The sequence below is a fragment of the Mya arenaria genome, chromosome 10 (assembly GCF_026914265.1).
Source record: "Mya arenaria isolate MELC-2E11 chromosome 10, ASM2691426v1".
Taxonomy (NCBI): domain Eukaryota; kingdom Metazoa; phylum Mollusca; class Bivalvia; order Myida; family Myidae; genus Mya; species Mya arenaria.
This window is the reverse complement of record NC_069131.1, coordinates 60,083,877-60,155,965: the sequence shown is the minus strand read 5'-3', so window position 1 is coordinate 60,155,965 and position 72,089 is coordinate 60,083,877. Positions and strand designations below refer to the sequence as shown.

Genomic DNA, 72,089 nt, shown 5'->3' with positions numbered 1-72,089 from the left:
TTACGTTGAACTTCGCAATCAAGGACTGACAAATACATTGAGCATTCACGAATACTCGATTTTACGCACCTCTCACATACAATCTACGATATTCTTGTCGTTCGTTTGTAGCGAGGCTTCGACATATGCTCAATTGAGTTACGACTGTACTAAGACTGCGCTTTGTTTTGAAAAAAAAGTAGAAAATATAAGCCCCACTTGAACAGTTATGATCATTTCAATGTATATGCAAAAAGCTACAGAAACATGCTCAGTAGCAAAAACTGGATTATTTCTTACACGCCGATGCTTTCCCGACTGCATCCACAAGTTGTCAAAAAGTTGAAAATCGTGGGGAGTCGGGGTTAAAAGTTTAACCATTAGAACCAGATCTGGTTCCTCTTCTAAATATTTTAAGAATAATAGCTTTAACATATTTAGCTTTTATCTGAAACGAATATTATTATCAAAACTGCACTTTTCATGAGCAATCAAATGAGCTCACGCCAACTGTGAATATATTTTTCTGTACATAGTTTGAAGGTCGAATATATTTGTCAATGGGCCACTACAAAGAAACATAATACATGCCACTACAAAATCTATTTTGGTATTTGAATTGCACAATATTACCATAAGTGGGCCAAAGGATTTGAATATCAATAATTCATCCTTTGATCTTTGAATATAATTTTATTTTTAAATTTAAATTTGTTAACATAACGGAGGTTGGAAATGATTATTGGATTTCATCATATCTTTTTAATGAAAAGTTTACTTTAAAATGCTTTGAAAGTGATTAAAATCAAAACACTGTCAGCAGTGAAACAAACACGTAGCAATAATGACCGAGTTCGTGGCTTATTAAATTCAATCGTTCGTATGTATAGCTTTTTAAACGAAATAAAACACATTTCATAAAAATAGGAGTCTATGTACTATGAGAAGATATGCACCGTTTTAACAATGCTAAAGAATAGAAAGAACGGAAAGAAAGATGATATTTTGGCATTACAATTCTATTTCAGATAGTAAATAACAGAGCGTCCCCGTCTCGGCTCCCGGTGAACACACGTTTAGTTGAAAACGCACAAATATTAAATGACGGGTGGGTCCTAAAAGATTTACATCACTGTGATCAACTATCGTCTCAGAAGGTAGAAATACCGTGTTTTTCGCACCTTTCTTTCAAATTAAACACAGTTTCCATCATAAGAACCATGGTTTTCGATATTTATTCATCCTCTTCGGTAAATTTAACAATTGTATTCATTGTGGTACTGCTTATTTGGGAGTAAGAATGCATCTATAAAGCTTTGTGGATGTAATATAAGGTTCTCCTTTATACAATGTGCGTGGTAATGATATAGGTTAACATTGTTTTCTTCAGAATCCTTTTGTTCTGGACACTGATGTAATGTCCTTCAACCATTGATCTGATGTGAGAAACTACCATGAAAGGAATATTTTCTCTCATAAAACACATATTTCAAGCCATCGTTTGTATGTCATATAATTATAGAAATGTCATTTCAAAAGAAACAGCCATTTCATAAATATCTTTTTTTTTCATTGTGATGTATTATTGTTACGTTTTGAATGAATACCTGACACATGTTAATAATGGGTAAGTTTTCTTTCACTTTTAAATGCCAACGATCTGAATTGTTCAAAAGTTATGTAAAAATAGTATTTTGTCGACAAAAACAGTTAATTAATGATTGTAATACAATACGTGTGTTGTTATTCCTCTTCCTCCCCTCCCTTATCTCGTCCTACTAACAACAAGAGATGTTTGTCAAACATTATGCCCCCTCCACCTGAGCGCCATGTTTTCAGGATTATTTGAATGATTGAATGAAATATGCATGGACTGAAATGACAGCCGATTTGTCACTGACTTTGGATGCATTTGATGCAGTTATAAGATTATGACCATTTAAAGTGTGAGGATAGTAGGTACAGTTTTAATCATGTTCAGATGAATACTGAAATTTGCCGATAAAAATGAATCCTCTTTGCAACAGGGAATAAGTAAATATGACAAAATTTTAATCATGAATATGAGTTATGACCAAGACTTCTGACTCTATGACCTCAAATTCATGGGAGTCACCAACTGGTCACCCAAAACCTAAATGTCAAGTTTGTAGGCAATTGGTGCAGACATTGTCAAGTTATCTCACAGACAAGCTTTTTGCGTTCAAGGTCACTGGGAGCTTGACCTTGGAGTTACTGACCCCTAGAATCAAAAGGGGTAAATTACAGGTCAGGTCCAACCTCCAAGTCAAGTTTGAGGACCATGGTTGCAGGTATTGTCAATTTATCACTCGAACAACATTTTCGCATTCAAAGTCACGGTGACCATGACCTTTGACCCGATGACTCCTAAAATCAATAGGGGTCATCTACTGATCAGGCCCTGCCTCTATTTCAAGTTTGATGACCATAGGTCCAGGCATTGTTGAAATATAACTGGAAGACGCTTTGTTAACTCTTTCCCTTTAAAGGTCGCTGTGACCATGACATTTAGCCCAATTACCCCCCAAATAAAAAGGGGTCATCTACCGGTCAGGTCCAACCTTCATGTTTGATGACTATAGGTCCAGGTATTGTAAAATAATTTGATTTCAAGATCACTGTGACCTTGACCTTTTACCCGATGACCCCTAAAATCAATAGGGGTCATCCTCTGGTCAGGCCCAACCACCAAGTCAAGTTTGAGGGCATTGGGTACAGGCATTGTCCACTTATTACTCGGACAAAATTTTATCATTCAAGGTCACTATGACCTTGACTTTTGAACCGATGACCCATAAATCAATAGCAGTTATCTACTGGTCAGGCCCAACTTCCAAGTCAAGTTTGAGTGCTATGGATACAGGCATTGTCGAGTTAACACTCGGACAAAATTTCATCATTAAAGGTCACTGTGACCTTGACCTTGTACCTGATGGCCCCTAAAATCATTAAGGTTCATCTACCAGTCAAGCCCATCCTCCATGTCAAGTTTGATGACTAGAGCTCTAGGCATTGTTAAGAAATCACTCGGAAAAAACCTTAAAATAAGTTTACCATTTAATATCACTGTGACCTTGTCCTTTAACTCGATGACTCCTATAATCAATATGGATCATCTACTTGTCAGGCCCAATCTTCATGTCAAGTTTGATGACCATACGTCAAGGAATTGAGTTTTCACTGGGACAAGAATTAACTTATTTTGCTAAAGAAATATTTTCCATTCCATTTTTTTTCAACTTTAATACTGACTTTATTTCAGATTTTATAAAAAAATCAAAATCACGAATATATGACACCCCTTACGCTGTTTAACAGTGCCTATAGACATCCCATAAGATACGGACAGAGATATACAGGTAAGTATCTAATTCTATTGAACCGCCGTTTACACACCAACATGGGGTTACGCCTTGAATTACACAATTTGTATTGAAATGGGGCCCTGGGATTGTTAAAATGAAGGACAGAAGTCGTTACTTTATTTGTTTTATAGTCTGTATTAACATGGCAAAATATCAATTTCGTATTTCTTCAGCTTGGGGTTCATTTTCAATGTCCGAAGTGCAATTCACACAAGCATGTTACAAAATAACAAAATACATTAAATGGTTTCAATATATATATGTACGACTCTAATCGATTAGGATATGTATTCAAATGGCCCATAGAAATACAAAATCCCCTTCCGCAGACCATGCATTCAATTTCAGCCCTACTTCCTATTTAGTCATGATTGATGATACGAAACTGTGGTGTTTCATTTCATATAAGCATGACATAGGTTTTATATTCATGCATTAACAAATGGTTTCCAGTTACTGAGAGCATGTCAAATAGTATGAATAATATCTATTTCATAAGCGATTAATCTGAGAGAAATCAGAACTCGTAAGGAAACCATTCACGATTAAAAACTTTCCCGTGATGTATTCACAGGTAAAATGTTTGGTAATTATAATTATAATAATATGGCTAATATTGTTTATTTTGATTCAACTATGCGCATGTGTTTGTTTACTCTGAATCAAAGGCTATAGAATGATTAAATATTTTTACATGAAATAGGGCTTTCAAGCCTGGCTCTCATTGTCAAGATTTCAGCCAACTTATCTTTGGATCATTAATTATAAGGAATCAAAACAGATATCTTAATATTATTTTTATTGACGGTAATACAGTTAACATCGCCATGTACAGTAAAGACTGGCTTCTACAAACGGGAGAACATGATTTAATACGAGGAATTTAGTGCTTAAACGAAATGCATGGTCTTTGAAAAAGGAATAAATATTTCCGTATATTTGATAGTATATTACTAAAACTGAAGTATTCAAATCGCTATAATACAGAAATATATCAACGCAAACAACGGAGCTACCAATTGCATTGTGTATGACCAAATATGCCGACATTTAAGAAGGTATCAAAATACCTACAGCTATTATCTACAGTGTTATTATTTATGGTCATCGCTGATCATTGAATATTTCTCAATGATTAAGGGATCATCTCTGTAGTTTCAATTGTTTTCATAATTGAAAAGAAGGTCAGAAGACAACAATACCACTCCAGTCAGTGGTTTGTACGTAATCCTATTAGGACCATCGCGACCCAACACCTCAACTTATTATTGCCGAAGAAAACAAAACCGACATTTGTTTATTGCATTTCAGCATCTTTTTCTTTCAAAATGGAATAACATGGAATAAAACAAATAGCATAAAGACATACATACATTATATGTATATAATGAAACACACCCCAATGTGTTCGATAACTAGAAAACAAAATATAACTTATATTAATTCTGCTCCTGTTTTTAAATTAAGTGCATTAGAAACCCCCCGCCCCCCAGATAAACATGACATATGCTACGTTGAAAATAAGTATAATTTATTGATTTGAAATTTTAAATCAATTAGTTTCTTGTTCCAGGTAAATTATTCCGTAACTTAAGATAGGAAACTTTAGTTTTGTGGATACGGTTAGTACTTGATAATAATTGCTTCTCAACGCGTTACCAAAGATAAGATTGAACGCATATTTCGTAAGGAATTAATTGGCTTTTTAACGATAGGCGATTTCAGATAGTCTAAAAAGAAGTTCGTTTTGTTTGATCGCTTTGAATTACCGAGATAATATGCGGGAAATAGGTTTCAGAGGTATTTGTTTGTACAACTATTATATACATGGTAACTATCATAATATTAATAGTTATTTATAGTGTTAGCATAATATGATAATTGCATGCTCCATCTCCATCAATCTGTTTCGTATTTTGGAACACGTTTCAAAACATTTAATAACAAAACATTTAATAACAACTAGTCAACCGAATCAATTTCTTTGAAATAGTTATGCAAAAAGCTACAGAAACAAGCTCAGTAGCAAAAAAATAATAAACATAAAGTGGCTAAGTGGCACTGGGCAAACGCCAAAGACATAGAACACAAACGCACAAACAAGAAACATAAAAGAACAGCACAAAACTCCACAAACAGTACAGTGCATACATACTATATATATATAAAACATAGGTATGTTTATCAAGAATTTTACCGCCTTGGAACAGTCAGTAAAATGTAAATTTACTGGGGATTTAAACCAGTTTATGTGCACAAACCTCACTCTTATCCCAACAATCCTTAATAAAGATAAAACGCAAAAGGTAAATCTTATCAAAGGATGCATTAACTTTAGGAAACCTATCAAACTAGTTTAACTGTTTGACCTTACGTCGTCTTTATCGATTACATTAGGACAATATTACGTTTACAATTGATAATGAACATGTAGAACCGAATCCCAACCAGACAAAATCACCTCTAATTTCTGCAAAGACGGACAAAAGCCCCTCAACATTTTCTGTAAAGGCGGACAAAATCCCCAAACCATTTTCTTCAAAGAGCGACAAAATTTCCACCATTTACATTAAAGGCGTGCAAAATCTTCCACCATTTTCTCTAAAGACATACACTATTTTTCTAATGATAGTTTCTTCAAAAACGGTCGAAATGGCCCCACCTATTTTGTCAAAGACGAACACTATTCTTTATTACTAACTTTGAATAGATATTGTTTTATGTTAAACTATTATATTGTTATCACTTTGCACAATTAGTATGGTCAAGAACCTTTAAAAATGAGAAGAATGTTGAATATCATAGTGGTTTATTAGTCCGACAATGCAAAAATAGATTAGTGTGGAAATGCAAATTTGTCCGCTGGGGATATATTTCATTCCCGTTGGCGCTAGTCATTATTTGCATTCTATTGACTTAAAGGAATAACAATATTTGGTTATAAATGCGGGCTATGATACGCCTTTTCTTCAGTATTTATAATTACATGTTACAAAGCTTTCTTGTCTTGTATACTGTTCAATTTGAGTGTGGCAATGTGTTGTGAATTATCGCACCAATAAGATCCATTTTAAATGTAGGACAAAGCATTATGCTGTGTATGCGATAAAGAACTATTTCCCTTTGTTGGGAAGTGGACTCTTTTGCTAACATGTAAATATTTAAGCTAGCAGAGCAACTCGACTATTGTATTCATTGTATTCACATGACGGTGTATGTTGCTTCAATGCGTAAACGCGGTAAAAGCGGTATTTGTTGCATCGCACTGTATATTGGACATGGCGAATTGTTTATCTGTTTTCTTTAGTTTGCGTAATAAGGATGATTTTCTTCCCTGTAATCCGACTGAATAAGGGCTAAGGCACATGCGTTTGGTGTATCTTTCTCTTAAGCCATGACATGAGTAGTTAAGGATGTGGCATTCTGATCTATCAATAAGGGTATTGGTTATGATACTCTTTCCCTGCAATACGAACGTATGAAATGAGTAAATTAGGACAAGGCATTATGTTCTACCAAAATGAGTATGGGTAATGGTACTACTAGCTAGTATTTAGCTTCAGTAATAATGAAAGGCATGAGTAATTTGGGACATACGAGTTTAGTAGTATTGCCTGCAAAAATGCCGTAACCCATGCCCATATGAATGAAATTCCAGTATTAAGGGCATGGTGTTATCCCGTGTTATGCCTATTTCTCCCTGCTGTTTGTGTATTGCAATCGTGTATTTACATATAAATCTTCTATATATTGTGTTAATTAAATAATCACTCAAGTGATTGTAATATTAATGTCAAGATAGCGACTGTCCGTATAAAACCCCATATTGATAGTAAAGCTAAACACTTCCCTTCCTGTAATGATTGTCATTATCCATAAAGCTATTGGGTACAATATACCATGCACATATTGCTAGGACAGAATATCACGTCCTAAATTACTCATATCAAACATTCAAACCGAAGCGAAAGAATACCATATCCAATTCCCTTATTGGTGGATAAGAATATCTTGTCCAGAATTACTCATTTCATACATAAATGAAGTTACAAAGAACCATATTCCATACCCATTTTGATGGAATCGAGTGCCATGTCATTCATGACCAATATCATATATTCACCCTGAAACGAAAGAGTACCATTACCTATACCTTTATGTTGGATCAGAATGCTATGATCTAAATTAATCATGCCAAACATGAACGTTGATGTTGAAGACCGCGATTTACCAAATTTATGTGCCACAGCCCTTATTCAATTGGATCAAACATTTACAAGGGAGAAAGTCCTTATAATACACCTACCAAAGAACGCTATGTCCAATATTCAGTTCGATGCAAAGACTACTTAACCGCTATTACGTATTGGAGCAAACATACACCGTCATATGAATACAATGAATACAATACCCGGATCGCTCTTCTAGCTTAAAGAGTTTCATGTAAGCAAAAGACGACAATAGTCCATTAAGTGAAAAAGTGCTGTTCCGCATTCTCAACACAATGATTCGTCCTACATCAATTTTGAATCCAATTAGTGCGATAATCCGCATTCAAGTGCCATACTCGAATTGAAAAGCATACACAAGAAGTCCTCATACATGTAATTACGAATACTGAAGAAAAGGAAAACTATATCCCGCATTTACGACCAACTTATGGTAAACCGTATAGTCAGTGAAATGCAAATAATGCTTAATGATTATTACAATGTCAGACAAACGTACGATATGGAAACCCACAGGACAAAATCGTACCACACTCATCTATTTTTGCAGTTTCGGATTATACTCCTTTTGATATTCAATTTTTCTTGTCATTTTTGGAGGCTCTTTACAATAATAATTGTGCAATATTTGTACAATATTGTATTACATTATACATCATTTCTTCGTAGAAAGTAAAAAAGAATCGGGGAATTTTGTCCGTCTTTGAAGAAATTAATGGGCTGATTTTGGAATTGGTTTTCCAATAAATTGGTGGAGGATTTTGCTCGCCTTTAAATTTAATTTTTTGGGGATTTTGAAGAAACTGGGGATGATTTTGTCTCTCTTTGAAAAAAAATGGTGTAGGCAATTGTCAGCTGTTGAAGAAATTTGTGAGGAATTTTGTTCGTGTTTGAAGAAATTTGTTGAGGATATTGTCCGCCTTATGCGAAATTGTAAGGGGATTTTGTCCGTCTTTAAAGAAATTGGTTGGGGAGTTTGAACGTCGTTGATGAATTTGATGTTCGGGATTTTGTCTTTCTTTGAAGAAAATAGTGAGGCATTAGTCCGAGTCCTTCTTTGAAGAAATAGGTTATAGATTGTGTCCGGCTTTGCAGTAATGAGTTGATGTTTTAGTCTGTCTTTGGAGAAATCGTGGAGGGGATTTTGTCTTTCTTTAAATAAATTGGGTTGGGGATTATGTCTGTCTTTGAATAAATTGATGTTGGAATTTGTCCAGTGGTAATTTTGTCCTATACTCTTTCTTTAATCTCATTCTCTATATATACTATATGATAGTACTATCTATCGTAAACGTAATATTTCTCTTTGTTTAATTACGAAGACTTTAGATAGTAAGGTAATGTTTATATATCAAAGGATTTCATTCAGTGTTTTTTTAATGCAAAGGTAGTCCAATATTTGGAACATATTGATCATAACGGAGCATTCAATGGTCAAAATCTATTTACACTAAAATAACTGTTGCTATTTTGATAGTTATCATGGACAGCACATTTGTACAAACAAGCATCACTAAACCCAAATTGCTGCAAATTACTCACCGTGTTCCAAAATGATAAAACAAAACTGACTTCTTTTTAGACTATCTGAAATCGCTTATCGATTAAACGCGGCCAATTACTGCCTTACGAAACATCCGTCGAATTCTATATGTGGTAAAATGTGGCTTACAAATATAATCTAGTAATCGTATCCATAAAAATAAACAATGCTTCTCAATTTATTTTACGATTTTTTTTTTACCAGGAACATCAAAGGTAATTTTTGAGTGCAAAAAAACGGTATTTATAGTTTTGAATACGTACAAAACATATATAGGATCTTAAAATAAGGTGCCATTTAAAACCTTTAATGTTTCAAACGACTTTTCCTTAACGGATTCATACAATATTATATCAAATTGCAACGAATGTAAGATGATTTTCACTCCAAGACACATTCGTTGCAAAAAAAGAAACGCCTTTTATAAAAATGTCTGACGTTAATTATGTAGGGCAAAATAGATCTGATGTCAAGTTATAGTGAAATATCATAAAGTACGTAATTATTGTATATACATATAATGAATTTCACTTAAAGAGATTAAATGTCCGATAGCATTTGGTTAAAGACAATGAGCTGGGATGTATCATTAAACAGAGAACATGTAAGTACAAATTTTAAATGTGAATAAATCTAGGATAAAATTTGAACAGCGCATTGAATTATACAGTATATTTCAGAACGATATTTAATATCAATGACAATTAAAGATATTGACTTATTTTACCTTCCACTCCAATTATCAACATATGCATTCAGGTTCAATCAGATATACTTTTTGACATGACATGTAAAAATAATGAATGCGCCGGTGTTACAAAATGGGACTTTCAGTGCTATTGCGTTAAATAGTGCGAATTAAAATTGGACTACATTTAAGTACATTCATAAGATTGCAGAGTAAATATAAATTTGAAAGCAAGCCGAGCAATGTCAAACAGTGAGGAACCGAGATCAATAGATAATACGGCCTACATTCATAAGCATTGCAAATTTAAATCAGGTATTTTCAGATCTACTCTATGAAATGACATGTAAAAATAATTGATGCACCAGGGTTACAAAATAGGACGTTTGGAACAGTGCGAATTAAAATGCCACTTTATTTAAATACGTTCATAAGATTGCAACGTGAATTTGAAAGTAATCTCAAATAAGTGAGAAACCGAGCAGACGAGATCAATTCGAAGAAAATTCGCATGAGCGTATATTTGCATATTCAACAAAAATACAAACGCATTAAAGCATGAGGCATGCAAAACATTGTAATGAGCCTTATTCAATTATTGCATTTCGCGTTGCAGCGCATATCATGATATTGATTAGGCGCTACAAGCATAAGTCAAGAACTTGCATTGTACACGTTATTTTGTTAAACTCCAAAATATATTCGCTTAGCAACGATATTTTGCCAATTCTGGGCCTGGTTTCATTAAGATATCTAAGTTGTAACCTCACGCTGATTGAATGCTCGGGAACACCCGTAAAGTAACATTCAGAAGTTATACGATAAATGTTGTTACGAAATTTCTATTGAATCGCAGTTGAATCCAAAGATGGTGTTACGCATGGAAATTTAGGACGTTAAGCCCTTAGATCTGTTTTGACACGGGGCATGGAACAATATTCCCCTTTCCACAATACATGCATCTCGCTTCAGCGCTATATTCCTATTTAGACTAAATTGATGATACCAAACTGTCGTGTTTAATTTTATATTAACATGAAATAGGTTTTATATTCATGCATTAACTAATGTTTGTAAGTTACTATGAGGATGTCATAACATATGAATTATTATTTAGTTAAATGATATTACCCGAGATAAATCAGAACTCCCAAGGATCCTTTCAAGACTAAAAGCTTTTCTGTGATGTAATCACAGGTAAAATGTTTGATAATTTTATAACGATCTGGTATATCTTGTTTAACTCGATTCAAAACATGCACCTGTGTGGTCTTGTAATGAACAAAAAGGTCTCGAACGAATATTACACCATTGTTTTAACTGGTAATCGTAGATCATTGGGTTGTTGAACGCAACTGTAATCTTCAGACGATTCAGAACGACTGGACGGGACTTCTAAAAGCGTTCATACAATTATATTTGCAAATAAAAATGTGAATTACTTTTGGCATGCAATTGTGTAGCATCAATGTGCAAGGTGCAATCCTGTATTAAGCCCATCTGCATCGATCTGACCATCGGCTGTAACCATTGTTTGTTTGTATATTCCGTTACTTTCTATTTGTTTGCCCATATATACAATGTAATACAAATCCCATTATTGCAACAGGGGAATAGTAATGTATATAGTAGCAGTTTTGGCTAGAGCGATATTGTTGGCAATTTAAGATATTGTGTTAATGTTTGCAGTTTAACGTTTGTAATTTTAGCTGCAGGTGTACTGCTCGCAATTTTAGCTTTTATAGGGATACTGTTAAGTGTTAATTTCTTTGCCATCAACAAATGCAGCTGCAAACTCAGCAATTTTATTTACGGCAGCCTAATGCTTATTCATCCCATGTACTATGGTAATGAAGGAGGGTCGAAATAATTATAGAACGATTTAAACTTTATTTTTCTGGTAGTCAAATCTGTGCACATCCAGATCTAATTTATTTACTTTGTTATGGGCGAAATAATCAAGCAGTACGTTTTGATGTTGATTTTATAGTTTCATTTTCATGTAGTCCATTTCATAAGTCGTTCCATATTCAGTGGAGGATGGTAAAAACATAGTTTTAAACGTCAATTGTTTTTGTTTGTGGTTTAAACTCAATTTTGCACGGTTAATGTGCATTTCTTTCCCTATATGTATACGTTTTAAGGGAATTGCACAATCCAAATGTGAAGATATATTAAATGTAATCAAATAAACCCTCGAAAAGGCATGTACGAATCACTTTGTTGTGAACAGTGTTGAACAACAATGTGTTGTCTCACGAATATTCTGATACATGTACAATACTGTCATTATTTTGATTGCTATGTATTAAAAATTACATTCCAATGAAATTAAAGAAAGAAAGCTATGTATGTACTTGTTTGTACTAATTTCAAATGTGATTAAATCTAGAACACTAATCCGAACTAGGTGAAATACATGACATTTTTCCGTACGATATTTAATAGCATAACAATGCCAATTATACATATTGACAGATTTCCACATTCCAGTTGCTAAACTTCTAAGCTTGGAAAGTTAAATTCTAGAACCATTGCCATTGCCATTGTTTCTTAAATTCGATTTTTAGAATCAGAAAATATCTTTATTAAGAATAACAAGTCACAAAGAATAAGCGTTATTATATTTGTTTTACAAAAATAAACGTAAATAATTGCACAATTTCAGATAATATCAACATTCAGCAAATTTAATCATTAATACTAACCACAATGGAAAGTAACAATGAATCTAAGATTTTCAGTTATGCCACTTGATTCTGATTTCAGACTTGCTCCCGTTTGTAATCATGACAAGAGATGTGCTATGGCAACCGCCGTCGTATCTGAAGGCCAATCCCCAAACTGACAACGGGGATGTTTAATATTGAAGACAAGATATTTATTATTGTCTACGAGAACGCGTGGAGAAGGGCAATATATATTTCCTTGAATCAACTTCATTCCAATCTCCAAATATCCACAATGTACACTATGTTTGCCTTTCTATCATTTGCACATATCTAACATACTATTACAGCTCAATGTCGTCGGTTTCTTCACTTTATATCGTGGGGCAACATTTCACTTTGTAATAAAGAAATAAAAAAGTCCTCTACAGGTAGACGATGTTAAAGCTGCTTCTTAACAGATTTACCGATTTAACTTTTTTTGTCTCAAAATAAGCTTATTTTGTCATCAATACGCTCAGTTCAGTCAGCCGACAATAGAACCGATCTCAATTGTTTGGGAAACTGCTGAGTTAAGAAACTAAGTCAACAGAACAAAGTAAACCAACAAGCGTTATTAGAACAGACAGAAACATCACAAAACCCTATGTATTCAAGGTCAAGGAATATACATCCCCAAATGAATGTATCCAGCTGTAGGTATGGAAATCAACGGCTCCAAGAAAGCAAACATTGACCTTAATAAAGTTAAACAGTTCACATGCGGTGACCATGAGATTTTGGATAAGAATATGCTGAGGTATGACTGGTCTGTCTGTGGTGTTTGTACGTGGTGATTATTCCGTTCAATAGTTAATACCATTGCATTGTGCCTTTAAACAGAGTATTTGTTCAACATTTTGGCTGCTGTGCTTGTCCCTGTTAATTTCATCATACTATTAAAAATCTTCTTCAAGTTAATTGCAAATCATTTTAGTTGTTTTAGTTGCTAAACATGTATGTGTACATTGCACTGAGTTTGAGAAATTGCATTAATGTATGTACATTTATAAACATGTGCCTATTGTATTCTATGTAATAGTTAGATGTCATGAAGTGAATTCTTAATGATATAGAATGAGCGTAGTGAGCGTAGCATATGAGTCCTTCTTAATCATTAGGAATTTACTTCATGTGATCTAACTGACTTAGAATACAACCTCATTGGCTGATTCATTGTCAACGCAAAATCAGACGCAGGGTGTGTGTATCAGATGATTGGCAGTAGGCAAATCTTTAAACACGCGAGGAAGGTGAAATTCTTAATGATTAATTCTACTACTTAATGACTGCATATCTGCAATTTTATTGGCTGAACATGTAGGCTGTATTCTTATTATAATTTTAGAATCAAGTAACTTTAACTGCATTTGTATTTAAACTTCTTTGTACGCCAAAGTTGGACATTTCAGCAATATATGATAAGAAAACATAATACAATGTAATTGATTTGCCAGTCCTTAATCATTTATAATATAATTAACAGACTTATGTTTACACAAAGCTTAAGTTGCAAAAATTTGCCACTTGGATGCAGTGACCACCTTTCTTAAACAGCCACTCTGACCTTGTTTCCAAGGTGTCCGCTTAATACAGGTTGACTGTAGAGAGAGCAGTATTTACAATTAAATAACAATTGCAATCATCCGTTTATATATGCACATGGAAGGGACATAACAACGCCAGTAATATACATAGTCTCAGTTTGTATTATAACTTCCAACACGACTGCAAACACGAGTAAACCAAAAATAACCCTTTCTTTCGGAAAAGTACGAATCGTACTATATGTGCTACCTATTGAAAATGTGTTTACCATGTCCTCACAGAACCACAAAACGGGAAGGACAAATTCTACAAAAAGGAAGAACTATTTGTAATGCAGTAGGGCAATATTTAAAGTTGTCCAATTTTGTAATGAAGAAAATATAGTCCTACTTTCTGTTCAAATAAAACATTATTTTGATTGTAAACGGTATTTTCAGGATCGTCATAGGAGAGATATAACCTGAAATTAACCAAGACGGTTGTAAATTTATAATTAGTTTACACTGACATTAAATACCTATATCAATACGGCAGTGTGGCTTTTAATTATGGTTATTTTAACGATTTCTTTGTTTGCTAGGCGATTTAGAACACATTTCGAGTAGCTGTTTGAACCCACTTCCATATGACAAAGAAAACAATCTATTTCAGAACAGTTTATAAATCGCAGACGTTTGTACCGAAAAAATGAAGAAAAACAGCAACCAAAAACGTCATTCAGGTTTAATTCTTTGAAGGTAATTTGTTTTCTTTGCTCATTAATACCTTATATCTTGAAAATAATGGATTGACTGTTTGAAGATTCCTTAAACGAACATTCATTCGTTTCTTAAATTTGCATTACATTAATTGAGAAAAGCACCCATTGCTTTATATTCAAATGTCTTCAAGACGAGCTGTTATTTTGTCAACTATATAAAATTGCAGGTTACCTACGAATTTACTGAAATAATTCCTAAATCATGGTCCATGTCTACTAACTGCCCGACCGGTTTTCGGAATTCTATAGCCAGCATTTCTTTATTGAAAAATCTGGCTAAATAAGCTATGCAATATACACAAAACAGCACAGAATCGACGTATTAGCTTTAAAAAACAACAAAACACAGTTCACATGTCTTAAATGAAGCACACGTTCGCGTGTTATCAATAAAACCGCTCGCTTAAGCAATGTGTGTATACCACGTATTAAATTACGCCATATATGCTACAACGGAAGGCAACATTTTGCTTAAAATAAAGACTTAAATCAAAGATAACTCTTCTTTTACTAAACCATTTTTAATGAAGTAAAGGGCAGTCTATACTGCTTAAAGAGCCCCGCCTTAGTTTTATAAACAAAGTTTGATAAGGTGATTAGTATCACCAAACACTTCGACAAACCTGCTTCCAAAATAATGTTTTACAATGCTCCGTCAGACGGTTGTTTTGTAAAAAGGTTTGTCGAAGTGTTTCAAGAAACTAATCTAAACTCGAAATCAAAGAGATTGCGCCATGTTTCATTTAAAATGGTGAAGAAAAAGTGAAGTTATCTTTGTTTAAAGTCTTCATTTAAAGCAAATGATGCCCTCCTATGTAGCATTTATGAGGCAATTTATCACCTGATGTACACACACTGTGAAGGCTAATAAGGTGATCCCGCAGAGATGGAATATGGTACGTCGAATAAACCGTGTATAGCGGTATCTTGGTGGTTATTTACCTTCCCTTTATAATTCTGTCACAGTCACATGCAGGGTTTGCTTATTTATCACACTGTTCTTATTTCCCGTACCTTCATTACACAGGATAGCTTTATTCCGAGAACAGCAACATCTAGTTCTCCACCGTAACTGCGTAACTGCAATAAGAAAAATTCATAAAAATGCAATGTGAAATTACATGTAAAAAGCGACGCTTTGTTTATACAGTTGACGTTTAGAAACATACATATACAAGTTTAAATGTCGATAATGTCAAATATTTGATTATTTGCGTCCCAAAAGCCGCGGTAAGCGACTTATCCCTATACAGCGGCTTATGGCATGTTGTTTACCTTTTTGCCATAACAAAAAAAAATGACAAAAAATACACAATAACTGTAGATGCAGTTTTTGCTTACTTAATTCAAGTCCCGCATCTTCAGGACACATTGTAATGGCCACTTTCTTGCCGAGATTAGCAACATATTTGCTTCCGGCGGAGCCTCAGGCCTGAAGATCTACGATTTGGACAATTCAAAGCGTACGAAACAACAAAAAATCGACACATTTGTATATTAAAATATCATGTATATAGATGAATTAACCCGTTTGTTTATACATTCTGAAGCACACATTCGCTTATTGGCAATAAAAAGACCATATGAATTGTACACGGAAAGTCGTTTTGGCGGTTTGCAGCGGAGTCTACCTTATTGTAGTAATTGCTTACATTGTAAACATTGTTCATGCCCGGCATTTTTTGCGCAGGGAAATAGATACGTTAATACCAATCGGTCCTAACAGAGAAGGGTTGTCTACCTTATCGATATCATTTTTCGAATTTGCTTGCAGTATTATTTACCTTTATCCCGCGGGAAGTACCAACCGAAACACCGGGCCTGCGAAACTGCAATAACAATCGTAATGTACAAACTATAATAAAGCTGTTAAATGCGGCGCTTTTTTATAAACAGGAATAAACTAGTGGTACTAGTTTATGAAACGTGCATTTTATAAATAATAAGCATTATATGCATTCAAGTTATTCCATGCAAAAGCAGGTATGTGTCCATATATTTTGTTTGATTACTTAAAAATTATAAGATTTATTGGACAAGGAGTGAAGACATGATTTGATTCCCTCGTATAATATCATTTTTGTACCCAATACAAATATCAACATCTCTTACTGATATTGCATTATATGCTGGTTTTTCTTGAGTGTGTATGGTGATTTATACTCGCACTCTGGCAAGGCCCTGTTCGGAGAGTGCTCCGATACGATTGATAGTAGTTTTGATTTTTGTGGAGCATAATGCACAGGCAGAATGTAACCCTGGTTAGAGCTACCCTGATTCTTTGAATAGCACTGTCACACGGGATTTATCGTCCCTCCCGGAAGACGATAAGTATTTTATAGTGTTGCGTCGGGTAGTGAACCTGTGACCTCTGGATTGACAGTTAAGGATGCTGGGGTAGTGCTACTAATCTGATTTGTAACCCCAGTGTATTTGGATCTAATTTGCTTAAGCATACAACCTATATTTTTAGCCAATGAAATTGCAGATAGGCATGAATTAAGTACTAGACTTAATCATTCTCGGGGAGGGCCATTTTCTAAATGTCATAATTTTTGGCCCAACCCAGTTGTTTAATAATATTGTTTGTCGAAATTATTCGTATCATGTGTGTATATACTACTCAAAATTTGATAAGGATCACTTGATTAGTTATTTGTAAAAACTTAACCAAATAAGCATGCTTATTTAATTTCAAAGCATTAGTTTTATCCCTTCGTAGGCCTCTGGAATGTTCGATGATTTTGATTGTATTGCTACCAGCGTGTGCACGGGCGGCACGGAAAACTGCATACTCACGAAATAAGGCGTTTTGGCATACATGTAACAACTTAAACATGTGGTCATTTCCTGTTTTTCGCTTCGTGTATTCGATTTTTACTCGGACCATCTACCACACTGTGTTCAAAATGCCAAACAGAAGACGATTAACTCCTGATGAAATGCATGTTGGCATTGGAATGCTGGAGGCAGGGTTGTCTCAGAGGACTTTGGCAGAACACCTGAATGTGTCACAAAGTGTAGTTTGCAGGATGTGGAATCGTTATTAAACGAATGGAAATGCTCCACATCGACATGGTGGTGGTCGTACAAAGGCTACATCTGATGTTCAGGATCGTTACATTGCGGTTTTAGTCAAACGTAACCGCTTTAGTAACGCCACTTTGCTACGGTATGACTTCCAGAACGCCACGAACGTAAGAGTTTCAACGCAAACTATCAGAAATCGTTTGCATAGTGCTGGCTTGATGGCACGACGACCGGCAATTCGCATCCCATTGACCCGATAGGAGAGTTTGGACTGGGCACGTAAACACGTTGGATGGACGTTAAACGAATGGACCACAGTGCTTTCTTACAGACGAGTCAAAGTTTTGTATTGACTTAACAGATTGACGTTCCAGAGTGTGGAGGGGGCGTAATGAACGTTTTGCCCCAGTTTGTGTCGCCGGAAATGACCGTTATGGCAAGGGCTCAGTCATGGTATGGGCCGGAATCAGCATGCACGGGAAACAGTCTTACACGTAATTGAAAACGGTACGTTGACGGCTGTTCGTTATTGTAACGAGATCCTGGACGTTTTTATTCGACCGTATGCTGGTGCAATCGGTCCTGATTTTATTTTCATGAATGATAATGCGCGCCAACACAGAGCAAACATCACAAACCAATTTCTGGAAAATGCTACCATCGACATGAACCCGATCGAGCATGCCTGTGACATCCTTCAGAAAGCTGTTTCTGCTCGTCCGGTCCAGCCAACAACGCTTCCTCAGCTCAGAACAGCGCTTCAGGAGGAATGGGCCAGACTCCCTCAGAAACAGCCCCGGAGGCTTATCAGCAACATGCGGAGGCGATGTCAAGCTGTTATTGACGCTCGTGGACATCACACACGCTACTAACATTGGTATAAGAAAAGTTCAAAGATATTCTGTTGACTTTCCAAATTTGTTGAGAACCTGATATATGCCTGCTTTTGACCCCTATCATGTTTAGGAGTCCGTAACGATTGAACGGAATTGGTTTGGTACTGATATCTTATGACATTTGAAACCTGAAACAATGCCATTTGATAACATTTAGTGTTGATATATCGTTTTCTTGAAATACGTATGTACTTTATATTAAAAAATACATGATCCCTATCAAAGTTTGAGTAGTATATTATTTACAATAAAATACGCTTAATCTGGACTTCATCATTAAGAATTACAACTTTCGCGGGTGTTGAAAGTCAGCCTACTGCCCCACGTCCAATAGCGTTGACAATATACCAGCCAATGAGGTTGTATTCTAAGTCAGTTTGATGACCTGAAGGTTATTATGTTAATGATTAAGAAAAGACCTCTAACTATAACTAATTGCAAAGGTTAAAATATGTTGATTGCACTGTAATGCCATATTATCCTTTGTTCATGAGTTTTCGGAAAAAAAGCTCCGTCACAACCTTTAATGTGTGAAGTAGTGTTAAATAATAAAATGTTTTTTAGCAATATGTTGAAATAATTATGACGTTTAAAGATAACTCTCGTATATTTACGTATTTGTCATGATTATAATTGTCTCCTTTGCTTACAACGTTTCAAACTTAAACAGGAAGTAATTGATAGAAGTAAACAAGTTACCAGTGTTTTCCAGTCTGTCTATTGGGATCCGTTTGAACTGTTTTACAGGGACAAGACCGTTTTCTTTTCGGGAACGGAGCTGTTTGTAATAACACTCTCATTCGGAACACCTCGGTCATTTTCAATAGAAAACATCATTGGATGTATACCAGTACATTTGTAGTAGTTCGTAAAGTTTTGAATAATTGTAAAAATTTATTGTAGAGATTTAGTGAGAATTTTTTATTTTATTTTTAAGTATAAATTGATTGCCACCGAAGAGAATAATTGCATAAAACTTTGAAATTCCCAAGAGTAAAGTCACTAAGTTTTACTGCTAAATATCAAATTGCTACGCGATCTACTTGCAGCGTATTAAATGAAAAAAAATCTAACATTGTTATTCGTTCATATACGTTCGAGGTAATTTAATGTAAAAGACCGAGGTGGTCCGAAGCATACCATGAGAATTTTGAATGTAAGGGTGAGATGTCATTTTTATGAAACTTATTGAATGTGAAATTAAGACATCTTTACTAAATTTAAATAACCCATGTGTATGTGCGCGTGTGTTTAAAAGACCCAAGTACCGTTGGTGTGTAATCATTGTTGCCATTAATGTGTGGCTTCCGTTACCATACATGAGTGGCTTCTGGTGTCGTGGTCCGGCGGCCGCCGGTACCCCATCTGTCGTTGATAAGTGGCCCCAAATGCTGTGGCTTCCAATGCCGTTTACGTGCGGCCTTACGGTGCCATTAATTTGCGTCCGCCGATGCCGTGGATATGTGGTCTCTAGCAACGTGTAGGAGTATACCACGATGCCGCTGATGAGTTGCCCCTAGTGTCGTTAATATGTGCTCACGGTGCCGATGATGTGTTAAACTGGTAACGTTGATGTGTTGTCCCCGGTGCCGATTATGTGCGGCCCCTAGTACCGATGATGTTTGGCCCCAAGTGCCGTTGATGTGCGCCCCCTGGTGCCGGTGATGTGTTTTCCCCCGTGAAAATGATTTGTGGCCCCTAGTACCGAAAATGTGTAGAACATAGTGCCGTTGATTTGCGCTCCTGGTACCGATGATGTGTGGCCACTTGTGTCGATGATGTGTAGCCCCCAGTGATGATGATGAGTTGCTCCCAGTGCCGTTGATGTGTTGCTCCCAGTGCCGTTGATGTGTTGCCTACTAGTGCCGTTGATGGGCGACCTTCAGTGCTATTGATGTGCACTCCCTGACGCAACTGTTGCTTCCGGTGTTGTTGATGTGTTGCTCCTGGTGCCGATGATATGTGGCCCCTTATGCCGTAGAATGTAGCCCACCCCCCTCATGCCATGGATGTGCACCCCTGGTGCCGGTGATGTGTTGTCCCCGGTGCTGATGATATGTGGACCCTTATGCCGTAGAATGTAGCCCCCCCCCCATGCCATGGATGTGCACCCCTGGTGCAGATGATGTGTTGTCCCCGGTGCTGATGATATGTGGACCCTTATGCCGTAGAATGTAGCCCCCTCCCCCTCATGCCATGGATGTGCACCCCTGGTGCCGGTGATGTGTTGTCCCCGGTGCTGATGATATGTGGACCCTTATGCCGTAGAATGTAGCCCCCCCCTTCGTGCCATGGATGTGCACCCGTGGTGCCGGTGATGTGTCCCCCCCCCCGGTGCTGATGATATGTGGCCCCTTTTGCCGTTGAATGTAGCCCCCCCCCCGACCTTGTGCCATGGATGTGTGGCTTCTTATGCCGTTGATGTGTTGTACCCGTGCCGTTGATGTGCGTCCTCGAATGCGGTTGATAAGTGGCTTACGGTGTAATTAATGTGCGACCCCAGTTCCGTTAATGTGTGGCTCCCGGTGCCGATGATGTATTACTCCCGTTGCCGTTGATGTGTTATTTCCAGTGCCGTTGATGAGTGGACCTTGATGTTGTTGCCTTGCAGTGTCTGGTGCCATAAATGTGGGGCTCCCAGTGTCGTGGAAGTGTTGTCTCCGTTGCCGTTTATGTGTGGACTCCGGTGGCCTTGATTAGTTGCCTGCCCTGCCGTTGATGTGCGGCCTCCGGTTTCGTTGATATGTTAATGTTGTCGTTAATGTGCGGAGCCCCGTGTCGATGATGGGCTGCATCTCCCGGCCCATTTAATGTGCGGACATTGGTGCTGTACATGTGTGACCCTATTGTCGCTGATGAGCGGCTTCCATTGTCGTTGATGACTAAGCTTGTGCGGCCTCTGGTTCCGCTATGTGTGATTCCGATGTCGTTGACTGTCAGGCTACGATGCCATTAATGTGCGGCCCTTGGTGCCCTGGATATGTTGCCCACGTTGCCGTTGATGTTTGGTCGTACGATGCAATTGATAAGAGGTTCCGGTGCCGTTGATATGCAACCCCAGTATGAGACACAAAACCTTGCAAAACTGAAAAAAACGACATTTTATTCCTTCTCATTATTTATTTCACATGTATTGCTTCAAGGGTATGAAGAATAGTCTATTAAAAAATTAGTTTTAATTACTGTTTAACAGAATTTTAGCGTTGATATTGTAATACATTTCCGCTGGATGGATATTTGAATGGCATTTATAAGTTTGAGGTCTGAGATTCCAGGAATGTGTACAAATATGTGGTACAACTTTTCTTTGAGTCGATTATAAAGTTTGCGAAATAATGACAACCGGATAACGGCCTTGACGGCGGCCCTGCAGCGCAGATAAGTAGCACTTCGAATTGGCCGTATAAAGAAGGAGTGTCTACCTTCCACATTTTCAAATATTAGTTGCTTACTTGTTATCATGTTCTGTATCTTCGATTCGGTGTTCATTGGATACTTTTATGCTAGTAGCAGCACCATCTTTGCTTCCGCTGGAGCGACGAGCATGCGTATATGCAATAAGAACAATGCTAAAACCAAAAACAGTACAGGGAACAGAACAAAAGCAACACATTTACATGTTTCTATTTAAATGTTGTAACACAAAACACAAAAACCTATACAATATACATAGCTTCCTTTCACTACTATATTTATTCAAACAAATCCAATAAGATTAAGGTCCAGTTGAACTTAAACCCTAAAGTTGTTTACTGACATCATTTTGGTAACATCTGATTTACAACATCTGTTTATACTCCTTACTGATACTAGCCATATCATAGACGTATCATGTGATCGAAGTATTCAATATTTGTTCTTAGAGGCATGATAATGTTTACGACCATTGAAACAATCTTTATCAAACCATGGTCCTTTATTTTTACGTTTCTTTTCCGAGGTATCATGCTTCACTGAAACAAAGAGATTATAACTATCAGCAGCAGTAATTATATCAGAAACTTTACCACTGATGTGATGTTTTATAGCAAGTCACTTGAATAGGATTTATCTAAATACATACTATCAAGTTGTTGTTTTAAATCCACAAAAGCATTTTTATCAAAACCCTTCAAAAATGTATTCCCTGCAGAATTGGAAGTTTAGTGAAATTATAACTCTCTTTGTTACATGTATCAGAAGCCACACAATTAACATCATAATTAATATTATAACATCAACAATATCATTCGCATAAAACTTGTATCTTAAAGCGACTGTACACCATATTGGCACCAAAAATAATAATTTGATAAAATGTTTTACTCTTTGATATCATAATTGTAAAAAAACATACCAAAATGTAAAAAAATCGAGTCGGAGACCGGCTTCGAACCGGTGTCGCCAAAATTGCAGTCCAGTGCTGTATTCACTGTGCTACGAAGGCTTACTCTACACAGTTGGAATATTTAAGCTATAAACATAACATGGGGTTATCACGTGATAACATCGACTAACCAATCACGCATAAGGAATGAATTATACTAGGTAGACATACCTAGTAATGTTTTTAATGGAAAAATACGAAAAAACTGCGAAAAAAAAATAATTGTAAACTATGTGGTACTTTAGTTAGTAAATTCCAATGCATTGTACACATCGATACCAAGTTTGTGTCAGTTTTCGACAATTTTCTTTTTTTTCGCTGTTTTATCATACGGAGTACAGCCCCTTAAAAGCTCAGTGACCATTAATTTCTATATCAATTATCTTACTTTCTATCTTGTCTTGTCTTATCTTGTCCTTTACTTATGACAACGAAGCCATACACAATTCTCATGGCTTATTTCTAACAAGGAAATACAATCAAAATTGTCATCTTTTATGAATACACCGACACTTCTAGATCTTCTAACACAGACATCTCTATTCACTTCTTTAATTTAAAGGTAAATCCATCAATATAAGGTTGATCAACTTGATCTAATTTTGTTCCAGCAAGACAGATTATATCATACTGGTGTACAAAATATGAGAAATCTGGAAAGTACATAAGCAACTTACATTTCTAAATGAAATATCAAGAAATAGCTTTTTATTGTTGACACAACAATTATGATCATTAACATCAAGATCTACAGTATGTCTAGAAGTATGTGAACATGTGATCTGTCACCTAAAGTACAGCTTTCAACGTCAATAAAATGTGTATTAACACTTTGGGAATGATCAACAATTATTTAATCTGAAAATGTGTCATTATAAAATGGTTGAGCATTTTCAATATTTGCATGCAATATTAGGACCAGGGTTATCCATGCAGTGTGGTTATGCGCGATCAGTCGAAGTCAGAAACGGATAACTATGACATATTATTTCTAACAAAGTCTCCAAGTACAAAACGGGGGTCCAATGTTCTTGATGAACATCAAACGAAAACATGACAGTCACTAAACATATTATCCGAGATAAATGTTAGGAATATGCCTACTTGTAATACCGGTCTAGAATTGCTGAAATAACGAGCGTCCAGTATTTACCGTACTAAGGACTGTCATAGACGTGTCATAGCACCAAATTGCTTTGAAGGAAAGAACCAATTGTGGTATCAAAAAATATCTTTGCAAATCAGACAGTTATTTAATATGCCAGCGCAAAATACCATAGATAAGATGTGTTTAGCTTTATTTGTGGTTGATCATGCATGTGTAAACAGACAAAGTGGACTGATTATGATGATTCAAAAATCAATATCACTGTGTAACGATCAAGCGTGGTCTTTGGGTGTATCTGGATCGCATTTATATATCAATTTCGTCAAGTTTCTGTACGTAATGCTTGCAACCTATAATAAAAATATTATTCAGATTTTCCAAAAAAAACATTACTCTCTTTTTGCCTTTATTTGGATATACATTTATAAACGTAATCGTTTCGATCAGAAATGGCCTCCTTTCGAGGGATATTTAAACACATTGCGACCGTTCTGTTAAAGAATCTTATCCGTAAATTACGAAATCTTCAATCTTTATTGGCATCATAGACGATAACAATTAGATTCTTTCACTTATACCGCGGTCAACACACAGCTCGCAATACTCTAGGTATTTGCACATACCCAATATGAGCTTTCTGGAGTTTCTAGCTACCAGTTTCGTTTGCCAGACTATATTGCAATGTTTTATGTGACAGGTTACCTGAACCGAAACAGCAGAGGTCTTTGAATATGTCAGTTTACTGGAGCTCTTTTGCCTCGCAGATTGTAATGCTGTGTTCCATGATTCGCAGCAAGACGGTCATGCATCCTATATTATCCCTTAAAGGACGACAAAGCGTGTGCTGATATAACGTCAATGGCGGACGTACGGACCGATTGAGCTAACCAAACCTCGCGATCGATTGGACGACTTTATTACTTGAATAGGTAAAAACGGAAAGTGTATTACGCCTTATATCGTAGGGATGGCATATTTAATGTTACAATAATCTTAATTTTACTGAAAAACTCCCTGACATGTTAGCTTACAAATGCATAATTTCGCGTCGGAAACGAGATACAAACTATTTTGTTTAATCTTTAAAATGGTTTATTTGTTTATGTTGAAGCAACGACGGAGTTCGGAACGTCTCTAATATTTTCCATCAAATACAACCATAGCAAATATATGAACGTTTTACAGTGTCAGAAATTTCAACACTTTACTACGCTGCAAGCAGGTCGCATAGTAATATCAATTCAGCAGTTTAATTAATGTTTTTACTTTTAGGTATCTTACTAAATCCATGCAATGACACACTTCACTGGCAAACACTTTAAACTAATTATACAACATACACGTTAAAAGCTACCATTAATTAACCGGTTAGATAATTACACCTGCGTAAATTTCAATGGCAAACATTTTCAAAGTCAAAGAAAAATAAAAGTACGATTGCAATGAATGCGAAAGAGATCATCGGAATGTATCAATGCATAAATGCAATATCACAAACTCTGTAGCAATTTAACAAGAGAGAACGGCTTAATCACCGTCTATAATCCTTTAACTGCTAACTATATCGGCCGTAGGTGCCTTCAAGCCCAAATATTCCAAAATTCTTAAGTCAAATCTCAATCTCAGACTCAACTTATTTAACCACAAACCACATAGCATCAAAAATTATTTAAAATCGTATTATTTTAATTTACACCGTTTAAAGGCGTATTTTCTAAGCGAATATTGCTATCAAAAACTTGTTCTACAGCATAGATTGTTATTGAAGACAACTTAACAATTACTCAAGTATGTTTTTCTGTAGAGTAATTTTTTTTTAAAACATTGACGAATATTTTTGTATCAATGTATTATATCAGGATATCTGTTTTAACAAATGGTAAGAACACACACGAGTTCGATTTATGATTTTATGTAGTAAAATGAGTTCTGACTGAGATTGAGATTTGAGTAAAAATAAAAGTATTTTGAGAAAGTGGGGCCGGCTCGCTATCAAGAATTTAAACAGAATAATTAAGGGGCAGCAGCTGAGCCAATATCCACCAACTTTTATGTATAAAGTTTGGGACTCATAACTTAAGTACAAAATGATATTATACAATTATCTACCTATAACATGTGAAATATTTTGTCATATGAATGACTGAGCCAATAACCGATTCAAAAATGATTTTACGGTTATTATGAACGGCTTAATTCGCAGTAAATGAGTATATAAATGATCAACTGTTTCACAACTACAAATAGACAAGTCAGTATGGCGTTATGAATATTTTCCCGCGTTAATATGACGTCATTTGATTAACTGTTGATTTTTATGGTGTTTTATTCTGTCTACAAAAATGCATTTCGTTGAATCGTGGACGGTTTAGTTAAAGATCATGCTATAATATTGGAGTGTTGCAGTATACAAGTAAGCAGAGATGTGATAACTAAATGACACTGTAAACTTACAATGGTAGTAATAGTTTGCATCCAAAGCAGTTTTTAAATGAAACCAATTCATATCTATAACGCACACATGCAGTCTTATACTTTAATATCATTACATGTTTAAACTTAACCAGCAACAGCTTTGTGTTACAGTTCGGCTATATTCAAATGCATACCCATTAAGGAAAAATTTTTTTTTTCAAATGCTTCTCTATATAAGCTTTAAATTAAAAAAAAATGGATTAAACATAACAACAAAACACTCATATATCTTTATTTCACAACATACGCATTCAAATAAGATTCAAATGGAAAATAAATATTCACGAAACATATCCAGTATATGATCACAGAAAATATTGACGTCCATACTTTTTAGAAAGACAAAATATAACTAGGATAACTCAAATCACTCAAAATTGTGGACTTCAAAAACTGTCAAAAGTCTAACCAAAACTTGAACGAGGATAATGTTTGACCGTCAAACCAGATCTTGAATAGTCAAAATGAGTAACAGAACTAAATTCAAATATGAGCCGCGTCGCGCGATTTTGGACCTTCGGACATATTTTTGCTATTACAATGTTTTAAGGTATTTGAATGCCATGTAATTTCAGAAAAATATTCTGAAAATTTCATGTTGATATCACTTAAATTGCGTAAGTTACGTGTTTACAAGTGAGATCATGTATTGCGCATTTTGAATACTAAAGACGTCATTCAAATGACGTCGTAATAAAAGTGCATTATTCAAATGACGTGCAAAATTATTGTATCAATATTACAACTAGCTTATAATTTAAATTATTTTCTTATCACAGAATCTTTAAGGAACATAAATAAAAATAAAAATAATGAATCATTTTTGTATTTTTAATACATTTGGCCGTTTTAAACACAGACTATCAATCCAGTCAAAATATGTCGGGAAGAAATCCATGGTTGCTATGGAAACATGAGTATACCAATGGTCATAAATTATCGAGAAAATGATGCACCAATGACAAACCTTAAAAAGAAAGAAGTCAGGAAGAAATTGATTTACATAGAAAAAATCATTATTTTGGGCATTTTTATGAATGATTATTTCATATGTAATAATTATGTCCGAAGGCCCAAAATCGCGCGACGCGGCTCATATAGTCGTGTAAATGCTATAGACGTTAACCCAAACATATAAGGGAGAGTATTCCATTTTTGATTTATATCCAGCCCAGCCAAACGGTTTAATTGTGCAAATCGTAATTAGTCAATATTCAAACAATGGTGAGCAAATTATTAAGCCGTTTAAACAAATCAAATAGACTCATGCATTACACTTATTCGAACATTTGTTATTAGTGTTTGTCTTTGTCATTTTAAGTACAACACAATATACTTAACTATAACAAAGTATGATAATAAACTAAAAAAGGGATATTAAATTAAGGGTACCAATGTTAACTAACCATGTTTTTTAACGAACGCTATGTGAATATAGTGTTCTTACGCTCGTGTATTGCAGTAGTACGTCCATCAATACTGTTCCAAAACCCATAGTCGAAAACAATAATAACAAAACACAACAATGAAATTCATAATAAATGTTATAGATGCACTATTACTCCGAAATAAGATTTACCACATTTAATATTATTGTTTTAATATTCCAAAAAGGATGAATAAATGTCGAAAACAATGGTTCTTATGAAGGATACTGAGTTTAATTTGAAAGAAATGAGGTTAATCAAGGTATTTCTACCATATGAGACGATAGTAGATCACAGTAAATCTTTTAGCATTCACCAATCATTTAATATATTTGCGCATTCTGCTAGTAAAAACACGGTTACAATCTTGTTATCAGTAATTAATATTTTACATAAATGCATTATTTAGTAAGTAGTTAGAAGCTAATCAGTCAAAATTGATGTTTGTTATACATGTGTATGTATTGATTCTGAATAAGAGTGTCACTTTAATGAGTATTTGAAGAATGATGGAGTTGAAACAATCTAAAAAATATTATGATATAAAAAGACAACATAGCTATTTAAAAATGGTAATACAGTTTAGCGTTTGATAATGTAGCATTCTCTTTGTTTCTGTAAAGAATCTATCATAAATACATTACATTGTTTGAATAATACCTTAATACAAGCTTCTTGATTCTACTATTGTTTTCTTTTTACTTTTCCGCGGTAATTCGTATATACATTCATATTCTTATAATAGCAATGCTGTGAATACCGGCATTCATCGTAGATATTGCTCATTTTTAAAATACTTTTTCTATTTCTTCATCATGTCAAATGAAATATAGAGCTGTTACGAAGAGATTTGAAATGGATAATGATTGGTTTGAAGGTGATGGAGATTTGAAATGGGTAAATATTGGTTTGAAGGTGATGGAGGTTTGAAATGGGTAATGATTGGTTTGAAGATGATGGAGATTTGAAATGAGTAATGATTGGTTTGAAGGTGATGGAGGGTTAAAATGGGTAAAGATTGGTTTGAAGGTGATGGAGGTTTGAAATGGGTAAAGAATGGTTTGAAGGTGATAGTGGATTGAAATGGGTAAAGATTGGTTTGAAGGTGATGGAGGTTTAAAATGGGTAATGATTTATGTGAAGGAGATGGAGGTTTGAAATGGGTAATGATTGGGTTGAAGGTGATGGAGGTTTGAAATGAGAAATGATTGGTTTGAAGGTGATGGAGGATTGAAATGGGTAATGATTTATGTGAAGTTGATGAAAGTTTGAAATAGGAAATGATTGGTTTGAAGGTGATGGAGGTTTGCAATGGGAAATGATTGGTTTGAAAGTGGTGGAGGATTGAAATGGGTAAAGATTGGTTTGAAAGTGATAATGGATTGAAATGGGCAATGATTGGTTTGAAGGTGAGAGAGGATTGAAATGGGTAATGATTGGTTTGAAGGTGATAATGGATTGAAATGGGTAATGATTGGTTTGAAGGTGAGAGAGGATTGAAATGGGTAATGATTGGTTTGAAGGTGATGGAAGATTGAAATGGTTAATGATTGGTTTGAAGGTGATAGTGGATTTAAATGGGTAAAGATTGGTTTGAAGGTGATAGTGGATTGAAATGGGTAAAGATTGGTTTGAAGGTGATAATGGATTGAAATGGGTAATGATTGGTTTGAAGGTGATGGAAGATTGAAATGGTTAATGATTGGTTTGAAGGTGATAGTGGATTTAAATGGGTAAAGATTGGTTTGAAGGTGATAGAGGATTGAAATGGTTAATGATTGGTATGAAGGTGATAGTGGATTTAAATGGGTAAAGATTGGTATGAAAGTGATAGTGGATTTAAATGGGTAAAGATTGGTTTGAAGGTGATAATGGATTGAAATGGGCAATGATTGGTTTGAAGGTGAGAGAGGATTGAAATGGTTAATGATTGGTTTGAAGGTGATGGAGGTTTGAAATGGTTAATGATTGGTTTGAAGGTGATAGTGGATTTAAATGGTTAAAGATTGGTTTGAAGGTGATAGAGGATTGAAATGGTTAATGATTGGTTTGAAGGTGATAGTGGATTTAAATGGTTAAAGATTGGTTTGATGGTGATAGTGGATTTAAATGGGTAAAGATTGGTTTGAAGGTGATAGGGGTTGGAAATGGGTAATGATTGGTTTGAAGGTGATAGAGGTTGGAAATGGGTAAAGATTGGTTTGAAGGTGATGGAGGTTTGAAATGGGTAATGATTGGTTTGAAGGTGATAGAGGTTGGAAATGGGTAATGATTGGTTTGAAGGTGATAGAGGTTGGAAATGGGTAATGATTGGTTTGAAGGTGATAGTAAATTGAAATGAATAAAGATTGGTTTAAAGGTGATAGTGGATTGAAATGGGTAATGATTGGTTTGAAGGTGATAGTGGATTGGAATGGGCAAAGACTGGTTTGAAGGTGATAGTGGATTAAAATGGGTAAAGATTGGTTTGAAGGTGTTTGAGGTTTGAAATTGGTAAAGATTGGTTTGAAGGTGATGGAGGTTTGAAATGGGTAAATATTGGTTTGAAGGTGATGGAGGTTTGAAATGGGTAAAGATTGGTTTGAAGGTGATGGAGGTTTGAAATGGGTAAAGATTGGTTTGAAGGTGATAGTGGATTGAAATGGGTAAAGAATGGCTTGAAGGTGAAAGGGGATTGAAATGGGTAAAGATTGGTTTGAAGGTGATTGAGGTCTGAAATTGGTAAAGATTGGTTTGAAGGTGATGGAGGATTGAAATGTGTAAAGATTGGTTTGAAGGTGATGGAGGTTTGAAATGGGTAAATATTGGTTTGAAGGTGATGGAGGTTTGAAATGGGTAAAGATTGGTTTGAAGGTGATGGAGGTTTGAAATGGGTAAAGATTGGTTTGAAGGTGATAGTGGATTGGAATGGGCAAAGACTGGTTTGAAGGTGATAGTGGATTGAAATGGGTAAAGATTGGCTTGAAGGTGTTTGAGGTTTGAAATTGGTAAAGATTGGTTTGAAGGTGATGGAGGTTTGAAATGGGTAAATATTGGTTTGAAGGTGATGGAGGTTTGAAATGGGTAAAGATTGGTTTGAAGGTGATTGTGGATTATAATGAGTAAATATTGGTTTGAAGGTGATGGTGGATTGAAATGGGTAAAGATTGGTTTGAAGGTGATGGAGTTTCGAAATGGGTACAGATTGGTTTGAAGGTGATGGAGGTTTGAAATGGTTAATGATTGGTTTGAAGGTGATGTTGGACTGAAATGGGTAAAGATTGGTTTGAAGGTGATGGAGGTTTGAAATGGGTAACGATTTGTGTTAATGGGTTAATGGATTGAGCTGGGAAATGATTGGTTTGAAGATGATAGTGGATTTTATTGGGTAAGTATTGGTGTGAAGGTGATGGTGGAAGGAAATAAGTAATGATATTTGAAGGTGAAAGAAGATCGGCAATGACTCCATTTAGCAAAAATGTACCACAAGACAATTTCAAAACCCATACGTATTAGGTTTTGTGGCATTGCTAGACCACACGTTATGACATTGTATTCAAACAGTGTGTCTTACTTTTTAAATTTATTATCAAAAAATGCTTTCGGGACTGAGATGGAATACTTTAAATGCCATTTGACTTAAAATGAGATAGTGCCTTAAACATACATAAAAAGCAGAGCATTCGGACGCTTTTAGACAACGACTAATAAAATTACAAATAATTTTTTTTTTTATAACAAACAAGCTAGTCCATGTAGTATCAGTGGTTTGAATGTTATTTGCAATTACCCATATATACTTATTATCTCTTGTTACTCAAAGTTAAATTTTAAAAAGTCATATACCTTACACAACCAGTGTACGATCTAGTGTCCACCGTCATACAGAAATTCCAACATGTAGCTAGAGTGTCATGTGGCTCAAAAGGTTGGAATTATAAGGTTAGACTCTTCTTTCATATGCCATGGTAGAGAGACAAACGCAGATGATAAAAACTAATGGAGATATTGCGCAATGACAGGATGTACTTACAAGTGCCATATAATCATCAACGCATATTTTTATGGTACTGTAATTTCCATCAGTGTTGTCATTATGGGCATATTGAATGATCGTTTCCTGTAACGGGTGTTGTTCTACATTAATTTCAACATAAGGACATTCCTTTAGAACACTCTTAGATACAAAGAATGGTTTATAGGGCGTATAGTAGCCATCTTGATAGTACAACCGTGTCATGCCACTTACGTTAACCGACTGTAAAGAGGTTATATCAGAAATGTTGGTATTTACAATAGACAATGTAAAATTACTTGAGGTGACCAGTTGCTTGAAGTATTTTGAATCATTCAAAACATCATATACAGAACATTTCTGACTTGTTATCAAGCTCAATACAAACATAATGGTTTTTGGGTGTGCATGATGCTCGAAAATTTCGAAACGTTCCAAGTTACACGGTTTTTCAATTATGTTTTCGTGCACAAGATCATCATAATGGAAATGACTCCTAACAAATCGAGCTAGAAGCAATCCAAATTGATTCAAATCTAGAATTTTGACATTGGTAGTAGCGGAAAAGGCAAGCGTCATTCCGATATAAGGCATTGCGTTCAGAAAAGCACGACACACGCCATGGTCTGGTAGGTGGAATGTAGGACAGTACAGGTGAATGCACGATTTCTGTAAAATAAATTTTGAAAAACGATACAAGCTGTTGTTGACATATCCATAGTTTAGAAAATATGCAAAAATAAAACAAACTGAAGGTTTACGCCTTCAGTTCTAATTTTAAGTTGTTTGCCTTTGTAAATAAAACGTTTATAAAATTATGAAGAGATGCACATAATGCTTTGGAGAAAAACCTGTTTTGTTTGTCTAAAATATCTTGGGTCATTCCTCTGCTAAAATCGAGTTTGCATAGTCAAATTAGGAAATAATCTTAAGATTTCTTTACATTAGATAGATATTATATGACGTGAACAGACAGCGAGCTGTATTAAGGAATCGACAAAAGTTAGGAAATGGCTTCAGATTATTATGAATATCAGCACATTCAAGAGGAAACATTTTTGGCTTTGAACACTTAACATTTGTACTGTTACCTGTAAAGGATCAAATATTTCTCCTCTAAGACACTTCGGTTTAATTCTCCTTTGGACTCTGGTGTTTAAGATCATTGTGAGTTGTACATGTTCATTTCTTATCGCCTCAGTTCTGTCCATGCACATGTTTGGATCATATCTTGTGTTTTCAAAACAGAACATACAGTAAGGGTTGTTGTAGATTATCGTGTCAGGAAACACGTCCATGTAAATGTAAGGAGATTCTTTGGATGAGTCGCACTTTTCCATGTGTGTTTCAATTATTGCTGTATTGAAATCATTACTCGCATCGCAAGTTTTCGTCGTTGTTTGTGTACCTAAACATTCATATTCTAGAACTTTTGCATACAGGCTGGTTGGAGGAGTCGAATGCAGACCGCAATATTTTAAAACCTTCATCTGGAAATGGTCGTTGCTAGCTATCGTGTCCATTACAGAGGTATGTAAAGCGATGATGTTCAGTGTCCAATCAACAACATGTTTAACCCCATTGCACTGAGCACATTTTCTGTTTACGTAAATACGGCCGTCGGTTTTTCTTGACACCGGTATATAATCATCCAGCTCCTGCATTTCTAAACAAGAAACATGTCCTTGGTAATCGTCGGGGCAACTGGTTATTATAACAAAACCTTCTGGCAAATTGTTCACAGACATATTTCTTGGATGATTGTAAAGTTCATCTTGCGTGTAACATTTATGGATTTGTGCTTGGGTGTTATTCTTTGATTCGAAATCGTGACAACACTTTCCAAATAATTCACAATCTTTAGTGCAAAGACAATTTTCGCAGCAAGGTCGCGACTTTCCATCAGGTGTCCAATTCTGTTTTGAAAAGAGTTATAATGTTAACTTACCATTTAAGGTTATATAAAACAGAAACACAAACACGTATTCAGACTCTTAATCTATCAATATGCGCGTTATCATGGAACCACTTTGCATTTAATATACAGGTTTTGCTAAGGATCAGCTATTGTTTGGCTTTAAAATGTATATGGAGTTTGCTTTATAAATAGTAAAATAGCATTAGAACCGTTAATGGCAATAATATGCCTTTTGAATGTCCTTAGTATTCATTTGCATATAATGGTGTTGATATGGTTTGTGAATTAATATATTATGCGAAGGGTCATTTATAAACAAAATCACAGTTTAATATTATAAGTACATTTAAAAATTCAAATTGCTCTGACTACATAATTGTTTGTATCCAAAACAACCGCTTTGGAAAACATGCAATTATCAAAGAACCTTCATTCAAAAGTCATATATGCGAAAATATTAAACCTCACATAAATTTGTCCCTTCTTTATATATATAATCTCGATCGGTCCGTATATCACTGTATTTTAATGAAAATCCAATTTTATGACGTCAAACAAACAACTGCTTTTTAACTTGTCCAGAGAATGTTGTGTTTGCGTGCAGGAATAACTAAATGTTAATCCCGACCAAATCCTCAGTAGCTTACATATTATTATATGTAAAATAACAAATGAACGGTTATTCAACGTTTTAACTTTGTTTGTAAAGTTCATTATAATTGGAGTGATATGTTGTTGCTTCATGTATAAATTAAATAAAATTTTCCAAGCCGTGCAGAATTTCTGTCTATAAATACTTTGACAGAAAATCATAATACTTTTAAAGATGCCCCTTACCCCCAAATAAGACATACCATGATTAATACACATGTTTTAATGTACCAAAAAGGATGGATAAATGTCGACAAAAATGGTTCTAATGAAGGATACTGAGCTTAATTTGAAATAAAGGTGCATAAAGCACGATTTATCTACCCTATGAGACATAAGTAGATCACAGTAAATCTTTTAGCATTTACCAACCATTTAATATTGTTTGCGCTTTCTGCTATTAAAACAAGGTTACAATCATGTTATCAGTAATTAATATATTCCATATATGCATTATTTAGTATGTAGTTAAAGGTTTATCACACAAAAGTTGTGTTTGTTATACATGTGTATGTATTGATTTTGAATAAGAGTGTCATTTTAATTGTTACAAAATGTTTTCATATAAAAATTTGAATCCAATTAGAAACGTATTTTTCGTAGATTGTAAAACTATCCGTAAAGTATTACTCAACGTTTGGAATAATAATATTGTCACCTTACATTACATTGAATTAAACCGTACACAACGCCGTTAGACTTTCAATTGTAAAATACACTCAAGATACACATAACTTTATTTCAAGTTGGAAATATAATAACAAAAAAACATTAATTCAAGCAGCGATTTTTAGACATGAGATGGAAGGTGTATTACATTTATAAAGATACATATTTGGATATATGTGATTAAACAGAACACTACATTTTACAATCCACGCAAAGAGCATATAATGTATGAAATACTAACCTTCAAAGGCCCTGACTTGCAGAAAGTGTTATATGGGCATACTTCAGTCATATTTAGCTTCGCTTCGGTCGTAAAGACGCTTGCAAACAGAATCAAATGCAACTGCATTGACGTCAGCATTTTGTTCTTTAAAAAACGCCTGAAATGTGTATAATAATGAGTTCGACAATATGTTTACAGTGAACTCACAAGTAGGTAATACATTTTTACATTAATCCAAATTAATTATAAGTATGCGTAAAAAACTTCTACTTGCCTTATTACGTAAATCCAAAACACTAAGGAATTTTTATTTTAGTTTTTTTGTCAAAGATATAAATAATAAAATGATCACGTAATTAAATGCAATTTTGTTCAAACTATACTCTTACGTTAGCAGAAATAATCTATCTTTATTATACCAGACAATTTATACCCTACGGAGTCGATGATCGTGATAAGTGATCGACTTACAAAACTTACAACCACAAAAGGTGAAGATAAGGTGTTACATACGTAATGATATTTGAGCATAAAATCGACCCCTTGTATAATATTCCCCTCTGCAAGAAATACAATACTGAAAATAATTTAGACCGTTTATATTTTGTTCTTAAGGCTATGTATTATACTGTAAGGTGCTATACGACTAAGATTTTTTGTTTTGTTTTCAGTTTTGTTTATTCTCACAATGTGACATGGTAAGTTTGATTACAGAAAACAATCCAGGTTACATACCACTGACAAATGAATCGCACAACAACACAATTTTATACATATAGACTCTCTTTAGAACATATTTACTGAACATTATTAAAATCAGAATAATCAGGACATAAAGTTTAACGCAGCGCTGCGATGAAGGTTAGTCGTCAGTTCCAGTTTTCGAAACCTTGCTACCTTAAATTCATCGATTCTCTTACCACATTTCTTCACTAGAGAGATAATAAAAAAAAATGCAAATAACATATTTAGTTGCTACACAAATGCAGCATTCCTTAAATCCTAAATTCTGGTAAGCCATTGATTATCTCAACCCAAAAGGCATAGTTTTAAAGGATTTATACACAAATAACATATCCAGATGCTATTCAGATGTAGCCTTCCTTTAATGTTAGGATCTGGTAAGTCATTGATTATCCCAACCAAAAAGGCACAGTGTTAAAGGATTTATTCACATATAACATATTCAGATGCTATTCAAATGTAGCCTTCCTTTAATTCTTCATTCTATTGAAACATTCATTATCTCATTCACATATTGGCATGGCTATTAAAGATGCACTATTACGCAAATATGAGATTTAACACATTTAAAACAATTGTTTTAATATACCAAAAAGGATGAATAAATATCGAAAACAATGATTCTTATGGAGTATACTGAGTTTGATTTGAAAGAAATGTGCAGAAAACACGGTATTGCTACCTTATGAGACCATAGTAGATCGCAGTAACACTTTTAGCATTCACCAATCATTTAATATTTTTTGCGTTTTCAGCTATTAGATACACGGTTATAATATTAATAGTAATTAACATTTTCCATAAGTGCATTATTTAGTAAGTATCACTCAAAATGTATGTTCGTTATACATCTGTATGCATTGATTTTGAATAAGAGTGTCACTTAAAGGAAATATACAAATAGCATTTCCTGATGATTAACAAGTGCAGGCGTCCTTCATACAAAGCTTCTTTTTAAACCTTCATTTGATTAGTCACACTGATGCACTGTAGAGGCTTTTTAGGAATTATATAAATAACATGTTAAGATGCTACACGCAGGCAGTCTTCATTTATAATCGAAATACACGTATTCAAGAAATACCATTGAACATGAACTCGTTTTTTTTTAAAAAACAACTTTTTTATCCATTTTAAGTACCTTTTAACAGGATTTAACTCAACTCAATATCTTTTTTCATAATTCATGCCAAACGTCGTTTGAAGGACCAAAACTTTTCTTTTTTAAAAATATCATTTTGTATTTAGTTTTACGATTCAATATTTAGCAAGCATGATTCGTGTATCCGTTGCAACGTGTGAACCTATAAATTAGAGTTGAGCGTTTTTACGAAAGAAGATTTTATCAATTTTCCAATCAAAAAGCATTTACATTTTTTTTTCAGAAATGTCTTTATAAAAATGAATATATTTTTGTGTCAAAATTGTCAGAACTACCTAATCAACAATATAATAAGGATTCGTGGTAATTGCTACAGTTTTAAAACAGATATTTGCATTTTTGTAACCAGGAAATGAATTTTATCAACTATTATTCATTATTTAATTAGATAACTATCTTATTTGAAAAGATATCATCCAGAACTCTTAAGACATTGTTGATAAGGTAGTCTAGGGCATTTTGACAACAATAAAAACATACTGTAGACAGACTTATCCGAGAAAATGTGAATGCTTTTTGATCCCAAAACTGATAATAATTTCTTTTTTAAAATTTGGTCTACTCCTTACTACCCCAATACATGTCACCAAGAATGTATGTTTTACTCAAAAAAGATACTTCCATAGAACTAAATAAAGCATGACCTTTGAAACGTTTTGATTTTTTACCTTCCCCACCCACTTTTTCACTGTGGAAGACCCCTAAGTAAGTTTAACAGTTTTAATAACTATAATGTGTGAACATTTTGTTATATAACTAAATAAAAGTGTTATTTAGATTGAAACTTTTAAGATGATTTGATTTAAGATTATCTATTAACGAACATATTTGGAGCCTTTGTAAAAGAATATAAACTTGGATTTTCTTTTTAATAGTTTTCTTACCTAAATCAAATTATAGTCGGCTCATCATCGGCGCAGTTAAAACCGGTTATATATTGTAATGTTTTACTGAAAATAAAGAATGTGCTAAAAAGAATATGACACTTGTCATAAAGTAATACACAATGTGATTCCACTTGTCTAGGAAATATGTAAGCTCGCCAAATCGGGTGTCATACAACAGCATGTCTAGAGAAGCGGTGTTTTTATCGTCACGTAATGGTTTCCTTTTCTTGTTCGCCGTGGTTAGTTTCATATGAAACTGTTATCAATTGGATCGCTGTATTGTTGAAAATCCAACAGAAAATTGTATTAGGAAAACATAAAATGATGTTGAAGCTTGTATTTGCGTTTATCCAAATTTGGATTTGAAAATGGTATGCCGAGCGAGAAATACAGATAATGATCTCGACGAATGAGCCTCATGAACACTTCACATGCCACTAACGATGGCCCAGATTTACTTTCTAACAAGGAGTTAGGTGTTGGACAAGGTTAACGGTGAACCAAATACATCAAAGCCTACTGATTTGGACAACCATGAGGATGTAATCATGGATCAGTTTAATGGGTCAAACAATAGGTTGAAAAGACAAAGACAGACATTTATACTACAACACCAGCCGGGATTACATACGACAAAACAAAGACAAAGCAGGTTGATTAAGTGTCAACTTAAACAAGAAAGAACAAACAAACAATAGCTCTAAATAAACAGGTTTAGTAACAAAAAACGATTTGACCGGTGTGTTCTTACGGATCCACTATATTTGCAATTACGGCTGACTTTGAGAAACCATTTTTTTTCAATTTAGATGAAAAAAAAGTTCAACGAAATGAGACCGGATTATTTTTGAATATAAATATTGCAAAAAAAACAACAAAGAATGAACAATATCGCTTCAAAATCGGTATCGTCTCACTTATATCTTTAATCTGTTCCTGAAAGGGCTTTCATCGAAATACATCTGGATTAAATCAGAAGTCATGGGCGTAGCCAAGGAATTGTACACTGCAGCAAAATGAATGTTAAAATGAGGGTTAGAAATGAATGGAAGAGACTGGATTGAAAACAATAATGGCGTATCTAAGACATCATGAATTTAAGAACTGGGGCCAAATTCATAAAGCTTGTTAGTGAAAGTTAGTTAGTTAAAAAATCGATATTTTAAAATTTGTTTTAAAACCTCTCTGTTTTTCATCACAATTATTTTCATGTGTTCTCATGTATGAACTTTTATATTTTGGTGATAAAATGTTGTTAGATATCTTTGAAATTCATCTAATAAAAAGGCATTTTTTTCACTAATGTGTTATATAAATACGGCCTCTGATTCGTTATCAGAACAGAACAGAACAGAACAGAACAGAATTTTTTTCTTTGACTTAAGCATATACAGCTCATCGTCACATTACACAAAATATAAACATAAATATAGAATACACACACACATAAACAATCAATATATATAAAGTTTCATGTATAACACATTTGAAATGAGTTTTGCATCATTGACAGATTTTTCAGTAAATACTCAAAAATGGAAAGAACAAAAGAAAAAAAAGGAAAACATCAACCAAGTTACACACAAATCAGCGTGCATGATGGTTGATATGTTATCAGTCAGAGCATGAAACGGCGGACACGTATCCTAAATGTAAATGAATGACTAAGCACTAATAAGGGCGTTTGACAGAATGATCAGCTTGGAATCGTATAACGGGTATGTACCGGGTATGTCATTAAAGTTAGTGAACAATGTAAACTTAAACATAAACTAGTATTACACGTAAGCCATATACTTGTACATCACAATATTATGGTAACATACCATACCTTTACAATTAGAATGTTATGGTTTCAATAATACATATAATTTAAATGTTTATCTGGTTTTAGTTCGCACATTTATTTGAATATTAGCAAGTAAAACTTGTCAACAGATGAAGCGCTTTTCGTATGTTATATAGATAAGTCATACATCAGTGCAACTCGAGAACACCTGTCAACAGATGAAGAACTTTTTGTATGTTATAGATACTTCATGCATTAGCAGCAATCGAAACTACCTGTCAACAGATGAAGCGCTTTTCGTATGTTATATAGATAAGTCATGCATCAGCACCTTTCGAAAGCACTTGTCAACAGATAAAGCGCTTTTTGTACGCTATAGATACGCCATGCATCAAGAGCATTCGGAAACACTTGTCTACAGATAAAAACCATTGCTATGTCCAAAAACCCTCGAGCATCAGGAGCAGTCAGAAACATGTTTTAGCAGATAAAAAAATGTTTTCTCGTACCTTTTACACGATACCCTCGTGGCTAGCTGACCATAACAGAAAAATGGAGACTACAGGGACACTCTCAGTAATTAAGACTTATTTATACCATATTAAGATAAACTAGTAAGGGTCATAATAACACAGAACGAGAAACACAAACGTGTAAACACAACAAACTGATCACACAAGCATAAAGTTTATTCTTCAACACAGAGCAGTTTGTGCGTTATAGAAGCCGGGTACGTTTTAATAAAAATATAAGCAAAATATAACATATGAAATACAGCATTTTGAAAGCGATTTAGTTCATGTTACAATAACACTTATAATACTATGAAAATGTACGGGACAATCCATGCAACCTTAAAATCATCTAAGACCCTGTTAAGTGATACTAAGGTACCTTTACTTCAGTCACTTTCCTTATTTAAGTAGATGATTGTTCATATGATATTTAACCTTAATTTCAGAAAAACAATATTCTTAAGGATCTTATTTAAAAACAAAACAAATCGTTATATCTTACACTATTTTGTTTAAATTGACATTTTAAGAAATCTACTTAATTAGCGAAACGCTTAAGATGCTTTATGAGAACGGCACCAGCGTTGTATTTCAATGTAACAATATTACTTATAGACCTGTGGAAATGACATGGTCAAGACCCTCGGCCAAAATGTTAACACAGACTCTGTTTAGTGACACAAGGCTAAAATATAACAGTCACAAAACGAAGAGACATTCAACGTCACAAACGGTCACAGACTGTCCACAAATGCACTCCAATATTTAAATTAAATAAAATCTTGTTATTTACCAAATACTTCATGCGTGTTGTTTAATCAACAAATATATATTTCAATAATTGAATTAAGAAAATCAGCGGCCACACAGACTTAAGGTTAGAGCTTGAAATATAATTGCATCAAAGAGTTGAGGTTTATGAGGTTCAAAACGAAGCCATTTCCTTTTATAAAAGTCATCATATCGCAATCTTGTCTAACAATAAAGGACAAATTATTAGAAAATATATATAATTATAAATATTTCAAATTAAAAATAAGCAGTCACATGAATTTGTTTAAACCAATGCATATGCATTTCAATTAAACCCTTTTAATGTCCACAAAGTACATCAACTAGTAATTGCATATCTGAAAGCTATATTCACATGGTAAGTGTATCGTCCTCGTGGATGTGGTCGTGTTTTCAACAACATGTTAATATTTATTCTGTCATATTTATGTCCATATATATTCAAAAGCTATATAAGCCTTCGTTTAATGAGTTAATATGGTTAAAAAGGCGTTCGGAACAGCGGCTCTACTCCCCCGTAAAATAGAAATCGGGCAATGAATACAGGACACCTCATTGTTGTCCAAATTTCAGCAATATTCTTCAAATTGTGAACGAGCTATGGAACAAAATGTTAAGTTCAAACCCTTGTAGAAGTGATAATTACTTCACTACTACCATCGTATTTCAATTTCTACGCAACTAGCGCGAATATACTGCTTTGTACCAGTCTATCCTTGATGTTTCAGACTTTTCTATTTCGTTGAAAGATTCATACTCAATGACCAATGTACTTTAATATGTGTCATGTAATATTGTGATATTGCTTTAAAAATATAAACAACAAGTTATTTAATAATGCGATTCCTGACGATAAAAATAGTAACATTGTGAGTATTTATTGTTCTGTTTAAGATTTTATTTTATAAATGTGTTGTTTATATACATTGTTAATAATTGATCGTTAATCTTGTTCCTATTTCATGTTTATACTTTGTATATACTCCTTCCATTTATGGAGAATGAACAAATAAAGGTTACCGTTCTGCTGTAAAAAATAATGTACACACGAAAACAAAGCAAACACTTTACAGTACGTTAAAGGTATGACGTTGAACATGACCAGAAGCCAATCAAACATGGGTAAATGTGATATCAAATAGCAATGAAATCACAAGGTTATGTAGCATTACTTCCAAGAAACACTGCTTGTTCGCCTGTAAATGAAGATTTAATCAGCTTCTGAAAGTTTATGAAATCCACCTTTAGTCATCCATGAAGAATCTTCATAAATGTGCAGGTTTGGATAAGAAAATAAGTTTTGTGTTTGTGATAAGCGAGAAAATACAACACTATAAAAAATTAAATAGGGAAGCAAAACTCTGACTTGTTTAAAGTACGTTTTCCAATAAAAGAAATTTAGGCAAAAACAAAACCTGCTAACAGTGTTACGATTAATAATTTCCAACTACTATTTGCATTTTCAAGACAACCCCGCACTTGGTCAAAGGTTAACCATTATTTCGAAATCCATAATGTTTGAGTTTAAACTAAAATTTAACCTAAAATGCTACTTCCGGTTTAGAACGCCGGAACGTTAAGGCGATTTGTGGGTGGAAATGTTATAAATATTTGTATTTCAAGAGCTTTTGGCGTTGTCAAATATTCAAAACGTTTGGTGTTTTAAAATGTGCATTGGCAATATTGTCTTTCTTGAAGTTAGAAATATCAGGAACATTGTTCCCAAGCTTTCTTATTTCTGCATGGAAGTTCGTACGTTTGATATATATTTGATGTTCACATATTTTGTACCTATTGCATATGATGACAAGTAACACAGGTAAAGTTTGCCAATTTCTGGAATGTTGAAATTTACTGGGGTGTGTGGAATATACACCGTGATCAAGTGACCAATCTTGACCAAGCCGATATCGTCATGTATGTAGGAGGGGAAATATATAACTTTTGTACCATGAAATTCCCAAACATCCTCATTAAATTGGAACATGCTGATGATATTTTGTTGTCGAAACTGCTTGTGGTGAGCGAAATATAGTTAACACAATGACGGTTCCGTGTATGTGCGTGAGTCAGTGAGTCCATTCGTAGGGACTGAATATTGTCCGGACAGTATCTTGACTATGTATTTTAAGAGATTTAAGAAACATTCCATGAAGGTTCAACATGATGGGGTGTCGTGTCACGCACAAGACCCATGACTGTAACTCAAAAGTCAAGGTCAAGGTTAAAAGGCAAATGATGAAATGATCCTTGTCCAAGCTGAATTTTGACCATGCAGGAAAGGATTTCTTAAAGAAAAAAAAAACTTGCCATAAAGTTTGACTATGATGTGGTGACGTGTTCACCAGGGCATTGTTTGACTCCATGTTATTGTGTGTTGTAATTTTATGGAACATTATTTCTGTGTCAAAGGCTCTTTCCACGGGCTCGACATGTCGACATTTGACGTCTAGGTTTATATGCAAAACGAAGTTGTCGCAGTTATGATAGTTATTTGTTTTAGCAACTCTAGGTTAAAGTGAATTTGTTAAGTCTATACAGACCATTATTCTTAACAAGGATTGAACATTTAAAAAAAAAGTTTCCTGAGAGCTATGGCTTCTTTGAGAATCGATTTTGTTTATATATGTCTTGACATTTAGGTCCTTGAAATATAATACCACTTATGCCAGTGCTAGGAGGGTGGCTAAGTTGCACCTATCTTGTAAGAAGCATTTAAGGAAACTAGACAGTTTTCCGAGGACTGCATTAGGAGTCCGTTCAGTGTTATACCATTGTACAGAGGGTTATGCTAGTAAATAACTTTTCCATGCAAAACTCATTTTCACCTCAAATAGAGAGTTTTGTAGTGTTGTGGTTATGCTTTTTGACAATTTGTACAAAACCGCGTCCATTAACTAGTTTCTCTATTTCCCATATCCATATAAGTGTTCTTATCACTCTTTTTCATTTGTAAAATGCATTATAGTATAAGAATTCTTCATTGTATTTTATGAAGGACAGCCATAAGTGCCATAATGGAACAATAGAAATACAACGCTATCTGAAAAAAACACAACATTATTGGGAGCTAAGATGATTTCTACGAAATGCTTAATGTGTATATCGCGGTCCTTAGGCTCACAAAAATTAACATCATCGCACTGCCAGACACACTTGAGGGAAAAATATCTGAACACAAATTTCTTAGATTGTGAAATGTGTTAATGTTGTCTGACAGAATTTACTGAAATAATGCGTAGTATGGTCAATACAGGAGTGGAGGATAAGGTTTTTAAACATTGAAAAAATTCAAACATTTAACGTGTGAAAACCATTATTTGATGTTAAATGCTTAGGTTTCATTACTGAGCACACGCTGAATAGTGTTCATATACAATGATACAATTCGAAAATATAAAATATTTAGTTACAAAAATGCGATACATTTCATGAAATTATACAAACATGTAACTTACAACAATAATGAGGCAGTCGTAATGTTAAGAAGGTAGTTTTGTAGTTAAAAACGATGCTCCCTCCGTTTCATTTCTTACGTTTGTCTTTTTCAATTTGCCGCAAAATATCGGAATCCTGTCATGTTACAGGTTGTTACACCTTGCTTTACCACAATCAAAAGAAGTCGCGAATTAATAAAATCGAAGCACATTTTCTATGCTTGAAGCGTGCTACGTTTACATAAATCGTCTTCGTTTTGCTTGCATTCATTAATAACGTTATTTTAATGTAAATAGTATCTGTAAGGTTAGGGCTTTGATGATTGCGTGGTCGGGATTAGTCGAACTACGTATACTGAGCTTGTTTCTGTAGGTTCCTCTCTTAATGTTTTTGGTCGTTTTGTCCTATTTTAAAACAGAGCATATAAAGAAAAATTCGGACGTTGTGTTTTCCACTAAAAAGACTGTAAAATTCGGGAGAAGCTGCTGTGAATTAGAATACATGTACTTTTCTTCCAATAAGCGTCTAAACTGGCCATACCCGAAAAAGGTCACAACGCACCTTTGGACTATTTGAAGTCTAAAATGAGGCCTACTAATGTTATCTACACATATTTTCCCCAATATTTATCCAATATTGACGTAAAATATTTACAATGGCAATTTTAGTATTAGACGGGAAATAATATGTCATCAGCGTCGACCATGTCGTAGGCTTCACGTACACTTCAACTTACAAGATACGAAATACAATAATCTTTATTTACAGTAGGGTATATTATGTTATTTTTTCAAGCCGTTGTTGTACACATTGAATTAGTCCTTAAACAATAACACCTCGCATATGTATGTGACATGAACAAGATAATGTTAATGTTAAACTAATGAATGTTCCTCTTTGTAGGAATTGTACTTCACATTTGATGATTTATCCTTTTTTTTTAGATAGATGTGATTTGATCAGAAGAAATATATAATAATATCGCCTATTATTCTATAATTGGGTCGAAAAATGAAACAATCAGGTGACATTTTGATAATGAATACTTATCCTTCATGATGTTTTATTTATACCTTAAGTAAGAAAGATATGTATGATACAACATTTTAAGTGCATATTTCATAGGGTGTTCAATTCGATAACACAAAATAAAGCCCTTGAACCGATGTTATTTTACTTTGTGTGTTATAAGGCATTATATCACTTCTAGTTTATCAGTTGTTTGTGTACTTACAGAAAATCAGAGCTGCTATACATATTTTCTGCATTATGTTCGTACGGAGAATTAGACGTTTGGTTTGGAGTCCACGAATTGTGTTGCTGTAGAATTCCTACCTAAAGATCTACCCCTTCCCTTGCATTTGGAGGCCAGTGGACTGTTATACAACAGGAAAACATGGATTAACCAATTAAACTCATATAGAATAGCCTACGGCGGATACCAATCGGGATATTGATAAATTGGACAAAATTCTTGGAGTTGCGATACTTAGAGAGACGAAATGGAGCTATTTTCAGCCATTTCTCTGTTTACCAAACATATTAAAAACAATGAACGGTGCTGCCGTTACAGTTTTCTAAGCCTAGTAAAATATACGCCTTTGGATTAGGAAATAATAAAGAAATAATAATGTTTATGTAAGACTGGTACACGCAGGGCATACATTATTAGTATCATTGTTTTCAGATTGTGCCTATCTTAACCTATAAATTCTTGTAATTGAAGCAAATTTCCTTATTAAGATGTAGCTGTCTTCTCTTTAATTGTTTTTTTTTTTCATTTTAAGCTACATAATGATTAAGTATGTTTCTTTTATTCCAAATGAGGTAATGTTGTGCAAAGCAATTATTGGTGCAACAGAACTTAACATATATATATATAGGGTGAGGGCACTTTTAAATATATAAAAGTGTTCGATTGAAATTGCATTCCTAAAAAGCGCAAACTTTCCAAAGAAAGGTTTATTAAAATGTAAATCTTAGACAGTGAATAGGTAGTTAATTATTGAATGGAATCAGCACGAAGGAGTAAATGTTATCTAAACCTCGGCTTTTTGCCAAACAGATGTGACCTCGAAAATAATACGGATCTTTAAAAATTGTCAATCATGGCGGCGCCCATATTGAAAACATGTTGTTGTTGATTTCAATTGTCAAGGGGCATATATGTTAATGTTTTAGGGAGGAGAACTAGTAATATTAAACTGGTCATTAAAGTTCATTTTTAATTATTTCTAAAGGCGCTATTAAGACACGAGTCATTTCATTCATTTTAGTTCATTGTTTGCGTTATCGAATGGGTCTTCTTAGCGTAATGATATATGAGTTAATCGCCGGCGGCCTCACCACATTCTCTATATACAGGTTATTTGGTTTATTCCTGGGAATGAGAGCGCATGCAGTGGTGGAACACTTGTAAAATGCACCCCACTCACGTCTTATCCTGGAACCGCCCATGCAAACGGTTTTAAATGTCTAAAAAAACTCTTTGACTTAAATGTATTGTATGGTTGTTCATTTGGAGACACAATGTGCCGATTGTTGAGAACATCGTTAAAGTTAACAACGGGATTAACGAATTGTTGTTAATTTTCAAATCTGACTTATTTTATAATGTGCTCACATATTTAAATAAACAAGTACAGATGAAACATTTGTCTCCAAAAATGGTAGAAATACAGCACATACTGTATCATTACAATTCCCAGAGCACTAACGATAGTTTTTCTATGACCTCCATTGTCTCTTTTATGCTTATTTTCGGAGCATTATTAGTATTTTAACAATCCTTGATAAGCATACCTAGTTTTTTTTTATATATGTATGCACTGTGCTGCTTGTGGAGTTTTGTGCTGTTTTTCCATGTTTCTTGTTTGTGATTTTATGTTATATGCCTTTGGCGTTTACCCAGTGCCATTAAACCGGGTTTATGTTTAAACCTTTTGCTACTGAGCTTGTTTCTGTAGCTTTTCGCATAAATATTTAAATTTATTTTTTTAACTTCACCCTTTTTGTGTTATTTACGCCACTACCCTTGGAATGCCCCTCACTCAAAATTATAGCTGATGATGTAGCAATCAATTCTCTTTTTCTGGTTTGGTGTTCTTTGGTATTATTTTTTTAGTTTATTATTCATTCGTTTTTAGTGCAACATTTTATAAACATTAGTCTGTTAAGTTTTATTAATGCATCTATGTTTTAAAAAATAATGAAAGAACGTTTATATTAAACAGGGCATGAATGCAAAACCCATTTGTACGCCGCCATTTATTGTTTGTGATATGTCGAACGTGTTAGCAAAACAATTGCGGATAATCCTTAGATACCAAACAGCGTTCTTAGTTAAAGAGTTTGTTTTATGATACATGGGTATTCAGTCATCTCAATGTCAGAGACCAGTCTGATCCGTTGAAGACAGGTCGATTTCCAGGTAAAGAGTGAATTCCACGCTAGGTTGTTGACAAATTTCGAGGCGTGGGTGGGGTAAAACAATCAAACAGTTCAAGCTATATTTGAACGATGATATAACATTTTTTTTTTTTTTTTTTTTTTTTTTTCGAGCAGTTGTTTTCGTTTGTAATCTGTTTGGTATGAAAGCATCTGTTCGAACATTCAGCCACAAAGTTCAAGAAAATGTTTGAAATACGGGATTACCTTTTTCTAATTAAGGGTAAGTTGTTTAGTTTCAAATATATCTTTATTTAAACTTATGTATCCTTTTTAAAAAAAATAATTTTGGGGCAATATTTCATTGTTAAAAGTGAAGTGTTTTGTTTGGATCTAGGAGAAGTAACTACACAGGATTTTGAAATTAATTTTAAAAAGTTGATATTTGCACTCCTCATTTTGCAGTGAAAATATCAAACTGATATGTTATTATACTGTTGTTATTTCACTGATAAAACTATATTTCACAATTCAGATACACGTATTTTTGCTCGTTTATATCTATATATAGATAAACATGTTGTTTTACTATAGTGATGCTTAAGTTATACAATTATTTTAGTTATTCTGGATTTTAGAGTATACAGAACCCTACTTCATGTATATTTTAATGCACCCCTCCAAAAACAAAACAAAAAAAACAACAACTCAAAACTTACTTGGTACCATCAATGCAATGATCAATCGACTTCGGCTAAGGTCAACAGCTAATGGCTAATTAAATTGCTGTCCAGAAAACAGTTTTTTACCTTGTTTACTAAAATCATGCCAAAAGGGTTTGGCCTAGCTAAATGTTACGACACTGAAACTATTGATTCTTTTTGTGGCAATATAGCCAGTAACATCCTTTCATTATTGTCACACTAGGTTAAAGGCATCCCATAAAGTTTAACTTTTAAAGGGGAGTAAGAAACACTTTTTGGATCAACTGCAGTTGCGGTCAGTTGAGAAGTATATTACACTGATCCGGAGCTTGATAGCTATCTCTGTTTAGTTCAACATTTCTATCCTTAGCTACTAAATGGTCAAGATGCCATAGCGTTTATTGTCGTAGGAGCTTCATTGCCGTTACCGGCATATGTCGGTTAGATATTTTGAGAATAGATGGAACAATCAATCGCTTTAGCATATGTTAACGATGGTCTGAAGACTTCAATGATAATTATCTAAGGACCTGCCTTTAATTTAAAAGTAAATGGTTCGGCATTCGACGCTAAATGTAGCGTTCTTTATCACTGAGTTCTGATAAATAGTTTCGCGTTAAACTAGAGAGTATGCTAGAGTGTGTGTGTACCACGTGATAAATTTCTGACATAAATCCAGGTCCAAATGTAACACATATACACAAGTCATTTCTCAAACTTAAGGTCAACTCATGTTTCCACATACTTGCATGGTATTAATCAAAATTAATAATTTGATTATTCTAAGAAAGCAAATTAACTAATGCATTATGTTGATGAAAATCATTACTTAATATTTTGAAGATAATACTGATAAGCGCGCTAATTATTGAACAATGTAATTGACATGTTGGAACAAAACAGAAACGTCATCATTTTCCCTCGTGGTTGAAATTATGGATTCAAGATTCCAGATTTATTGCCAGATAAAACAGAAGGCCATGACCCGTGTGGACAAATAAATATACAATATAGTGTGTTTTTCAGTTTATCTTACAAAACTAAACAACCAAAGTAAAGATTTATATCGATGAAGCAAATACATCAAGTTCATAAGTTCATTAAATAAAAAATAAATAATTAATTAATTGAATTAATTCATCAATAATTTCATATGTGTAATCACTGACAAAAGGAAATAAACAGTATTCACATGCATATATACAACAATACGTGTTCTATCCTGATAGTTATATTTGCAAATATCTGTAACTCGCCATATCGGACAACCTTTACAAAACAAAACTATAGGGAGCCTATGGGAAATCAATTAAACTTTAAAATTTACTTTGATATAGTCTTACCTGAATCAAGTGAGATTAGTTTTAAGCTTTAAGGTAACATACTACAGATAATCATTGTATATAAAACGTTGTGTAAATGTTCACTCTAATAATACTACAGACAGAAAGTTTGGGTCGAAGTGAAAAGTTATATTACATACATACTTGTAGATTTAAGTAATCATGCGTAGTTTTGAAAGCGTACTTATTTTGATTCAGGTAAGAATTACTGCACCAGAAGTATTTGCATACACTATTAATGAACCTATCGATTTCGAATTAGTTTCATTACATAATTAAAGCTGACCACAGTAACAGTAATTCTGTGTAAACACATCTCATTCATGTTTGTAAAACAAGTAAATATTCTTTACAAACTTTACAAAACAAAACGTTACATGATAAACGATAAGACCAATTATAATAATAAAACAATTAGGACGCATACATGTCAACTGATCAAACTAAAATGCATTGTTAACAAATATACTAAGTTTTCTTAATAGGTCGTCTTTATCAGATGAAATTAATTGAATAAACTGTTGCATGTTTGGTCTACGTCTATAAACTAGTGGTGTATATTTACGTCTTTTATCAGAGTGTAGGCCACATTCCTGAACAAATTAATATTCATTGTCTAAGACTTGACATGTGTTACAATTCCTCTCATTAAGGGTATAGGATTTGGCTTCGCAAATCTTCATCTCTGGATCATTAGCCTATATGCAGATGCGCATAACCTTGATAAAATAAATCGAAACTTTTTAATACTGTTTGAGTTTAAGTAGTGTTGGACTTAAAAACATGCTATATTTATATAAAAAAATGCTCTATAATATACTTCTAATTTTCGATTCCTGTTTTGGATACAATTATCATCTAATTTCTGCTTAATATAAGTATTAAATAATTTATCATTCCTTACTTCTTGGAAGAGCCATTCTTCAGGAAAAGAAAAAAACTGAGTGATCTTAACAGATCGCGTAATAACGAACACCATTTTTATAAGTGTACCTTTCACAAGCATTCAATAAAGTAAAGTTTTCTTAATAAACTTATTATCACATGTACGCAATAACTTAACCAAATGCTATATTATTGTACCTAAAATTAAATCATTTTGTGTACTTCTTTTAACACCAAACACTATTTTACATTATTGCATATGAATTCGCTCAATGGCTCGCGTACAAACACACTATTTAGGTTGTTAACACTTGTAAAATACTACTCAAAAGCACCAAATGTAATATGTAGCATTCTGAATACCAGAAGATTGCTTCAGCATATTTTAATATTCTAGAATATAACTCATTTTTTTGTCATTTGCTTTCATTGCATATCAACAAGGACATGATATTTTTCTTAATTGCGTATAGACAGAATACAAATTGTAAGTATAATCGTTTACACTTATTTTATGATTTTATGGGGTAACAGTCAAAACAACTGTCCCGAGATGAAGGCGACTGACATCATATCGGTGGAGGGTAACAGTTAAAAATGTCATTCCCGATGCATTGGAGAAACAGTTTTAAATGATACCCAAATAACCATGATTTAACTGTGTCAATATCAAATCAACCTTTAATTTCAACAAAATGTTTAAAACATTAAAAAAACGTTAATGATTTGCCGTCTTAAAATAAAAGAAGGAAAATCCTATGACGTCATAGTGCGAGAGGGAAACAGTTCATACTGTTGACCGTGGAAAAGTTCAATCCAAGATAAATTGATTGCTTTCGGGTTAAACAGCAAAAATAACAGATTTAGATTTACATAACGTATCAGATAATACTTTACACTAATTTGGTTTTTGAAAGCATATATAATCACCCTCGAGTCCGTTTCCTGTTTAGAACACAGTTTTCTTGCGAATTCTTTAAGGCCAATAGTAATTCCTCCTGGCTAATATAGAACCGACAACCTTTTCGGTGAGAATTTGACACCTATTCTACCAGACAACTGTTTATTTCTCTCTTTGGTTGGATGTGCTCTGGAAAAAATACTAGATCAACACCATCAATACATTTAGCACCACGCTTAAGTGCTGTTCATTGTAAAGCATCATGATATATCTGATAATCCTAAAATACTGGGAAATGAACAACACCGATGAATAACACTATGGACATGATTCAAAAGTAATACATAGTTATGGTCCTTGACTTAATAATAACAAACATTTAAAAATATCTCTCACCAATTGACAGATATTCAATGGGCCTCGAGGATCAGATGATTAATACACTGTCGATTATAGCTGTAGGTAATTAAGATGTCTACTAAAAACGGCTTAGAAAGTATCTTCAGTCTATGGATGTATGAACTTTACTATTTACATCTGAATATACACTGAACTGTGTTGTTCCGTTGTTTATACTGCTTTATTTCTATATTAGAAAAATGTAAAGTTCGTGGTATTTAAACCGAAATAGTTCTTTCTCATTCCATTTATTGCAAGAGACCATTTAGCGCGCTTCTCAGTGAAATAATTTCGGATATAAAAACAGCGAACACAGCTTATGTGTCAGATTCTAAGACAAATTATGCTGTTATTTTCGTTATTATCCTGAAATTGCATATTTTATTCAGATTGTTGTTTAAAACGGGGGTTGAAGACGTCGCATGTCGTCATCATTTATTTTTTGTACTGACAAGAAGTCCGCGCACTTACTAAGAAAATGAAAAGTGCAAATAGGTATGTGTGTACTAGCCCATAAAATATAAATATGTACATGTAGCTCATAGGGACATTCTATGAAAATAAATATCATTATAATATAATAATACAAACATCATACTAAATAAATATATTTAGCATACCAATGATCTACCGTACAGTTTTATATAAAAGCGTGAAATCTGACCAATATTATAATGTTATTAATTGGGTGATTTCATATTGGCCTAGTTATTTGTCCGAGGTTAGCTGTATTTGCCTGAGCCCGAAATGCGAAGGCAAATACAGCTGACCGAGGACAAATAACTGGACCAATATGAAATCACCTAATTAATAAGTATTTTTTTAATTAACTATTACAATTTTGGTTAAAAACATTCTTATAACTTACCTTTAGTTTACATTGAAGCCGTATTATCCCTTATCCATTAATGATGTCTAGACTTGACTTTGCTGATTTTGATATGCATCCTTAAAGTGACATTGCACATACTTATGAATAAAGCACTGTACATTGTAAGGAAGCATGTCTTTTTCGTCTCAAGTTCGTAAATCGTTTGCTAAAACGTCAAATGTTTCGCCTTCGTCGTCCATTTTGTTTGTGTACACAATCATAATAGTCGTAAAATCCACCAACGGGTTAAATACAACTGTAATATCAAACCGTACAAAGTGGTTCAGTCATTCAATAGGTTCAAGTATTCAAATAGGTTTAAACGAAACACAAACTTTTCAAAACAGTCGGAAAACGGAAAACAAAATGGCTACCTTTAAAAATAATTTCCAGCATATTTCTCATATCATGCGAGTTTCGACAACCAATGAAAATGGCCCATTTCTCAATTCCTATATTAGGCGAGTTTTGTAGCCAATCAAAACGGAGGAAACTCATATTAGGCGAGTTTTGTTGATATTGGCTGAGTTTGGTCGATAATGAGTGAGTTCTGGCATATATTGTCTTCAATTGTCTGGTATTAGTACCGCAATTGTCTCTGTATCTCGTCAAATACGTAATAGTTGATTAATAATTAATAATATTAATGATCCTTAAACAAAACCTATGTTTTATAAACATGAACTTAAAACGTTTTGACTGAGTATTCAAATATGTATTTTTCAAAGATACATTGTTATGGAACTTCTGCATGCAATCTACTTATTTAGTATATATATATATATAATATATATCGAAAATTAGCATAAAAACACACCAGAGTGGAGCATGAAAATCATTTTAAATTGTATAAGCAATATATACAGTCGACACCCGTTGGTTCGAATCGCTTGGCTCAAATTTTTCGTTGGCTCGAACTTGATTTTAAGGGCCAGTATCTTTAAACTGAAGGTAAACGTTTTCGTTTGGCTCAAACTTTCCGACTGTAGTTTATATATCCTCATCCGATTTCAAGATATTGACAGAATGTTTTAAAAGGGGCACAATCTATTTTTACTCACATAGATTCACAAAGGAACGTTTTAATTTGAATGCATTATTATGTTTAACTCAAAATGGTCAGAGAGGCAGACGATGATCGAGCTCCAGATCAGCAATTGACCATAACTTGTCGTTCAGAATTCACTTCATATTTTAATGCCATCATGTGATACTTTCAACCTTGTTAATCAAACGTTTTCGTCAACTGGATAACCTGGAACTCAATTTTTATATATTGAATTATGGTAAACAATGAAATTAAATTATTTTTAAACAATATTTAAATCAGCCATTAGCGAAGTATTTCAATCATTGATAACACCAAGAACAGTATGATTTTACTAGACCCTTGCCTAGTAATAGTTAGATGACATGAAGTAATATCTTAATAATTAACAATCGGAGGAGTTAGCGTAGCGCACAGGCATAACTTATTCATTAAGATTTGAGTCCAGTTCATCTAAATGACGTAGAATACAACCTAATTGGCTGAAACATTGTCAATACAAAACCGTGCACAGGGATTGTTTATCAATGAGTGGCATTGGGCCGACCTTGAAATAGCTCTGATTTAGGCTTGTACTAAATGATTCCCTATCTTGAAGGTTGTATTTTTACATTAGTTAAGTCCTACAGACATCCAAGTAACTAGATGATTAAACAAATGACTTTGCACGTTATCATCTTAATGCCCAATCGACACAACGAGCTAACATTAATGAAGCATCATGAAAATAAACTCAATCGCATTTAGATCACTATTTGTGCGAAAAGCTACAGAAACAAGCTCAGTAGAAAAAGTTAAACCCGGTTTAATGGCACTGGGTAAATGCCAAAGACACAGAACATAAAATCACAAACAAGAAACATGGAAGAACAGCACAAATCTCCACAAGTAGCACAGTGCATACATACTATACTTATTAAAAACTAGGTATGTTTACCAACAAGTGTTAGGTCAGTAAAACGGTCAGTAAAATGTAAATACCTAAATGTAGTACCTAAACAAAAAATGTACTTTAAATATTGGCAAGAGGTATGGAATCACACTGCTTAATTACAAATATCACCAATGTAGGAACTGTCTCGAGTTGCCGAATAATACATAATTGTAGTTAATGAGAGCAGAAACAGTGTAAGAAAGCGAGCATTTTCCAATAAATTCAGAGGTAATATCACATTTTCCTCGTATGACTGAGACACCTTTATTCAAATGCCGAGTGATATATTCTCTGACTAATTAAAATGTTAGATTTTACATGTACTATTCAGAAAGGTACGTGATGGTTATATTTTCTGACATATCTTACATTACACATGTACTATTCAGAAAAGCACATGTGTTATCGTGACTATTGCAACAAATGGGGATTCGCTACGACGTCTTTTTCGCTATTTCGTTACATAATCTTTCCATAATTAAACTTAACATACCAAAACAATCACACGGTATCCAAATTTCATTAATATCAACATCGAATACTTTAGCAGGTTTAGTAGAATAAAAGAAAACGAAAAACGGTAAATAATAGGTGGCAATATATATGCTAAACTAGAAATTTATATATGAAGAGCAATTTACATCGTAGGTATATAACTATAAAGATGTATGTCAAGTAATTTACAATAATCACAGCAACAAACGCGAACTATAAAGGTATATGTCATACAACTTACATTTCACAGCAACAAACGCGAACTATAAAGGTATATGTCAAGAAATTAACATGTCAGAGCAATAAACAAGAACACAGGGCTGCTCAAGGTAAAAGTGTCATAGCGGCGATGTGGATTCGGCGAGATGAGGAAATATCCAGATTAAATGGATACACTGACATTCACAACGTTGAGGAATATTTTGAGGGGATGCAAAGCAGTCTGTCGGTAAATTTATATATTGAATTTAATTGGAATTTCTAACTGTCAGGGCACTTGCTACTGTTAACTCAATAAAGTAACATAGAACAATTCTATCGAAAATACATTGTACTAGATATAATCCGGTGTATGGCAAGGCAGATCGACGATGCAATCAATGTGACAGTGGTGATCTTAAGGACGAATATCACTCTACGCTCGAGAGTCAAGCATGGTAAGACATTCGTAGCCAGCATAGGCCAAACTGTTTTCATATATCTTTACTATACTTTTACTATATATAATTACTATATTTATAACTCTTTTCGGCCATGTTGAACAAATAACAAAAATGACTTTTAAAAAATTAGCAAAAAAGTGGCAATACCCATCTTTGGTTTAACCAGTATTTATTTCAGAAAATATTGAACACAGAAATAAGCATTTGAAAATACAGAACTGCATACATACAATATATGGAGTGAAAGAAACGCATGAACAGTGAGAAAATTACAGAATTGAGAGTTAACCATAATTGGTTTTACTAAGTCTCTCTTCTGGGTTTTCATGAACATAAATAATCAGTATATGTACGTGTAAACGACATTATATTTAATGCAATCGCAAATCGAGCTTTCAATTATAAATATGAATCCCACGAGAAGACATGGTCAGTTTTAAACCTCGATTATAGATGAAACTCACAGTATATTCTGCACTCTTACATAACGTATTAATCGGTTTTGAATCACACATTATATCCAGCCAGTATGCTTTTATCTTTGTTATATTACTAACTGCATACCTAACTTCGGAACATCCATTAGGGGACAATACGCTTGGAAATTTGTCGGAATATGCGAATGTGAGTGAATGCGTCCGCAAACGTTATGAAAAGCCTAAAAAAGTGAACGGGTTGATATGCAAAAAAGGCGTCATATTATCTGTTCGTCGTGTTTTCGCCCCGGAACCTAACAATAAGAAATGACCAACATGAAGAACATTTAACAGAAATCTTCGTCATTTCTCGGTTGGCTTATTCAGCCAAGAGAATGCCGGCATTTTATTCTAATAACCAACAAAATGGAAAGCACAGAACTGTTAAAAAGTCGGAAGTTTATTGTGTCGAAGATATATAGGGATCATGTTAGCCGGCGTCGTCGTCGTCGTCTTCCATGCCGTCTTAAATTTACTAACGCAGAGTTTTATTTGTTGAAAAAATCATTTTTTTTATTGGCAAGTGTTTTGTTGTATCATGCGAGGGCACAGCAGACTTTCAGATCTTAACGAGACACAGACTGCTTTAATTGCGGTCCACAGACCCTCAGAGTATGAATCATTTACACACTCTCAGATATCTTATAACGAGCAGCAGAATGATTACCAGGCTCTATGTCAGCAATTGCCCTCAAACTTAGGTTGACCATTCAAAATATGTCCTTAATTCACACGATATTTTTATGACAGTCATCATGTTATACGCTCAACCTTGTCAATCAAGACTTTTCGTGTGTAGATCTGAGTCAAAGTCCTTTGATCTTCGATAACATCAAAAACAGTATGATTTTACCAAAGGGAATGACCATTGCTTATTAGTATTCAACTCCTAAACACATCCTAACTAGATGGTTAAGAAATGTACTATTAATATTAATATTGGCAAGAGCCCGTGGTGCTATATTACTTAATTACAAATGTCACCTATTATACATACTTGCAGTTATTGAAATCATGACGGGCGTTAGAAAGCGATCATTTTGCACGTTTTCCTCGTATGACTGAGACACCTTTATTCAATTATGGCATTCTAATCAGCGTGCACCTAGATGGAAATGAACTATTAATATTTGGGAGATGACATGGGGTTATAAATACATAATTACAAAGGTCACCTATGTTTGAACTGTCTCAATTTCCATATAATATACTTATAGTTAATGAGATCAGCAAGGGTGTCAGTAAGCGAGCTCTTGGCACGCTAACTAACACCATTCCTTAACTAATTGATTGAAATTGTGTATTATAATATGACAAGTGTCAAATTCATTAAACATGTTTTTCATGACATCAACAGGAAATGTACTATTAATATTTGCGAGATGCCATGGGGTCATAAATACATAATTACAAATGCATGAACTGTCTCAATTGCCATATAATATATACTTTTAGTTGATGAGACCAGGAAGTGTGTCGGTAAACGAGCCCTTGGCGCGCTAATATTTCCTGAACTAATTAACTGAAATTGTGTATTTTATGATAACAAGTGTAAAATTCATTAGGAATGTTTTTCATGAAATCAACAGGAAATATCAAGTGCTCCTTGTGTAAATGAGACTCCTTTATTCAAATGCGGGGTGGAATATCTTTTGACCAACTACGATGTTACATTACAGATGTACTATACATACTGTACTTTTACCTTCAATTTATCGAAACATCTTAAGTGGCTTAAAACAGCATAAAGTTAAGGTCACTAAATTGTTTGTCTATAACTCGCGATATTTTTTTTTCTGATAGCTTTTTGACTTTAAATAGGAATTATTTCTCTGATAATTACTATAAATCATTTAATATTTATGAAAATCAAATCTAAGTATGTATTTTGGTGTAAAATGAGCTACTTAAGCCTGTTAAGCTAAAGAAGCGTCGATGAATTGTGGCCTGTTCATTCCATGTAATTTTGGCATCCTGAATTGTAATTGCTCACTTATAATTGATATGCTAAGCAGACGACCAAATTTATATCCTATACGTAATAGGTAGTGTTGGTTCCATTTTTTTATTTCAACTGAAATATGACGTGAAATAACCTACTTTGCTAAAACATGTATTTAATGCTAAAAGGTGCCTGTTTGTTATATAACTATAATAATTTAATAACTGAAGTTGTTTTAGCTTCAATATCATAAATGCAAATTGAAATGTAGAATTTCGCTTTCTCCCACCTCAGATAATTAGATCCAATAATTTAACCAAGCTTGAAATTCTTATCTTGCCCACGGGCGAAGATAAAATGCCCGTATGAAAATCCTTTTTAATGGTCACCACGTTGTAATTACCTCCCTTGTTGAAGACTGTCGTCTGTAGCATCATGGAAAACTTGTTTTGTGGCAATATTTAGTACGCTAATGTATTATTTCTCGCTTCAAATGTCACCATAAAAACAGTTTAAACGCACCTTTGAAGAAATAATGCTTCACTCTCCTTAGAACTATTTAAAGACCGATTTGACTATTAACATAATCTAAATCACTGCGCGCATATCCATGACCACCACAAATTATCGCATATCCATACGCAATTATTTCCACTAAGCACAAAAGAGTTCCAGCAAAAAATACATTTTTAATTAATTTGTTTAAATGAGGTGGGAGAAAAAGCATCTACCATAGTCGCTCGTGTAAGATAAGTTCACCCCAACCCTCGCGCTGGGCGTTTGGCGGAAACTCGGTAAACCTCGTTTCCGCAAATCACCCTACGCTCGGGTCGGAATGAATCTATCTTACACTCTTGGCCATGGAAGCTTCTTATAATCTTCGAGCTTTCTAGGGCTTTCAATGGCGTATATGAAGCATTTTGAAGGGTAAGCCCGTGTCATTGAGTCAGCCGTGAAGACGGTTTTCCAATTGTATGGTCAGAAATGCTTCTATGGGCGGAAGCTGGAGGGATGTCCCCAATCATTAAAAAACTTTGAAAAAAAAAACGGTTATAAAATAACAAGCATTCTGAATGCCATTTTTCCGTGAAATTCTTTCAACTGTTACCAAATAAGCGTTGCATGTACAAACACGCTTTATACCTTCGGTTTTAGTCCTGATTTTGATAGTTAAATAATGTCGTTTTTCTTGGGAACCAACTTTGATTTGTTCGCACGAGAGTACTGGCGTATTCCTATTCACTCCCCTGACTTGTTCTCTATCAATTCAAAAACCAGTTTCTCCATTTTTCCTTTATATAGTGATACGCACGACCTCGCTATAATAACAGGTATATTCATATGTATTCTGTGCTTATATTTACACATAGTTCACATGTATTTGTAAGTGTATATTCTGTTTCTCTGTGTTTTGTTAAAGGCACACACTATAGGCTGATTCAGAAAACAACAACATTTATTTAAATACATTATCGTGTTTTACTCTTTTGACTTTGTTGATTAAAAATATGCGTATGATTAAAATATAGCAAAACATATCAGCGATGATTTGGCGCTTTTTAACTGAGGAATTTGTGGCCACGCTGTTCATTCAAGCTCATATTTTTATCGGTACCTAAATTGTATGTGTCGTGTGTTTTTTAATCATTAAAGTATATTGTACACAAGAAAATCGTTTTAATGTAAGTTGACAATTTTCTTTTTTTCTTGCAAATGTATCTTCTGGTGTCTTATCCCTTTTATAGTGTTACAGACGGAGGATGTTTGAACCACTCAACCGGTTTACTTCTGATCTAAGTGGCTTTTATATATGAAAACATTTATAAGGATCTGTAGAAAATGTAACAAGCTTTCACTTTCACCGATTGAGCTGCAAGTTTTCGAAAATCTAAAATGGCATCCAAGATGGCCGCTTATAATGAAAATAATAACCCTGACATACATTATATTTTATATAAAGATCCAAGATGGTGAGACACAAATTTGTTTAGTCCACGGGTTTATTTGCTTTAGTGTTTTTCTCAATTTAAAAATAACACGAATTCCCGGCGGATATGATAGAAACGTTCTTCCTGGTGTAAAAATGTATAGAACATAGATGAAAGGGCTAGCTATGTACAATAAACTACTTTTGAAATCGTCTTTTGTGAAACAGCACCAACGATATCAAAGTGAAAAGACAATAATAAGATATGAACTTGATAAGTTATAATAGTTTTTCTGACATGTTGAAGATACAAAACAAAACGGCTGAGATCAAATAATTAATCATTCATTTACGTTATCCTTTGAACTGACAGAAATCAAATACATGTAGCTGCGTCTTGTTTGATAATAACAAATCAATGTAAATGTCAAAATGACGGGAACTATCAAAGTACATTGCACTGATCCCAGAGGTATTGCTTATTTTTTTTAGAGGACGCAACCTTGATGTTGGAGACAGCTGATACAGAAATATAAATATTTATGCGAAAAGCTACAGAAACAAGCTTAGCAGCAAAATGTTTAAACAAAAACCCGGTTTAATGGCACTGGGTAAACGCCAAAGACATAGACCATAAAAACAAAAAAATCACAAACAAGAAACATGAAAGAACAGCACAAAACTCCACAAACAGCACAGTGCAATCATACTATATATGAAAAATGGGTATGTTCATCAAGGATTGTTAGGTACCGCCTTGGAACGGTCAGTGAAATGTTAATTTACTGGGGGTTTAAACCAGTTTACGGGCACAAACCTCACTCTTATCCCAACAATCCAAAAAGAAAAGAAAAAAAGGTAAACCTTATCAAAGTATGCATGAACTTGAGGAATCTTAACAATAGAACAAATAATAATAATAAAATTATAGGTAATCCCAAAGTAATTCTGTAATCCAAGTAAACAGAACAGATATATCAATGTAATAAATGCTATATGAATGTTTAAGAAAATGATTTTTTTGTTAGAATATCCTTGTTATAGGTCATAAAGTACATATAACTAATATTTTGATAATTATAAATTATTAAATAGTTTTTTCTGAATTTATCATTTCAGAGATTTAAAAAATGCTTAGATTCACTTTATGAGTATTCTTAAATACGCGCCTCGTATAGTTGTGTTTGAAACTTTTCTCCTTACGATAAAATGTTGTAAAAATTATGTAGAGGATATTTCGTCGCTTACATTACATACTTTTAAAAGTCGATTTGGGGTAAGTTTTTAGATTTTTACATCATTAAAATTGTTTTTTCAATCCCTTTTATTTAGTCTAACTTAGAACAGTCTATATATTATGTTTAGAGAGTTATTTTGCATTCCTTTCTGTTCTATCTCAAAATATCCCGCTCTCATATCTTCCAGACTGTTCAATGTCTTAAATTGGCTAATTAAATCATGGTGTCAACGACACGTGATTCATTTCTTTAACCCACCCAAAATTCTTAAAAGTTAGAACAGATTGAAACACTTGACAAACACACTTAATAACCAAAATGCATGTACAATATCACATACACAAACTGTTCTTTCTCAATTAGAACAGTATGGAAACCATTGAACTTAACAAAACTGTATATACCCTATCATTTTGTTTTGCTGTTTGGTGCCTTATCGACGTGCCGCTTGCATGGACAACCTATTGGGCGTCATAGGGCTGTTATTTATTGTAAAAACTGATTGGCTGTTTCATAATATAAAGAAACCAGAAAGGCGCCGACTATATTTCACTTTGTGTAAATTGTAGCTTTAACTGACGGATCAGTTCATTAATTGATATTTCCCACGTTGCAAGATAAAGTGAAGTACAGTGAGTTTTAAGATATGGATATTTAAATTGATAACGAAGTCTTCTATTATACAGTCCCTTAATACTGTTTCTTGAAAATATTGATTTTAATTACCAACTTGTCCCCGATTATATGAAGGTTACACGGTGATGTAAACATTTCCTATATGTTTCGCAATCTCACAAACATCTGCCGAAGTTGACAGAACTGGAAATGCAACAACAATGCCATCAATTTCCCATATTTCGGAAATTATTATTTTCAGACATTAACGCAAAAAGTGGCACAATACAAGAAAAGCAGAAACAGGAAAATTGTCATAACGGTCAATCTGTGAAAGTGCCCCATTAAATGTAGCTATTCTCCAAAATATAAAGCTGACAATAATTATAGATGGTCTATATTCTATTTCATATCATTTTTCGTAGACAGTATTACTTGACAAGAGCTCGATTTTTACATTTAGATATCATAGCATAATTAACACATCTTCACCTTTTGTGGTAATTAGTTTTGCAAATTGATCATTTATCAAATTTGTCGCTTTTGAAGGGTATAAATTGTACGGTATGATGGAGATGAATGATTTCGACAAATGAAGGCACCAGTACAGTTTGAAATTGTTTCATTTAATTATGTTATCATTTTATGATTTATGTCTTCGATAAAAACTAAAATAAATAGTCTGTAGTTTATTGGATTTACATAATAAATCGGTAAGAAGTTTTTCTCTCATACATATAATAAATTTGGATTATTGTTAAAATGTATAACGTGGCTTTTAGTTCACTGTTCACATATTGATAAATGTATCATTATACATATTTAAGGTGATCTGAAAAGAACAAAATGCTGAAATCAATGCAGCTGCACGTGATTCTGTTAGCAAGCGTCTTTACGACCGAAGCGAAGCTAAACTTGACTGAAGTATGCCCATATAACACTTTCATCAAGTCAGTGCCTTTGAAGGTATGTGTTTATATATGCTCCCTGCGCGGTAAAGGTAGACTCTGAAAAATTGTAGTATGTTTAACTCATATCACCACATACTATTCATACGTTTACTTGTCATACACCTTCCAAATTATCCAAAATATTATCACAAGAAACATATTTTAAACTTCAAAACAGCCTATACACTAGTTTAAATAATAAGATCTTTTATTTCATCCATATGTGAAGGTATCGAGACTTAGTATAAGCTGCAATGCTTTCATTTCAGCTCTTTCTAAATGATTTTATTTTGTGAATATGTATCGCTTGTCTATTTATCACGTATTGTTACTACGGTTTAATCTTTGATTGTAGGCAAACTTTTATTTATCATTATACAGTTTCATGAAATAAAATAGGGTTAAAACCAAAATGTAGCGATTCGGCATAATTGAAGTTTCAATTGATTTCAGTTATTATAGCTCATGTCCAAAAAATAGCTCATGTCCGAAAAATAGCTCATGTCCGAAAAATAGCTCTTTGAGCTGATTTAGCGAATGTTTTTTATAGCATATATCGAATTAAAATACTTCTACTCGTATATTGTATCTTGTACCTATTTCAACAATTGAAAGCTTTGTGAAATTAAGTATGGTTTGTATTGATTCAATGTTGTTATGGTAACAGGATTAATTTTCCAATATATAGTGTATATAAATAACCTCTAATCAACAAGTTATTGAATGTCACAGAATATTAACACCATTATTTAAGGAATGAATTGCGGGGTTGATGTCATTATCGGGGTATGAACGCAATTGGGTTGGTCAATGTGTGTGGAGTCCCAAGGACTCCACTCGTACTTTGACCAACCCAATTGCGTTCATATCCCCGATAATGACATCAACCCTGCAATTCATTCCTTATATTTACACCAATAGTTCATTATTTCATTCAAGAATTGTTAAAAAATACTTCATTTCATTTAAGAAAACCTTTCAGTAATCCGTTCTTACCCATTCTGTAAATACAACGTCCCGACTATAACCAGAAACATTTTTTTTCAAATGACGTCACAATAACGCGGGAAATAATCAACCACTTGAAATCACTTTAAAACGTAAAATTAAAACAATCCTGGTACCAATATATTTAAAATATAATAAACTTACACTTTTAAAAGTGTTGATCTATATTTTACGGGACCTGCAGACACAATACAACCAATAACAAGATCAATAGCTTTCATGTATATTGTTATGCAATGAATTACGATCCGAACATATCCGAAGATGTTGCGTTCATCGATTGATGAACGCAATTGCCGAAAGGCAGTTCATTTAAGGAACGGAAGTTGAGGTGTAAATATATGCAAATGAATACTAGAGAAGTTTTATAAGAATATAGTTAACCCATATTATTGCCAAAACATGTTCAAATGCTATTTTTTTTTATTTATAAACCATACTCCATGACCGACCTCTATGGACGTAAGCTCACTTGGTACATTTTATTTTTTTTTCAAAAGAATCATTTTCTTAAACAAAATTTATAACAAAAAGTATAATCACCCTGATGTATATTATAAATTTTAAAGAAAGAAGAGCTTATCTTTAGCAAAATAGTATGGTATATGCATATATATCCCAAAATAAACCACTTATTCATAGTTTTAAAGTCTACAAAGGTGTCTCTTTCTAATAATATCTTAATTATTCAGTTATAATTAATACGTTTTTTGAAACAGAATTGGACAGCTGATGGAAAGTGCGACCTTGCTGTGAAAATTGTCTTTGTACTGAAGATTGTGAATTATTTGGAAAGTGTTGTCACGATTTCGAATCAAAGAATAACACCCAAGCACAAATCCATAAATGTTACACGCAAGATGAACTTTACAATCATCCAATAAATTTGTTTGTGAATTATTTGCCAGAAGGTTTTGTTATAATAACCAGTTGCCCCGACGATTACCAAGGACATGTTTCTTGTTTAATAATGCAAGAGCTTGATGATTATATACCGGTGTCAAGAAAATCTGATGGTCGTATTTACGTAAACAGAAAATGTGCTCAGTGCAATGGGGTAAAACTTGTTGCAGAATGGACACTGAACATCATCGCTCTACATTACTTTGTGATGGATACGGTAACTAGCAATTACTATTTCCAGAAGAAAGTTTTAAAATCTTGCGGTCTGTATTCGACTTCCCCAACCAGCCTGTATTCGAAGTTCTAAAATATGAATGTGTAAGTTCACATACAACGAAGAAAATTTGCGATGCGAGTAAAGATTTCAATACAGCTACTATTGAAACACACATTGAAAGGTGCGACTCATCCAACGATTTTCCTTACATTTACATGGACGTGTTTCCGGACTCCACAATCATCTACAACAACCCTTACTGTCTGTTTTGTTTTGAAAACACAAGATATCATCCAATCATGTGCATGGACCGAGCTGTGGCGATTAAGGATGAACGTAAACACTTTACAATGATAATGAGCACCAGAGCACCAGAGCACAATGAGAATTAAACCGAGATGTCAGAGAGGGGAAATATTTGATCCATCAGAGGTAAGATAACGAATGTCAACTGTTCAAAGCCAGTAACCATTCCTCTTGAATGTGCTGGTATTCATAACGCATCTTAAGTCATTCCATCACGTTTCTCATTTCCCAAATACATCTATCTGCTGTGTCATATAACTTTTATATAAACTAATTTTAATTAATCCGATCAATATCTCCTAATTTGACTATGCAACATATAGGAAATCCTTTCAGTCAAGGACTGGCTTTGTTGCTTTAGATATTTAATAAAGCCTTATATTGACTTAGATCAGACCTTTGACAATTATTAGATATATAAGTTAATCTAAGAAATTAAAATACACTGTCAATTATTGTTAATGTGAATTGTTATGAAACTATTTCAAACAATGAAAATGGAAAGTTGTTACACGAGTGTATTATTGAACATTTATTTATAAGAGATAAATTGAGTATTCTGCAGTAAGTAGTAACACTAATTTGATTTTACGATTTCATTTAGGTCACAAACTACACCGCTCTTCAGAATATTGAATATCATAGCCCTTGTAACCCTTGTCCGGGACTAAGTGCAGTGTTCATGTGCTTAAATGGTGTTATTAGTACTACATTTTGATTCTGGTGGATTAGAATTAATTGATCTTTGTATAAATTTGGATAAAAAAGCAGTTTTTTTAACCTTTAAATTATAAGCAATACTGGTTATTATAGACACATCAGGTACCAACAAATCTTGAAAATCTCATACGTTAGATATATCAAATGCAAGAAACATTCGTTTGTTTTTCAAAGCATTCGGTGCATTTTCCTACTTTTTATTCACAAAACAGTGACGATACCATACATCCTAAGTGTACCCTTGAAAGCTGTAATAACATTACAAACAGAGGAAAGCTTTAGTTTGTTTCAAATATAGAAATAAAGGCGTAACACTTCATTTCGTATATTTTATATCGCTTAACTATCGACGTTAACAACGACCATTTAATTGTTTTGAATATATATTTTTGTTTCAGAAATCGTGCACACATCTTGACTGTCCTACATTCTACCGACCAGACTTTGGCGTATGTCGTGGTTTTGTGAACTCAATGGCCAATTTCAAAATGAAACTTGCCTTTTCCGCTATTACAATTGGCAGAATTCTAAAATTTAACCAATTCGGAATTCTTCTATCTTGATTTTTAAGGAGCCATTTCCACTTTGATGACAATATGCTTGAAAACGAAATTGAAAACCCATGTAAATTGCAATTGTTCGAAGTTTTCGAGCATCCAGCACACCCAAAGGTCATTTTTGTTTTTAGCGTGATAACAAGCAAGACATGTTCTGTATATAATGTTTTGAATGATGCAAAAGACTTCAAAGAACTGGTCACTTCAAGGATTTTTACATTGTCTATTGTAAATACCAACATATCTGATATAACCTCTTTACAGTACTTAATATAAATGACATGAAACCGCTGTACCAACAAAATGGATACTATGTGCCCTTTGAACCATTCTTTGTTTCTAAAAGTATTCTAGAGGAATGTCCGTCTGTTGAAATTAAAGAAAAACAACACCCGTTGCAGAAAACGATCATTCAATATGCCCATAATGACAACACTGATGGAAATCACAGTACTTTAAAAATATGCCTTGATGATTATATGACACTAATAAGTACAACCTGTCGATGCTCCATATCTACATTAATTTTCTTCATTTGTGTTAGTCTTTCTACTATAACTTATGATTTTATAGCCTAATCGTATAGAAACAACATTTTGGACCGCACAATGACAAGAGTGCAAAAGGAATGTTATTGATTGTAAATAGCATACATACCAGAATCGCTTGGATGTTACCATACAATAGGCAACTCGTACAAAATGTTATTTTAGTAATCTTAAAAGCGGCAGAGTATTCTGGTCTTGGTCACATTTCACCCTCCCCTCCAAATCGGTCACTATTCATCACCTTTAACCCTCACCTCCAAACCAGTCATTGCTCATCACCTTTCACCCCCCCCTCCAAACCAGTCACTACTCATCACCTTTCACCCTTCCCCCCAAACCAGTCAATGCTCATCACCTTCCACCCTCCCCTCCACACCAGTCACTACTCATCTCCTTTCAACCTCCCCTCCAAACCAGTCATTAATCATCAACTTTCACCCTTCCCTCCAAACCAGTCACTTCTCATCACCTTTCACCCTCCCCCCCCCAACCAGTCACTACTCATCACCATTGCCCATCTCATTTCACCCTCTCCTTCAAATCAGTCACAACTCATCACCTTTCACCTTCCCCTTCAGAATAGTCACTTCTCATAGCCTTTTACCCTCCCCTCCAAACCAGTGTTTACTCATTACCTTTCACTCTCTCCTTCAAACCAGTCACTTCTCAACTCGTTTCACCCTCCCCTCCAAACCAGTCATTAATCATCAACTTTCACCCTTCCCTCCAAACCAGTCATTACTCATCTCCTTTCACCCTCCCTTCCAAACCAGTCACTTCTCATCACCTTTCACCCTCCCCCCCAAACCAGTCACTACTCATCACCTTTCACCCTCCCCTCCAAACCAGCCACTACTCATCACCTTTCACCCTCCCCTTCAAACCAGTCATTACTCATCACCTTTTACCCTCCCTTCCAAACCAGTCATTACTCATCACCTTTCACCCTCCCCTCCAAACCAGCCACTACTCATCACCTTTCACCCTCCCCTCCAAACCAGCCACTACTCATCACCTTTCACCCTCTCCTCCAAACCAGTCATTACTCATCAACTTTCACCCTCCCCTCCAAACCAGTCATTACTCATCACCTTTGACCCTCCCTTCCAAACCAGTCACTTCTCATCACCTTTCACCCTCCCCTCCAAACCAGTCACTTCTCATCACCTTTCACCCTCTCCTCCAAACCAGCCACTACTCATCATCTTTCACCCTCCCCTCCAAACCAGTCACTACTCATCTCCTTTCACCCTCCCCTCCAAACCAGTCACTACTCATCTCCTTTCACCCTCCCCTCCAAACCAGTCATTACTCATCTCCTTTCACCCTCTCCTCCAAAGCAGTCACTACTCATCTCCTTTCACCCTCTCCTCCAAACCAGTCACTTCTCATCACCTTTCACCCTCCCCTATTAACTAGTCACTACTCATCACCTTTCACCCTCCTCTCCAAACCAGTCACTTCTCATCTCCCTTTAGCCTCTCCTCCAAACCAGTTACTACTCATCTCCTTCCACACTAATCTCCAAACTATTGATAAAAAATCAAGCCATTACTTACTCATTCATCCTCACCTTATTTTGAGGAATTAAATGATTCATTTACACATAATGATTTTAGTAAGCCCGTAATGATTTAGGTTATTATAAACCAGCTGGTCCTGACTATATTTGAAGTCATATTTTTATGTATGTTATAAACAGCGATAGCTTCTAAAATGCAGTATGTTCTTTGTTTGCTAAGCTTTTCCACCTCGGTTATTCTCCAGATACAAATCTGAAGGTTTCAAAGTTCTTTATCATATGAAATGTGACAAAGACATTACTTTAAAGAAACATTACATTGCTTAGCACTTGTGGTAAATTGTTCACAAAAGAACTAAAAAAAGGTTTTATTGTTGGACTAAGCACTCTTACATGTATATTGAGGCCCAGGTAGGTTTTAGGCTAGGTTTAAGCACGGTTTGCTTTCATGGTTTTATCAATTGTTGACTTAACATAACAAGAGGTTGTATTTTGTGTTTGTTGATTTAAAATGAACTCTTTCGATCGATTTTTTTGAAGATTGAAATAGGGAGTTTTATTTTCTTTAATGTCATGAAATCGATGCATTCCAATGTAATGGTCCATGATGAGGTTTTGTGATACAGTCAATAAAGAAAAAAAATTCTCGTAACATTTACGTTCGACGGGGTGAAAGTTGTTATTCATTTTGATTGTAAATCTACTTAGAGATGAACAATAATAATTCATGTTTCCAAAGGTATTTATATAGGAAAGTTTAAATTGTTCGTTTCTAAATGTGGATGATACTGTAATTATGGGTGATTTCGAAGAAGAAGTTTTTAAAGGTTTATTGTAACCTGCCCAATTTTGAGATAGGTGTCAAGACTTCGGTTATGATTGTTTTAAAAGGGGGCGGGGTAAGGAAAAATATTCCTCAGATAAGGAAGTCAATATAGAAAAAGTTTAAGATTTACAATTCTTTGGCTTTGTTTTTACAACTGGAGTATATTTTGAAAGAACATATCAAACATCAGCAGGGCAAAATCAAAAGCAATTTTAAAATAAAATTCATATCTGATTAATTTCCAACATTGACCTTACCAGATAAATAAGATTTTTTTGATGAATTAATTTTACAAATTTTTAGTTCTGGTTCTAAATGTATGGGACTATACAATACTTAAGTTTTAGAAAATAGTTTATTTTAGTATTAACAAAAATGTTTAGTGATAAAGAATCAAACACAAAGAAATTGTATATTATGATAAGCTTGGTAGGGAATTGTTATTAACTAAAAGAGCGGTAAATGTTATAAGATATTGGTTGAATATTATTGTATTAAATGACCATGAATACGTATGTACATTAATTTGTGAAGCTATTTTAGAAAATGGGACAAATTGTAAATCATAGGATAAGTCTGTATGCTTTAAATCAGCTATTTACACCTTTAAGCTTAAGAAGTTTCGAGAAAATTGGTTCACGTCTTACACATAGTATGGTATTTTGTAATGGCTACCAAGCAAAAGACACCTATTTCACAAGACAAAAAAATACAATACTAAATTCATTTCCCCATTCATATATGTATTATTGTGTCATAATTTTATGATCAAGTGTTACAAGAAATGATGCCCCAATTTTGCAAACACTATTAAATCTTTTTAAACAGGAAAACACTAAACACACTGAAATGTATTTCATTTGAAGTATTTCCCGGTATTTATCGTCATGATGAACATGAAACACTATATTATTACTTTTCTTCTTTTTTAGATTTTAGTTTTAGAAATTCAGTTTAATGAAATAAGACACATCACCTAATAACGCTTAAGATACTTCGAGAAATTAGGGCCAGTGTCTTTGATACTCTAACTAGGAGAATATTTGGCCGGTCTAGAAATCCCTATCTTGCCAACGGTCAAAGATAAAAAGTACCCGTATGGAACTACTTTTTTTCTCATCTCACAAAAGAGTTCCAGCGCAAAAATACATTTTTTCTATATTTTGTTAAACCGAGGTGGGAAATGATCTGAAAAGCATCTACCATTGCCGCTCGTGTAAGATATGTTCATCCCCACCCTTGCGCAAGTAGTAAACTTCGTTTTAGTAGTTTCCTCATGTTAATGCATACTTAAATAAGATTCACCTTTTACGTTTATTCTTTATTTACGATTGTTAGGATAAGAGTGAGGCTGTGCACCCAAACAGGTTTAAACCCCCAGTAAATTTACATTTTACTGACCGTTCAGTTGCGATACCTTACAATCCTTGATAATCACATCTAGTTTTATATAGTATATATGCATTGTGTTGTTCGTGAAGTTTTGTGCTGCTATTCCATATATATATATATATATATATTTTTTTTTTGTTCTATGTCTTTGGCGTTTACCCTGTGCCGTTAAACGAGGTTCGGTCATTTATAATCCATAAAAGGTTTAAGTAGTAAGCGAATGAAATTTAAATGATGCCAAACTTATATGGGATTACACGGCATCAACACTCGATATATAAGACAACTTGCTTATTGTGGAATCCAATTGGTGCTTTCTTTGTCACATTCGCAGTGAATCTAGACACGATAACACATGCATTGTTTCTGACTCAACATAACAACCACG

General features: G+C 34.1%; 1 protein-coding gene across 1 annotated transcript; it reads left to right on the top strand.

The window, feature by feature from the left end:
• Window positions 1-18,552: 18,552 nt before the first annotated feature.
• Window positions 18,553-69,380, top strand: LOC128204875 (uncharacterized). The gene is made up of 2 exons (XM_052906278.1): window positions 18,553-18,748; window positions 68,227-69,380. The coding sequence occupies exons 1-2, from the start codon at window positions 18,553-18,555 to the stop codon at window positions 69,378-69,380; spliced, it is 1,350 nt and encodes a 449-aa protein (XP_052762238.1).
• The last annotated feature ends 2,709 nt before the right edge of the window (window positions 69,381-72,089 follow it).

Coding starts and splice junctions, on each gene's coding strand:
- LOC128204875 (XM_052906278.1), top strand. CDS start 18,553: ATGCCTGTGACATCCTTCAGAAAGCTGTTTCTGCTCGTCCGGTCCAGC. Junction 18,749..68,226: donor CACACACGCTACTAACATTG/GTATAAGAAAAG, acceptor CCTCCAAACCAG/TCATTGCTCATCACCTTTCA.